The sequence below is a fragment of the Populus trichocarpa genome, chromosome 12 (genome assembly GCF_000002775.5).
Source record: "Populus trichocarpa isolate Nisqually-1 chromosome 12, P.trichocarpa_v4.1, whole genome shotgun sequence".
Taxonomy (NCBI): Eukaryota; Viridiplantae; Streptophyta; class Magnoliopsida; order Malpighiales; family Salicaceae; genus Populus; species Populus trichocarpa.
Window position 1 is genome coordinate 6,052,728 of NC_037296.2, and position 72,089 is coordinate 6,124,816.

The window sequence follows — 72,089 nt, forward strand, 5'->3', positions numbered from 1 at the left end:
AGAAGACAATCAATTTAGATAGAATAACACAATGTAAGATCAATAAACTTTAACGATCAATATCACGTACTTAAATAAAAAATCAAACCACAAATTATTGAATTAATTGTATGATGTTAATGTCATTATAATCATTACAACTTCATGATAAAGGAAATAATATTAAATCACAATATTTCTATAATTTATTTAGTACAATCCTTCAAGATTATCATAATAAACATAAGCATAGAAGTCCTACAACTAGATGAAAATATTCATAAATTTCTACAACTAAACTTTATGTCAAGTCATCTAGTTTCATGGAGCATGTGATGAGCATGTCAGAAATAAAACATGCTAAGCAATAAGAATGATAGTTATTTTTCATAAAACAATACTAATTATTCAACATACAAAAAATGACATTTTCTTATGTATACACATGCTACTTTTAAACCTTTTAGCTTCTCAACATAATATTACCCTTAATTATCATACACCTTACCTCTACCAACTATTGATAATATTTATAATACCTTAACATATTCATTATTGTGTTTAAATGATAGGTTATCCACTTAACTCTAGGATTTAACATAAATCACATAACCCTCAATCTTTTGGCCTACCTTTTATATAAGGCCGAGGTCTATAATGACGTTTCTTACACTAACACCAATGAGTAGCCTTGAGCGTAAATGTCTCCACTCCAAGACCCTTTTTAATCATCCTTTAAAGGTTCGATAACATACTCAACAAGTAGTCCTTGTCCACCCATATCTATACCGAAGATGTATACCTATCATTTTCTTAATCTCCGCTCATGCGGCTGACTATTATTCAATAACTACCCCAACACATGTGGTCGGTAAAAGAAAATTGAAACCAAGCCCCAATACCTCAATTCTAGCCCCACTCATGTAGTTGGCTTCCATGTTTATAACATATACCTACTTTATCTTTAATACTTGTTTACAACTAAATCCCTCCTTAGAGTTAGCTTCTATACAACCTCTCATTCAACATAACATTATCATATATCAATCATAGCATTACTAATGTGGTTGCCTACTATACCACAACACAAATTTCATGATATATATCACAATAAGTCTCATCAGTCTTTTACCAATGTCTTGCCACACAATATAAAATTCATTATCAATATGCTACTTAAATAATTAAGACTTATATTTAATACTGAAAATTAAAAGGATGAGATGACGAGCACCTGCATGTTCTCTTTACTGGTCCTGTCCCGTTTATCTAGGGTCCCGTAGCCGATGCCTCAAGCATCACCCAATGTCTTACATCAACTTCACTCTTTATATATCAAGAATATATGTCTCAATATTCCTTTAAAACTTTGAGTACTTTTTACTAATGAATCATATATTCTTACATTATAACATATTAAACTTAAGGTTTACAGCTCTTAACATTCTAATATAAGCAATATTATCATGTAAGCTTATTTCATGCATATATATATGTGTGTGTGCGGGCGCGCGCGCGTGCGGGCGCGTGTATTATGTTTTTGTTTTTCACATAATAATCATTTATATTTCTTAAACAACCTAAAAGATTCAAAGAAAAACCAAGAAAATCAAAACACAAAATTAGGTTATCACGAAACAGTAGCCAAAACGGTCTGATCATTTCTTAAATTAGTCTAGTTGTTTCTCAAAACAGCTAGCCCGTTTCTACAATTAGAAAATTTCTCTCCTCTTTTTCTTAGGCCAAAATCTTCACCCTTGCAATAAATTTGAGTATTATCATCAAGATCAATCCTTGCATCATACAAGTGACATACGTAACACATCAAAAAATGATTTTTTTTTAAATAACACTCAATTACCACAAATTCTAGTGTTCAAGAATTCAAGAAACTCATCTTTCCTTCTAATTTTCCAGGCATAACTAACTTTACCACATTCTTGATGTTTATATCACCATAACCATGCATAATTTCAAACAAAGATTACACCTAGAAAAATTCTCTAATTGGCCGAACATATCCCTCTTTTCCTAGAGATTTGTCTTTAATTTAAACAACTTTTTACTCAACACCACTCCCTTTCTATGCCTATTGAGCAATTTTCTTATTACTGTTTAGTTTCCCTAAATTCTCAATATGAAACCTAAAATCAAAATTATGATTTTTCCTCTATGTTTCCAGGCAATGGAAATTCTTTGATCCTACATCTTTCTAGGTTGTATTAGCATCGTTAATTCATCAAGATTTCCAACAAAACACTTCCTCTCTAAATTTTTCTTTTTGGTCGAACCTCTTTAAGGTTCCTACCTAAAAATTCTCTTCAAAATGCTTGCCTATTTCTACCAATTAAGACTTATCTTGAGGTCATACCATGTAATCTTTGCAAAGAACATGTTTTCTCTAATTTCTTATAAGCCTTAATTTTCTTAGGGATTAAGGATTTTGCTTTTTACCCAACAATCTCACCTCAAAATACATTATTGGAGTTTAATAGATACTTTACCTTATTTCTTGAACTCAATTGAACCTATCTTGAAAAAGTTATTGATCAAATATTCTTTTCCCTTCTATTCTTGATCTTTCTTTAAGTTTTTGTTTTTCTCTATTGTGTTCTTGATTAGATGTGTTTTTTTATATAAAAAAAAACTCTCTTTCACACAGTATCCTATGTACTCTTTTCTCAATCCTTCCTGGCCATAATTTTCTTTGGATGTGAGAATATAAGTTATAGGTTTAAACTTCTCCCTCTCCTCCCTTAAAAAAAAACTGTCGGCCTCCTCTTTTTCTTTTTAAAAGAGAGCTTATTTCATTTTTAGTTCTTAAGTTTTCTATTTTCCAATTATGATCCTCCCTTACTAGGTCAAACTTAGTGTTTGGCCTTAATCCCTTTTTCTTTATACAAATTTGGTCCTTTTTTATTAGGGATTTTACATTTATTTTCCATTCAAAATTTTCAATTTTACTAAAAACTTATACCTGTTTGGTATTGTGGTGTATAGTACTTTTCAAAAATGTTTTTCACTTGAAAGTATATCAAAATGATTTTTTTTCAATTTGTTTTTATTTTTAACATCAGCATATCAAAATTATCGAAAAGCACTAAAAAGCATCAATTTGATGTTTTTCCAAAGCAAATGCACTTTTAAAAAGCACTTAAAAATGGAAGCTACTGCACTTCCAAACAGGACAAAAAACACTAAATATCCTTCCTTTTTCTCCTTATTTTTGCTTCCCTTTCTTCTTTGCTTCTCCCTCCTCTTTTCTTGCCCTTTTCACTACCTTTCTTTTCTTATTTTGCTATTTCCTCCACCAATACAACAATCATCTCTTCCTTCTACCTCCATTTTTTTTCTTTGTCATACTCTCTTATATAATCCCTTTTTTCTATCTCTCCTTTTATTTCCTTCTGCCTCCCCCCTCCCTTTATCTTAAAAGATATTTTAAGCATTACATGTATATTCCACAGATTTGTTAGGTGTTTAATGATTAAGGACTGATTTATAGGGTAGTGTTTGGTTATTGTACTAAGATAAAAGAGACGAAAATAATGAATGTAGAAATGTGTTTAGTTGAAAAGACAAAAATAAAGATATAAAAATAAATTAGTTTCTAGGATAATTTTGGAGTAAATTAATGTACTTCTAAGACATGAGATGCATAAAGGACATGTCTCCAAATACAATATTTATTAGTTTCTTATTCCTAAAATATCCTTATAAAAAACTATTAATTTCAAAATTATTCAACTAAGACATGTAAAGATACAAATGATTATTATCATACCCAACTTGAGGGTTGATTCGGGGAAAGATAAGAGTTACGGGGCGGGAGGGTAAACATTGGTTGACCCGAGTCAATATAAGAATAAAAATGGTTATTATCATAGTTTTAAAATTTAACTCGGAAGTTGATTTAGGCCAAGGCCCCAGTCATTATTTAGGAGGGTCAACCCTGGTTTTTCTGGGTCAACATAATGAAAATAAATTATTATTATTATTATCATAGTCTTAAAACCATACTTTGGGGTCAATCCAGGGTAAGGCTCGCGTCACAGGTCATAAGGGTCAACTCAGACCAGTGCATGAATAAAAATTGTTATTATCATAGTTTTAAAACCTAACTCTTGAGTCAACTCGGGGCAAGGCCTTGGTTACGGGTTGGGAGGGTCAACTCAAGTTGACGTTATTATCATAGTTTTAAAACCTAACTCAGGAATCGACCCGGGACAAGGCCTTGGTTACGGGTTGGGAGGGTCAACTCAAGTTAATCACACAAGAATAAAAATAGTTATTATCATAATTTTAAAATTGACTTGGGAGTCGACCTAGGGCATGACCTATGTCACAGGTCAAGAGGGTAAAACAAGGGTTGACCTAAGTCAATGTATAAATAAAAATAATTATTATCATAGTTTAAATCCAATTCAAAAGTTGACTCGAGGCAAAGCTTATGTCATAAGTTAGAAGGGTCAACCCGGGTTGACTCATTTTTTTAAAAAAAAGATTTGAGTTAACCAGGGTTGACCCATTTTTTTTTTAAAAAAAAGATTTGAGTCAACCCGGGTTGATTCGTTAATCCCGCGACCGTGAGTATAGGATTGAGATAACTCCATAGAAAGAAAAATGATAAAAAAAAAGAACATGAATACCAATTTCCAATAAATTAAATGTTTAATGATAAAACTCTATAAAAAAACCTAAAAAATCCAAAGTCAATATTCAACAAGTAAGGCGATTGATAGTTGTTGAGAAAAAAAAAACTTTATACTATTTCAATCCACAAATACTTATGATATCTCGTTTAGTTTTTTTTTTGTTAATAGTAATGTAAGGACGAGTTTTTTATACATTGTTTACATTCCATTTGTATATAGTCAATTACTGGCTAGTGGGCTGACAATTCACCATGGGTAAATACTTTTTTTAACTCGGCTGGAATTATTGATTTTAGCTGTATGTTGATGATGTCACTACATAAACCCTTGTTGAGTCTCTCTTTTATCGGTTCTACAACGCACTCTGTTTTGTTTAGACAGGTTTGCAATATTTCCAATTCATAGAATCTTTCAAGTGAGTAGCCACGCTATATGCTTAGATAAAATACAATATTCTTGTATTTTCAATTTTGTATTGGAAGAGTTAATTTGACAGATGTTAAATAAAGAAGCTACAACAAGGCTAGAGCAAAGCGAGTAAGGCAGGCATTAGGTTTCATACCTTTCTAGCCATGACGTTCTCCCTTGCTGTAAGATCCATATTTTCCATTAGGAGTTCTGAAACTGGCAAATTTCTTAGTAGATATACGGGTGTTTTTAGGGCAATGATTTTCGTTAGCCAAGGGATAATCCTTGGCAATGTCATTTTTGGGGCAATGACATTTTAGGATTTTTATTGGATCTCTACCTTCTCCTAGAAAAGTCATCAGCAAGTTTAAATGGCCTAAACCAAGAACATGGAATGAGGTCCCTGGCTGGCATACACAGAATGTAAAGTTTTTGACATTGCAGCAACAAAACCTGTTGTTTCTTCGAGCATTTATGATAATTTTTTTTTATTAACGTGAGTGTTTGAGCCAGCTTGCGCGTATCTCGATTAATCCCATAAGCCCTGAAGTTAACGACTATGTAAGCCTCTAGTGGTCATCATATTAGCAACCACAGGGCTCGAACTTGAGACCACGGGGGGAGCAAACCCCTTGATCCCAAGCTCTTACCACTGGACCACCTACTAGATGGTTATTTATGATAATTTTTCTTTCTACCAGATAAGACATAAAATAACTGATAAACTTTCATGAGAACAAACTAAGTAGAATGTTGAATTATTCCATAAATGACAACAAGTGGGATGTATAAAACTCAGATTTTACTTAGATATAAACGCAAGGTCCTCCGAGTTGAATTGATATTGGCAAACAACTTCACAAATCTATAGCAACTTTATCAAATTCTCAAATTTTAATTGAAAAAAAGGGCAGACATTGCAAAATATTTAACTTTCTTATTAAACATTCATCAACTTGTTTTTACCTTCTTTGAATTGGCTTGCCACACATCCATTCTGCATTTGTCTGGCATGAATTTGCTTCTATAGTAGCAATCTAGAACACATTCTTCATGCATGGATAAAATTGTTCCTAGGTCAGTAACTTTCAATTTCTTCTCCTTTCAACCAAACTAGACATTTTTCCATATGAAGCATATATATTCAGTCCAACAAGTTCATTCCCGAATGGTGGATCCTATGGAATTCAAATTATTTACTCATATGTGGCTAAATACTCAGACATGCATCAATAATGTTAGCCTCCAACTTAAATTTTCTATCATAACAGAAAAATATGTTCACTAAAATGCTTACTTTGTACCATGTGAAAGGTTGCTTTTTTCTTGGTTCTGCCTAATTTACATTATTCAAACCATCAAGTATATACCAGGCTGGTTCTATTTATGCAAGGTTTCAATATTTCCAAGGACACCAATTCAGCAGCTTGCTTGGGAGTATGTTTCATGTTTTGCAAGGATATACAAAAGTCAACAGCCTTATTTCCTTGTTTTTCGAGGACTACAAAGTCAGCAATCTTTTTTTTTTTGGACATATACGAGAACAACATTAATTCTTTCATTCCTTATTTCTTCATAGTCAGCCACAACATTAATTCAAGAAGGTTGTTTTCAGCAACTCTTTTTAGGACAATATGCAATAGCCTTGATAATTTATTTAGTTTTGGATTTTTGTTATTTATTTTACAAATTTTAGGTTGTTTTTAATTGGATTTACTGTATCTCATTAATCGGTCAATGTTATTTTATTTTGTTAATTATAAATACTTTTTAAAAAATTAAAAGGAGAACGCGTTTATGTTAAGTTATATTATTTTAGAACAATATTTTGTGTAGGAGGTTGCTCAAACTCTTAGTTTTTATTCAACTTTTCTTAGACGTATCAAATATCAATTATAATTATGGGGTTGATGTATTTTTTATCTAATAATCTCGATGTCTAGATTCAGGTAATTATTGTGTCAGATTTTTTATTGTAATCTGATTTTAGCTTTCTTGGGTTATTCTTTCTTGTATATGTGTTTACCTAATTTTAGCTTTTTTAGATTGTTTTTTCTTGCATATTGGTTTAAGGTTTCGAGGTTCGTATCACAATTGTTATGTAGTATTAATCTCTCGCATCAAATGGCCATCTTTTATTATTAAAGATTTAAGGGATTGAGACCTTTAGATTCATGCAGGTGTAGGATTTTATAAGTGATTTGTAAGAAAAGGCGCCATGCAAATCAGCAAAGAAAAAAATATAACACAAGACATAATCTTTCAGGGACAAAGATAGAAGATAAGTAAGTTGGACAGCATGATTACGTCGAAAAATGAATAAAAAGAGGCAGCGTTGGTTCTTTGACAAACCAGAGTAGTTAACTAATTGGAAGCATTAGGTAGAGGGGAGACATGCCAAAACCCAGTAAAAGGTTGAAAGATCAAGATGTAAAAACAACTCAAAGCAATGGTTATCAGCAAACTTAGCTGAACTGAATGACAGCTTGAAAAACAAGGGCAAATAAATGTAAATTAGTAGATGATAAAGATAAACACCAACAATAAAATAATGAAAACTTGGCACACAGAAAGATGAAAAAAGACCTAGATCTGAATATACATGATGCATGCTTCAAAAGGGATGTACATAAAGGAAGATAAACTGGATGCTACTAGTTAAGGGGAGGATAAAACAACAACCAAGAAGAGAGCTAGCCAGATTAATATTTCCAGTTTAAAGAATAAGAGAAGACACCTTCAAAAACTTTGAGGAGCTAACTCACCAGAAAGTAAATGAATTACCTCAAGCGCAACTCTTAGCAGAAGAAACATCAAAAGAAAGTTGCACATATATCCATATAATAGTATAACAAGCATAGAATCAATCATTTCCTCAATTAGCTAACCAATCTATAGCTACGTTGGCCTCTCGGTATGCATGGTGGATTTGCACTTCCTAGTCTCTAGTTAATAGTACTCTAGCCGTGGCAATGAGTGCATAATTCGAATCAATTTGCGCTTGAGTCTTTGTGACAAATTCAACAGCCAGAGTAGAATCAAACTCAAGAAGTAATTTCCTAATGCCCAGCTCCGAAGCCAATTCTAGGCCACAAACCATTGTCTAGAGTTCAGCTTTGACAAATGAACAGATCCCTGTTGAATCAAACTAAAGAAGTAATTTCCTAATGCCCAGCTCCGAAGCCAATTCTAGGCCACAAACCATTGTCTACAGTTCAGCTTTGACAAATGAACAGATCCCTGTGCTGATAGCAAAACCTCTTATCCGGTTACAATTACTATCCCGAATGAGACCTCTAGCTCCTGCTTGTCCTGAATTTACCTTTATTGCATCCAACATATGTTAGAAATGGAAGCGATGCTTAACAACCATCCAACACAAATAAAATAATTTCTCAAGAAACCATTGCTTACATTTTTAACAATAAATCATGTGAATTGTCAAAAAAACCCTCGCTTGCATTGCTAACATGTGCTGTGGATGGTTGTTAAGCAATGGTGGTTGTTGTAATAAGAAGAGATTCTAATGTATGATGGAGCAAGATGGTGTTTGAACAAGACATGGGATTATGTGGGCTGACAATGCCAAAAAATTAGAGATAAACATAATCCCAAATCATTAATTCAAATAACAAACTACCTAATATCACAATACCCCATAAAAAATCAATCATAACCCTAAATCAAAACCAAACTTTTAAATAAAAAAATTATATAATTTAACACAATCAAGGAAGAAACTATTGTAAATATTAGATACAATAAATAGAAACAAACTATAATTTCAGGTGTGTATACATATTGTTTTTAAATATATTTCTTTAACCCAAGACTATCTTTCAAGATCCAACAAGTTCTAACACATTCATGAAACCCGTATTACCTTGAATTTGACATAATAATCAAATCTAAGTATTTTGGATCCGATATATTCACTAGATTTATATTTTTTTAGATTTAATAAAATTGCTAAATCTAAAGTCTTGTATCATTCAATTCATATTAAGATTCATTATATAAATATTAAATAAATTTTTTTTTAAGATAGTTTTTATTATTTATAACAAAAATATACAGAAAAAAGTGTAAAGATAGAAAGGTGAGAGATAGAGTTGTGTGATAGAAACATACTAAGATAAGTGTCGTGGGAGAGAGGTGAGGGATAAAGCTATGTGATAGAGACTTACTAGGAATAATATTTTTTTAATTTATTTTTCTTGAAAAAAATAGAGTAATACTATGAAGTCTTGGCTGTGAAATTAGGCTTGACTTAAACTAATCATTAATTTAATTAAATTCATTTTATTTTTTATATTTTTGATTGAAATTTATTTTCCAGATTATAATAAGTTTTTATTAAATAATAATGCTTAAGATAAAAAATTGTTTTTGTTAAAAGAAACGAATATATAAATATAAAAACATATTTTGATTGAAGAAATATTATTTCTCCTTAGTCTAAATGATTAAAATATTTATAAATATTTATTTTAATTGCTTTAGTTTTTTTTTTAAAAACATGCTAATAATAAAAAATATATTTATTAAAAGATACATGAATATAACAAATAAAAACTTATTTAATAAAGTGTTTTTTTTTAAAACAGAATTTAAATTATTATCTTTGTTTTTATAAATATCTATTTTAATTTAATTGTGAAAATATATTTGTTTTTTTAAAAAGAGAGGAGACCACACGTTCCTTAGCCGTGAAAGCAAAGTGGGAGAGTAAATGCGCTTTGTTTTTTATTCATCAAAGAAAGAAAGAATCAAATAATAGAAGGGACTTTTACTTGTAACTGAAACCTTCGTTGTTTAACTTTTACTTGTTCTCCCAACAAAGAGGATTCAATTCTGCAGAACACAAAAAAAAGATGATGGGCTGGCGAAGAGTATTGAAATCTTTACAGGCACTGGCCGCCCACAGTCTTCTCTTTTCTTTCACTCTCTTCCTCGTCCTCAAGCTTGATCACGTCGCCTCCTACTCCTGGTGGTCAGTTTTTTTTTTTGGATGAATTCACCTATGGATTTTGAATTTTACTGAAATTGGTAGTAGTCTAGATTCAAGGAATCTCTCAAATTTGTGGGTTTTTTTCCGGGTAATTTTTTGTTTGCGAAACTTGAATTGCATACATGGTAGTTTAGTGGAAAATGATTTTACCCTTTCAAAATCTCAACCTCTCTTCTGCGAAGAAAGTCTTTTTTTTTGTTTTTTATTTTTTCTTAAAAAAGAAAGAACCTTCAGTTGTATTTTACGATTAGTGTTACAAACCAGGGCAAATTTCTGTTTTTTCAAAGTTTTACTGTCGTTTCGTTGCGTGTTTCAGGGGATAACAGAGAGACAAAGAATGAAAAGTAGAAACTCTATATTATACCCCCGACCATGTTATTGCTGATGTCGGTGCTTATTTCTAACTCAGATAGAAATGCTCCACCTGATGAGGCAATGGAATCTTTTTGGGTGTTATTTTAAGTTACAGTCTCGTGTTTATGAATATAGAACGTTCTTGTCTATTTCTTTTGGTAATTGATCAATTCTAATGGAATAGGGATGGTCGTGAAAACTTTAGATTGGGCTTTCAGGCTGTGATCTTAGGTTGGTCCGTGAGCTTTTTTGCAAAATAAGTTCTCTTGTGGGCACAAGAGATACTCTAATGCTTAAGTTAGTAAAATATAGGAGAAGTAAACAATGTACTTGAAAATAAGTGAAACTATAGGGAGTGTGTATCTATATGCCGTGTATTTCTGTCTTAAGTTTGTAAAATATGGGGTGGTTGATGGAGGTTCTAGGAATGAAAGGTTGCTTGTTGTTATAGGAGATTGTATGGCCAATCCTTTAATGGTTGTGTTTGGAGTCCAAGACTGACGACTTTTTTTCTATTCTTACCTTTGACTAGGTATTTATACATCTAGTCCTTGAACTTACTTCATGGAGAAGAAAATTATTTTCATGGAAAATTAGGTCATTGTGTGCTTGCCATTGATGGAGATGTTGGTGGCATGTTGTTGGTTGTTGTGCCATACATTATTGGTGGAGATGTTGGTGATGAGTTGTGTCATTGTCGTAGAAGAGTGCCTGCTCTACATAGAAAAATTGTGTATAGAAAAAAATTGTATGCATGGAAAGTTCGTGTGTGTGACTCCTGGGGAACTTGAAAAAATACATAGAGGCATGTGTTGGGACAATATTTGGACAACTCGGGACTTGAAATACCTAGATTCTAGTCGTTCAGGGTCAAACAACTATGATTTCTAGCTGTTTGGGTTGAGAGGCCAGCTGTTTGGGCCATGCCCAAGCAACTGGAATGTTGGCGCATGGCATGCACGCACAACCTATTTTTTTCTTATAAAATTTTTGCGCTCCATCAGGGATGAAAGTCAAAGTTGGTATTAGTCAAAGTAAAGAAGTTTGAATATTTGAGTGTTTGGATTTTGTGCTTTTAGCTGGTTAATTTTTAGAGAATTTTGTCAGAGAAGATGTGCACCATTAGGTAAAGTAACATAACAGAATGAGGTGGGTTGGGGAATGCAAGATTTTCTTTTCCTAGCTTAATGAAGTGATTTTATTTTAAATATATATGGTTCTTCAGTATCTAAATTTGTTCCTACTATCTTCTGATTTAGATGCTAATTATTTAATGTTTTGCATGTTAAAGTTTACAATATGGATAATTTTATTTTCAGGTTAATATTCTTCCCACTCTGGACATTCCATGGAGTTGTTGCTCGAGGAAGATTTGCATTACCTGCCCCATCAGTTCCACATAATCGTCATGTAATATTTCCTTGTTTTATTTTGGGTTCATGAATTTTTAAATCTATCATTATTTGTGAATATGAAGTGTTGAGCTTTTGTTTCATGAACAGTGGGCGCCGTGCCATGCGGTTGTGGCAACACCATTGCTTATTGCATTTGAACTGCTTCTTTGTATATATCTCGAAAGCGTTTATGGTATATATACCAAACGCCCTCTGGTATTTTTATGCTGTTGAGAATTGACACGTGATAATAACCTTTTCAAGTCTCTTAGTTTTTCTATTTGTCATTATATAATCATGTATGTCCTTATGCCTTCAAACTTTCTTAATGCTTTATCCTCTTTTGCAGTTTATCATATTCCAGCTGTAAACTTGAAGATTGTCTTTATTCCATTGTTGGCATTTGAAATAATTATTTTAATTGACAATTTCAGGTATTTTCTTTGGATTATTAATTCATCTCAGTAATTTAAATTACAAATAAGCAGCTAATATCCTACACTGCTTTTGCATGGTGCAATTGGCACTGAGAACTTTTTGTAACTGGCCATGCTTTTTCTTTTTTAACAAGTTAGCTCTAAGTCATTTCCAAGCTTAAAAAGTATGCATTACTGTAGTGGTCAAATTTTAACTTTTCCTTCATTTTTGATGGACAAATAGAATGTCAAATTATTGCTACAAGGGCTTAAATTAGCACAATATGCTCTATGCTTGCCTTGATTGTTCTTTTACCCTTAAATACTTCTTCCTCCATAGAATTCAACCTTTTCAGACCAAGAAAAGATAATTATACCAATTGTACTAATAAAAGATCATGTCCAGAATTTCCAACTAATTGTAAGTTGTGTTCACAATTATGCTTGTCATCATATTGTCTCTGTTGGTAACTAGTGTAGCATCATTGCCATGTTTGTAGATGTACTGTTTTTCCAGTTTACATTCAACACATCAATTAGCCTCCCTTCCTCCACCCATATCCAAGTCTTCTTTCTAATTGGTAATTACTATTGTGCGCCCCATTTCATTTATTGTGTAATACTGTTAATGGAGTTTTATTTCTTCTACAGAATGTGTAAGGCTCTAATGCCAGGGGAAGAAGAAAGCATCAGTGATGAAGCGATATGGGAAACATTGCCTGTAAGTTTGTCATAGTACTAACTTGGAGAGCTGTTCAAAGCATGCCATAGTTTATTATTTTGTCTGTAGCTTGGAACTTATTTAGCAACATTTACTGAATATATTTATCCCTTTCTTTCCCAAAAACAAACATAATTACTTTCTTGACTGAGAGTAGGTATTGGAAATATTAACAAACACATTGATTTGGAACTGTTTAAACTTCAAGGACTTAACTTATTTGTTGAAAGTAAATAAGTTTTTGCTAAGTTATGGTTTTTTGGAAAAAAGAGAGATGTCTTTGTGTTCTGTGGTTTGCATAATTCCAAAATGTTTATCTTACCATAGACACTATTTTCATGCAGAAATGCTGCATGCAATGTTTGCAAGTTTATAGCATTTTTTATATACCTATGATCAGGTGCCACTGTCACAAATTTGACATTTTCATTTTGGTTTGCAACTCCCATGATGGTTTAGGTTGTATATGAATCTGTTGAAGGATTAATGAACTTCCATGCTATTTTTGTAGCACTTCTGGGTTGCAATTTCCATGGTTTTCTTTGTGGCTGCTACAGTCTTTACCCTCCTAAAGCTGTGCGGTAATCTTTCTTAACTTTGTATTATTTTTAAATATAATTACATTGGTGCATTCAAATTAGTTAGGGTTGTTGTTTTTTCCTATTACCTTGTTTTGATTCCAGAATTGGTACTATAACATTTATTTCATCTTTTCAGATAGTCATGTTTACCACCCAAATTTCTATTAATTTGATTTTTTATCTTACATGTATACATCGTAGTAGTCAGCATCATGTTGTTATTATTATTAGTATCATCATCGTTGTTGTCGTTATTGCTACTATTTTACTTTTGTGGAATGGAAATGGAGTAATTGGACATCAAAAAGCCTCTTTTTGGTTCCACAAGTAATGGTGATTAATTATTTAAAAGCTGTTTCTTGAGAAAACACAATCTAACTTCCTCTGGAATGGGCTAAAGACAACTTCGTGAGTTGGAGTTGGCATATTGGAGCTATGTGTGTCACTAGGGTCATTTCAGGCTTTGTAGAGGAATTGAATGTTTGGCAAGTGCAGGTTTTTGATAAAGAAATATGGAGCTGTGGAATTGTACTAGCTAAATTTTCAGTTTCTAGAGGTATATTCTTAAAATGCTATTGATAACCACATAAATGATCCATTAGAAAGGATCCTATTTACATGGTCTGAAAGTCATGTGTATCTGCAGTGAAGGTTTTTTTCTCAGCAAATGATCATTTATCTGGTGAAAATGTCATTGGATCATATTTCATGATAAATTAGCATCCCAAATTGAGTGGTGTGACAGGGTTGAAGGTTCTTTTCAATGAAAAACTTCTAGGTCCTTGCAGAATGCTGAGTGTATAGTGAAACAGTAGTTCTTTGAAACATATCTTAAAAACCAACATTTTTCACAGTTCATGTAGTTCATGCTTTTACATGTCATTAAAATTGTGTCTGAGTGCACTCCTCGCTTCATTGGATACCAACTCTTCCTCAGTGACATTCCTTATTTGGTTCCTATACTTGTTACATTGGGGGATCACTTTCCATATAAATTAGCACCCCAAATTAAGTGGCTTGATAGGGTTGAATGTTCATCTCAATGATTTGAATTTTGTGTTTGTAATGCTAAATGTATAGACAAGCTGTTGTTCTTCAAAACATAGCTTAAAAATACAAATTTTGTGCAGCTCATGGGATGCATATTTTTACATGTCATTAACATTTTTGTGCGCGCGCTGCTGTGCATAAGATATGGCATTCCTCCCTTCATTGGATGTTAGCTCTTCCTCACTGACATCCCTTACTTGGTTCCTGTTTTTGTTATATTGGAGATCATAATTCAGATATCCCTTCCCATCATATGATGGTGGTCAACTGCTTGGCGGCAGAATACTTTCATGTACTATATATCAGACTACACTTTAGAGAAAAAATTACTTTGTTTTTTCAATTTTCTAATTGATACTTTGAAGGCTGTGTAGGTTTATTCTTGGAGTAATGCTGTGATGTCTTTGCTTTGTCTAATATAAAGTCACTTTGGGGGCCTGGTTCCTAACCTGAATAGTGGAAATTGATTTATGTACTTTCTTTGCCATTGATCACACTGTAACAGCTAAACTTGTCCTTTTCTGTAATGAGGGCAATCCTATCTATACCGAATCCTTGCATGTGATGGTTCCTACCAATATAATGACTGCTTTCTGTTTCTTTCTTAAAACATTTCAGGTGATGTGGGTGCACTTGGCTGGTGGGACTTGTTCATAAACTTTAGGTTAGGTTGTATTGATCCTTTCTTTCCAATTGCTGTTTCTCTGTACTGCTTCAGAGTTCAGACATAATAAAGCAGGAGACATGCTTTTAGTGCCACAGCAAAGTGATAAATAACAACATTTTTTTCTGCAGCATTGCAGAGTTCTTTGCCTTTCTCGTTTGTACGAAATGGTCTAATCCAGCGATCCACAGAAATTCTCGGACAAGAGAAGTTAGTTCATCTTCAACGACCATTAGATATCTTGATTGGAATGGTGGCTTAATGGTTTCTCCCGAGGAGAATCAACACCAGGACAGAATGTGCGGTCTGCAAGAAATTGGTGGCCATATTATGAAAATTCCTTTAATTGGTTTCCAAGTTCTACTTTTTATGCATTTAGAGGTACTTGTGTAATTGACTTGTGATCATGGCTGCTGGATGGGATTCTTTTATTAGCAGATAATGGCTTTTTTTATTTCAGGGAAGACCTACTGGTGCTAGAAATTTACCATTTTTGGTTCTTTTCTCTCCACTTTTCCTACTTCAAGGAGCTGGTGTATTGTTTGCTGCTTCTAAGTTGGCAGAAAAGCTTATTCTTTTATTGCGGAGCGAAGCTGGCACAGGAAGATATTTTAGATTTTCCTCAAGAGCTCATGACTGCTTGGGGTTCTTGCATCATGGTTCCAGGTAATCACTACCTTTCCATCAGAAAATTAACCTGTTCAGGCAAGGTTATCACTCCACTGAACCATTGTGAGTATTTGATGTGGTATGGTTACTAACAGAAGAAACTGTTCTGCACATTCCAATTTGTTAATACAGGCTGCTGGGCTGGTGGTCAATTGATGAGGGAAGTCGAGAGGAACAGGCTCGATTGTACCATGGGGGAGATGCTGGGTTAGTATATCATTTTTTTCCATACATTTAATAATGGCCCATAAATTGCAAAAGTATTTTTTTCTTTTTTGAGCATGTGTCATGTTGGATGACATCCTTTGGTGAGGTCAAGCGAAGAAGGACAAGGACAAGGATATAACAATAGAATTGAGATATTTGAAACTGGATTTTGCACATTTAAACCTAGGAATCTGTAAGCTTAAATTTGAATGGACTGCAATATGAAATTGAGGAGCTGATAGATTATATATATATACACCCTTGGAAGTTGCCAAGTGTGGAAAAGTAGGGATGGGAATTTCATCGGGGGTGTTGTGATTAGTTTATATTATTATGTCAAGGTTAGTTCCCAACCTACACCACAATATGTGTGTGGTATTGTGGTGTAGGTTGGGAACTAACCTAATCTTCAGCCTCTTTTCCTCATTTGCCTCTCCCCTTTGTCACATCTTTCTTCTCCTTCTCATATCTTTTTCTAATTCTTAAATAAATCTTTACAAAACGACATTGTATCAGAGCATAACAGTCTAGATTTAGTGAGTTCAATCTCAAAACTCTTCTAACAGCCTCAACAGTTCCCTCGCTGACTTCAGCTATATCAGCATGACATCATCACACTTCTCAGGTTGTCGCCTTAGAAATGCCTCGGCTTCATGATCAAAAGCCCCAATGTTCAACTGTCAATCATTGTTCCCTTAGCTGCCAATTTGTCAAGTTAGGTGACAAACTTGGAAAAGTGATGATTCTTGAATCTTGAGAATTATAGGGCTGTTTGTTGTAGTAATTAAGCATGATTGCATGTGATTGAGTTAGTAAGGTGCTATGTAGTTATTGGCTGGTTGGGCTCTTGTGGTGTTTAGTTATTTGGGGGTCAAAATGGTTTGGATGCCTCTCGATGGAGGATCTCTTCTCTTTAAATAGTGAAGTATCAACATAATTACATTCTACAATCACTCCTGGACCATAATTACAATTGTCTATCAATCAATTTCCCTAAATTAAGTAATTATATATCAATCAATCTCCCTAGATTAAGCTCTCTAAATCAAGTAATTGCATATAAATCAATCAAGATATTATAACTAACATCCACCTCAAATTGATGTTGGTGGATTACGAAGCATCAATTTGTAAATCATGAATTAATGTCAATGACGAGATAGAGCCTTGGTAAACACATCAGTTGTCTGGAACTCAGTGGAAAAATAAAGGAGAGTAATCACATGTCGGTCAAGTGCTTCATGAATAGAATGATAATCTACTTCAATGTGCTTGGTGCGCTTATGAAAGATTGCATTAGCAGCAATTTGGATGGCACTGGTGTTATCAGCATGAAGAGAAGGAATAAGTTAAGGAATACCTAGTTCACTTAACAGACTCCGAAGCCAAACAATCTCAGAGCATGCAAATGACATAGCATGATATTCAGACTCGATTAAGGATTTAGAAATTCCATGCATAGCTTGTTTCCAACATGCTTAAGTAGAAGTCCAAGAGTAAAACTTAAGTACAATATTAGTATTAAAAGTATCTTGAAGAGTTGTATGAGAGAACCAATACCTATCTGGAGGATGTGAAATCCGAATGACCGAAGAGGTTTAGTCGAGACAAGATCAAGTGTCGGAGCTAGGTCATGCAATGGAACTGATGGACGACGTCTCTAATACACAATTCTTGACTTAAAACATTCAATATAACTCGACATATCATCAAAATTAGGACGCAAAACTGAAGGGGAATCATGAGAAGTAAAAGACAAAGAAATATTGATTTTCAAAGAGACCACATTTTGAGAAATACAAAGTTTGTTAGCATCCAAATCATAACACACAAACCCCTTATAGACATTACTATATCCTAGAAAAGCACACTGAACAAATTGAGTAGCAAGCTTGTGTCGTTCAGTTGGTGGCAAGTGAATAAAACAAACGTGACCAAATATATCAAGAGAGTTATACTCTGGAGCAACACCAAATAAACGGGAATTCAAAGAATCAAATTTGAGAACTTGAAAGGGTAGCGATTAATCAAATAAACAATTGTAGATAATGCTTCTACCAAAAATCTAGATGGTACATAAGACTCAATTAACAAGGTACGAACAACATCTAAAAGGTGACAATTCTTATGCCCTGCAACCTATTTTGTTGAGGAGTATATGGATAAGAATGTTGGGAGAGAATACCCTTCATTCGTAGATAAGATTAAAAGTCATTGGACATATTTTTCCTCCATAATTAGATCTTAGAGTCTTAATACAAGTAGAAAATTGATTTTCAACAAAGGCAACAAAATTTTGAAAAACTAAAAACACAGTAGCTTTAGAATAGAGAAAAATATAAGAATGGAGGAAATATACCTAAACAAAAAGACTATAATCATCAATAAACATCACAAAATATTTATACTGAGCATGTGAAATAACGAGACTAATGCGTATACATTGGTATGAATGATTGCAAAACTAGTAGAAGCCTCATTGCTATAGAAGCAAATTATCACATTAAAGGGGGTGAAGGCAAGGTGGTGGAGAAAGTGAGATATTAAAGGTTGGTTAGTTGATTGATTTATCCTTCACGCTTGTCCTGATATAGTTTATTTAGTTATTGTAGTTGTCAGTTTATGCTTGATCCCTATACATCTCACCTAGATGTTGTTTATCACATCTTATGTACCTAAAATCAGGTCCTGGGAATGGATTGTTATTCTCCAGTGATACGTTTAAAGGCAGATGCCTTTTTTGATGCTAATTAAGTTGGATTACCAAATGATAGAAGATCTACATCAGGATATTATACTTTCATTTGTGGTAATCTAGTCTCATGAAGTGTGAAATTTTATGGTTTAAAAACCTGATCTATGAGTTGGGAATAACAAATGATGATCTTATATCACTGTGATGATCTCACAATTTTGTTCAACATGACCGGATGAAGAACATCGAGATTGATAGGTGCTTTATTAAAGAGAAGTTAAATGATATGACTATTTGTATTCCCTTTGTAATGTCTAAAAATCAATTAGCCAATATGTTTACCTATGGACTTCTTGTTTCACTCTTTTACTTTACTTGGTAGATGGGCATGAAATATAATTATGCTCCACTAAATTGTTATATTATAATGTCAAGGATAGTTATGTAATCTCGTGCTCTTTCTTTTATATATATATATATATTTTTTTTTTTGCCGTGTAGGTTGGGCATTAACCTAAATTGCCTCCTTTCCTTTTCATCTCTCATTTCCCTTTCCTTGTTTTGCTTTCTCACATCCTTCTTCTCCTTCTCCTTCTTGTATCTTTCTCTAACTTTTAAACAAATACAAAACAGCAGGGGTGCCCAACTTAGTACTTTTATTATATTTTAGATTTTTTGTTCATACATAAATAATTTTTTATTTGTGAATTTGCATTTTGAACTTAACTTTTTTTTCTTAAGGATTTTATGTTATAGTGAAGATTTATTAATTTTCATGCTTTAAATTTTTAGGATGTGATTTCCAAAATTATTTCTTTTTATTTATTTTCTTAAGAACTTGGGTTGGATCGGATACCCAACAGGTGGACAAAGCTCTCCACCTGACCTAACCTGATCACATCAAATGTGGAACGAATAATGGTTTTAGGTATTCTGGGTAAGGTTCAGCCCGTGCAGGTACACTAAAAACCCGCTCCGCTCCAATCCAACCCTTCTCCATCTCTTAATAGAAGCAAAGAACTCTGAACCTGGATTCAGTAGTATATAAGCAATACAATTTTTCTGGAAGCATTCCTACAATTTCAATTATCCATGTTGACACCAGATATTCTTTAATGTCATTTGATCAAGCATCCTCAATTTTGCATTTTGAGTTTTCTCCATTAAGTATACAAATTTGTGCTCTTTACTAATATTTGTAAATTTGTTTCATTGATCTGCAGTTATAATACTTTCTGTGGTTATCCTCCTGAGATAGTGAAGAAAATGCCTAAAAAGGATCTCGCTGAGGAGGTGATTTAGTTTTCATTTTTGTTCGTTGAATGTTATTTGTTGCAATGGCAAAATTTCACATATACATATAAGCATACTCTCTCTCTTCCTCAAGGCATTTGTTTAATCTTTGATTCAACCATGGATTTTTATTGGCCAATGCAAACATTGATGATGACCCTCTATTGTCCACTTTTGCATTAGTATACGATTCTCTTATATTTCAGGTGTGGAGGCTGCAGGCAGCTCTTGGTGAGCAGACAGAAATCACAAAATACAGCCAGCAGGAGTTTGAAAGACTTACAAATGTAATATTCTCATCTTTTGCTGATGGTCTCATAATCAAGGGACATGGTTTGAATGTGTGAATATTATAATGTCTGTTATTTGGAAACCATCTATTTTTTTTAAAAATAAGGATAGCACCCTTGTTCCATGAATTTGAACATTCTTAATTGAATTACTCATTTCTGACTTGTGGATAAGTTTGATTCACTTTTTACCCAAGGGTTGAAAATTAAATTTTTTAACTTTTCGTGCCAGTGTTCTAGGTTTATTGATGAAGTAAAATAATTTTCAGAATGGTTAACTTTCAATCTAAAGTAATTCTGAACTTTTCATAATATCCATGTGAAAATCTGTTAGTCCCCAATTGGAAGATGGAAAGGAGCCTGGAAGAAACATTCGGCCCTGTTTGCTTGTGGAAAAGTTACTCTACAAAACAGAAAACTAAAGAAAACATGTTTACAAATTGAAAATTAAATGTTTTTTTTCTTGAAAACGTGCATTTTCTATTTTTCTAGTTCTGTGGAAAACTGAAAAACTCAAAAGGTTGTTTTCCCAATTATTCACTATAAAATTAAGAGCTTCCTTCGGTTTATCTAATTTCTTATGTTCATTTCTTCTATTGTTTTGAATGTAAGCCAAATAATGCTCTTGTTTTCTATTTTAGAAAATTTGTATTTAATAAACATGTTTAACTGAACTTTGATTATCTCAAAGAAAGATATTTTAATCAAGAACCTGAAACTCAGTCTCCAATTTGTCAATTGCAACTTAAAATATGCATGTTGAATTACAATAACTGTAATAATACTGTCACAACATTACACATACTTGAAAAAAGTGCTAAAGGTCCAATTAGTTAATAAACTGAAATACATCATAATACACTAATATCTTGGAATTTAGATCTACAATGCAATTTTCTTAAGCATAGATTTTCAAAGGAGATCAGTGTATCACAGTATCACACTATAATTATTTGAAATAAGTCATAGAAAAGCTTAATGTATAGCAAAAGATCCTGCTGTGTCTGTTCTGTTGTCTATAAATGATGGGAGTTTGCTTGAGATATTCTGTTGCTTGAGTTTGCATTATTCTGTTGTCAGCATGAGATATCTAAATACTATTTTGATGTACTGGTCAGGAAAAAGTTTTATGTAGGGTGTGCTTTGAGGGAGAGATCAGTGTGGTTCTGCTCCCCTGTAGACATCGTATCCTTTGCAGGTATGGTCGTAACTTGGTATCTGCTAAAATGTACAGCTCATTGTTCTTGTCCCTTCCCTTTTGGTCATGCTCATTGATTCTTAAATTTATTGCAGCACCTGCTGTGAGAAGTGTAAAAAATGTCCAATTTGTCGTGTCTCTGTCGAGGAGTGCTTATCTGTGTACGACGTTTAGCTTCTAACTCAGCGGTTTTGTAATATGAATGATCAATTCGAGTCCCACAGATAAGGTATAACAGTTTTAACAGTGAAGTTCTTTTTGCAGCTGATCATAACTTTTACTTCTGCATGCGCTGCTTGTTCAAATTAACATGATCATGCATTAGGGACATACAAGGGACACGGTTGCTTTACTTGTATTTGTACCTTTATTTTTCTTCAAAGAAAACAAATGTAAGTAGTTTTTAGTTTTTTATTGGTAGAAGATGCTGATATGTTTTTTCCATGCCACATATACCCTCTAGACATTTAAGAGCTGTATGTCTGTGTATAGAAGTGAGTGTTGAGTTGGCTGGGACCTATTTTCTCTTGGCATTGGAGGCTTGAAATACACCTTTACGTTCTAATGTAGATACATATACCCTCTTGGGAAACGTTTGTATATTACCTTGCAAGTGATAGTTTGAGGATCCCCATCGTAGTTTCAACATAACTCTTTATAGTGATACTAATTTTGACTTGTGAGATATAAGTTAAAGAACGACTTCAGGGATGTCAGAAAATGAGATCATAACACCTATACGAGTTTATTCTACAAAACAGCCAAAGATGTGCCATCAGGCATTCCTGTAATATCAGAGGTTTAGTCTTTGTTTTACTCTTAACGTAGATTTTGGAAGTTGATTTTGAAGCATTTAGCACGAGTTTATTGTGTTTGATTAATCTGTACTATCAGCTGCTGCTTGGAACCTATACTATTTGCATTTACCAATTTGTTACCCAAGTGCCATTACTATTTAGCAGCAAGTCCAGAGGTTGCCTATCACATTATTTGCAGACGACAGGGACATGTCTTTCTTGGTAAACAATCTGAAGCATGCCAATTTGAAGGATTCACAACTTTTAGAAATCCAGGTAATTCAAGAAATATGCAGTATTATTGCTAATGCGGCATCCTCGTTACGCAATTAAAATTCTGCAATAAGTAGTTATTGTTGCTAGAGTTGACAGCATCTTCCTATCCTAGCAGCTAGGAAGAATTTTCAATAGATTTGCCGTTACAAACATGAAATCACGAGAGTGAATGGAAAATCTTCTCCCACATATCATGCTGTGACAAATAAAGCTTCTGTTTAGGATTTGGCATTATGATGCCATTCTTGGTAGCTGGCTTGTTAACCAGTTTCGGATTGCCCGTTAGCTGAATTGCAAAATCATTGAAGCAGTCATCAACGGTTCAAAATGGTGTGTCTGGATAGAGTATGCACACTTTAACACCGGTTGGCTGATCTATACCGTAGTTTATTTGGCAGCTCTTTATGAAAATGTCTTGAGTAATTGCAGCAACTATGCTCTGTGGGATCCTCATCTCTGCTTTCATGAAAACTTGGTGTAAGAATGCTTGCCCAATATACTTCCTGTGCTCGCTCTAATCAGGGGCAACAAAAATAGATGGACATTTGACTCTGGTTTTACTCTTAAAAAACGAAAGCCCCAAGTTCACTCGCTTTGTTAGTTCAATTCAACACTGATTGGAGAATTACAAAAAAAAAAAAAAAAAAAAAAAAAACTAATAATTAAAACCAATCTTTGGCAGCAGCAAGTAGATCGTCTTCTGTGATGGTGACTCTAGGAAGCTTGTATCCAAGTTTCTCCTCCCATAAGGAGGCAGGTTCATTAATGCTCAGCAGATTGCTCGGAGGGCTTCTTAAATAATCGTGACTTGTTCGGAGCTGTCAATACAAGCCCAAACCATTTCGGCCATGGTAACTTCTGCGCTATGCTTTTTAACAGACTACTTCCCCTTGAGAGTTTAGACACTACCTTAACAGTACCAGCTGCCTTAATAACATTAACAAGCGTGACTTGTTCTGCTATGCCTTTTATCACCAGCAGCTGATATCGCACTCAATCTTGTCTTCTCTAGTCACCTCTCCTGATAGAACCTAAAGCTCACAATCAAGAATTATAGAACTCTAGAATTATAGTCATTGAAAACTTTTTTTTGTTGTGAATCTTGAGGGCAAAACCCTAAAACCAACAATCAAGAATTATAATATTTATTCAAAAAAAATAAAATCAGATTATAAAGGCCCGTTGATTACTTAAATCAAGAACAAAAAATATATGGTTAAAATGCTACAAAGATGATCTTTTTGATAAATCTTGAAAGTTCAATGAAAAACTAAAAGTAAAATTGCCCATAATTTTTATTTAAAAACTAATTTGTCTTCGCATATTTATATGTTTGACTTGAATAAAAATAAATTGTAATTAACTATGAGCTAAAAATTAATCTCAAACAACCAACTAACTTAAAAGTATAGGTAAAACAAAATACAAAGCCTAAGACTTGTATAAATAAAATCCCAACCCGTATTCTAGGCCTTATTAGAAGGTCTTCCCAATCTTTGATTTATATGAAATTATAACTCTATAGAAAACAAGGTTTTTGAAATTTTCTATGAAAACAAGGTTTTTGAAATTTTCTATAAAAATTTAAGCTTGATACAACAATCAAATTGTAAGTTATGACCATTAACATTAATCTGTGTGGTCAAGCTCTAGCACATGTTAAGCAATCTCATCTCTTGCTTGGATCAAATTGATTAAGACTTGATCATCATTTGAACTCATATTCATGCTTTACGCTAATTTAGAATGAATTCCCGAAGCTTACTCAACCTAAATGTCATGAATCAGCCCATTGAATGCCTCTTTGATCTTATTGGTTCTTGCCCTTGTAATTAGTCCAATCAACATATGCAATGGATCTTGTAGTGTTACTTGTTGATTCTCACAATCTTTGATAGTGTCATTGAACTTAGTCTAACGGGTTAACCCTGAAACCTGTTGACCCGACTTCTTTTCTAGCACAGACTTCAAATTAAACTGTTTGGAGTTGCCTCGGCATGACTTAGTATAGGTCCAAAAGCAACACGAACAACCATTAAAAATGTGACTTGGCTTTACAAAAAAAATAAATCCAAGATGACATTCATTTTAAATATTAAGACAATGACACATCGGATCACTCTTGTTTCGCAGCTTAACCCACTAAACTTACAACCTGAGTCATGGACTCTATTGATTTTAATAATTGTTTACTTAATTATATGGCCACAAAAATATACACTTATAAAATTGAGCTCAAACCAAATATTGAGATATTTATTTGAGACCATTATAGATAGCAAGCCAAAATAAATTATGAAGCCCGATTCAACTAAATTGATCCTGATCTATTTTTTCAGGCATGTTGAGAGAAAAAACACCACCATTGAAATTCTCTCATCGAATGGAACTCGTTGACAACAAAAAATATCATTAACCTTATTAACTAAATTTGCAAAATGACTTTAAGGTATCAACAAAAAATACCACCATCATCCCGATCTATTTTTAGTTTTTTTTATTCCAAAATATTGAATGGAAAAATAGAACAATTTAAGAGGGATTTCTTATTCATTCTCAAATTTTTAAGTGCTATTAACGTTGCAAAAGATAAATAAGAATCACTTAGACACCCTTTCTAGCTTCAGTTACAGAGAATGATAAAATGATAAAAAAAATGATGTTGGTGATGATATGTAATGAATGCTCTAACTTTTTAACAGATGTGGCATTCCAAATGAGGTTTAGTTATGCCTAACCACCAACTAAATTCATGAATTCATATGTTGTGAGTACGAAGCCTGCTTGAATCTTTATTTTTACAAGTTAACATAACAACACCTACTTGAAAGCTAACTTACAAGATAACAGGATAGGTGTATGGTCATTATATAATAATTACATGGTGACTTATAAGATAATTGTGTGGTGGTTCACATTAAAGTAGAAGTTCACCATTATTTCTCCTACAAATTGGTTTACAAACCTACTTTGCATGACAAGTAATCCATATGATCATTCACAATAAAATATGAGTTCACTAGTATTATTCCTATAAGTAGGTTTGCAATTCTAACGCCCTAGGTAATGCATGTGAGCTAAAATGTATAAATTCCAAGATTTAATAGGTATAAAAGACAATTGAAAAACAAAACCACATATAAAAACTACTTTATTATTATTCTCCCACATTTTCATTCATTTCCTCTCTTCCTATACAGTATGTTCTTCCCTTATTTTACTAACTTAAACATCAAAGAGTCTATAGTTTAATAGAGGGAACTTGATTCACTAGAGAAGTACAAACTACAACTCAAGCTCAAGTAGAAAAAATATTCAAAGACCACCAAAATGGATATGGGAAGGCCTGATTCATTTGAGGTTTAGACTTATAACTTTATTAATGGAACCATCTATAAAGGACTAAACAAAAACTAGTTCATTTCTCTTCTTACATATTCTTAAAGTTTTTTCATAACCTAGAAATGCTACGACACGAGAGAGTAATCAATCTCCCTATTGTTGGTACATCAGCCCCTCAAGACCTTCACCATATGGCACCTTAAATGAGAGTACTTTATGAGGTTGTTCTAGCCAATAAAGAATAGCTAAGAGCCATTCCTCTTCCATAGTGGATTGTGCAACTAGTAACCCCACAACCTATGTCATTGATTGGATATATACAACTTCAATTTCCTGAAGGAACAAGGCAAATCAACATGTAGAAAAGTAAGCAAGAGTATTATTGTACTCCAAACCTATTTAGAAGTTACTATAATAGCCAAGACAAACTTTCTTAAACTAGGTTTTGTAAACATAATCTCTAAAAGTAAAAAAAAGTAAAGTATCAAGAAGTCACAACCATAGTAATGGCCATTGCCATCATTCCCTTTTAAAATCCTACTCAAATAGTCCTAAACGAAAAAAAAAACCATAATATGAGGAGATTGTGCATAGGGGTGTTCACGGTTCGGTTTAGACTCAAAAAACCAACCAAACCGAATTTCTGTATGTTTGATAAATAGTAACCGGACCGGACCGGAAACCGGTTCAAACCGAACCGGTCCGGTTCGGTTAAATCCGGTTTTTTTTGGAAAAAACCGGGAAACCTAATCCCTTATTATATGGATTTTTTTTTGGTTTTTTTTTAAATTTGCTTAGCTTTACATTAAAAGTCACCTGATGTTCAATTAATTCACAGCAACCTGATATACCTGATATTTGGTTAATTCACACTTTCACAGCATTCATTCAATTAAGAGCAACCTGATGTTCGGTTAAAATCTGGACATGAATTAAATCAAATGCAAATTGGCTGACTTTTAGTTTTAATATGCTTCCCAAAATGATAAATCAATGCAAGATGCATGATCAAATTAAACATCTCAAATTAAAATTTTGTTCGCACTAGAAAAGTAAAAATTAACAAGCGAATACATTAGCAACCAGCAATAAAATATCATAAACATCCGGAAAAAATCCAGCAACACCAGCATCCAAAAATTCCAACAATGGCAGCATCCAAAAATTCCAGCAATGATAATGCTATAAAAAAACACTAGCAAATTAGCAAATTAATTAGAGTTCAACTATTGAAAGAATTAAGTATGCAAAATGTTAAGGGGAATTAACAAGGTAAAGTAAATTAATTACCCAAAACAATTATATTCCAAGATTGCAGTAGTTACAAACAATCAGTTGAGATTTTTAAACTCTCACCAAATTCTACAAAAACATAAATTAAAATGTTAGATTAAACATGTAAATAAACAACATCATAAAATAACTATATTTAAATTTGGAAGAGAAATTACCTGACTCAATCATCTCAGAATTTTCAATATAATCCATGAAGGTTCTAATGTTGATTGGAATTGGTGCTAAACTCAACCAATTCTGACAACAAACAAGTGCTTGCACTGTCGATGGAGATAAAGAGCTTCGAAATGGATCTAATATACGACCGCCAGTACTAAATGCTGCTTCGGAAACAAATGTAGATACCGGGATAGCTAACACGTGTTGTGCCACCTTAGAAAGAATCTTGTATTTTGTAGCATTACACCTCCACCAACCCAAAATATCTAATTTAAAATCATTAGGATCCTCACAATCATCACCCAAATACCTCTCAACCTTATTTTTTTTGGACACAACCTTCTTCCTCTAAATGTTTTTTGAATTCAGAAGCTAAGTCATCCACCATATCATCATTTACCACCATTAAATCAACATTAACATTTTCATTTATACTAGTTCCAACACTAGGAACAACATCAACATTCTCATCAACATTCATATAATGCTCAAACAACGTCAACAAAGTATTTTTCACCTTAATTGTAAAATTTTCAGCCTCTTCAACATCATACAATCTTCCAAAACAAAATCTCACATACTTCAATTTGAAACGTGGATCTAACACAACAGCCACATACAACAAAAAGTTTTGTGTATCTTGATCCCCCCAATATTTTTTATACTTTGCCATCATATTCTTGGCCATGTTACTTACATAAACATCTTCACTTCTACAAAGTTGAGATATGCTTGTGTGCATGGAAATCAATTCATGGAAGAAAGAATTAGATGTCACATACAACGAGCCAGAAAATTTCAATGTAACCGTGTAAAATAATTTCAAGAACTTGACAAAAGATCTAGCCTTTTCCCAATCTTCTAATGCAGGAGGACCTAAGTTTTTTTGTTTCCCTTGTGAATCAACCTCAAAGTAACTCAAATACCTATGATCGGTTTCTTCTAACCTCATAAAAACCACATCAAATTTAACAGCCGCATCTAGCATCATATATGTAGAGTTCCATCTAGTTGCAACATCCAAGCAAACAAATTTTTTACTCCCAATTTTCAACCTTTCCGCACATTGATTAAAAACAAGTTGTCTAGAAGGAGAAGATCTAACAAACCTTACTGCATTCCTAATTTTAACCACTGACTCATCAATATCTTTCAACCCCGCACATACAATAAGATTAACAATATGTGCACAACATCTAACATGCATGAAGTCATTTGACAATATATTAGTTGCCCACCCAATTGTTACTCTTTTCAGATATTTTATTGTCAAATTATTTGAACTTGCATTGTCTACAGTAACTGTTAAAATCTTATCAATTCCCCATTCCAATAAACAACTCTCAATCGCTTGGCCAATGGTTTCACCTTTATGATTAGAAACTTGACAAAAGTTTAGAATTCTTTTATTCAAGTTCCAACCTTCATCAATCCAATGAGCAGTCAAACACATATAATTAATATTTTGGATTGATGTCCAAGTATCAGTTGTTAAACATAAACATTGATCCTTAAGAGCTTTCTTTAATTTCTCCTTCTCAACTAAATAAATTTTCAAACAATCTCTCCAAATCGTCAAACGAGAAGGAACATCAAATCTAGGCTGCATTACTTTACAAAATGATTTAAATCCTTGGTTTTCTATAAAGTTAAAAGGTAGCTCATCAAGTATAACCATTTTTCCAAGGGCTTTCCTACACTCTTCATAATTATAACCTACTGCCTTAACAGTCACCAAATTTTCCTCTCCATTATCACCCCCCTCTATTTTAGGCTTAGGTTCTAAAACTAGAGTTTTTTGTTTTCGATCAATGACAAAAGGAAATTTTTTGCATACACCTAGATGACTCCACATGTTACTAGTCCCATTAAGTATAGTATGACATGCATAGTCTTTTCCACAATACTTACATGCAGCCCTAGGAGTTTTAGCATTACCATCTAGTTTTTTAAAGTGATCCCAAATTTGGGATGTTTTTCTTTTATTACATCTAGAAGCTGGATTACCTCCTTCAGTGTTGCTGTTTGTGCTGGAGGTAGTAACTGGAACTGGAATAGGCAAAGAATTTGGTTCTGAACTTGAAGTATTTGACTCATTCGATCTAGGATTTTCCCCACTATCCATTTGAAATTAAGAAAACAACAACATGAATCAACATTTGACTACAATTGAGAATCAAGCAGAAGTTGAGCAATGAGCATCATGTTAGGTTCATATAATTGCAAAAAGGCATCTATCACCTCTTTATTCTAAAAAACCTGCATACTGTAAATTACACATGCAATGGACCTGAAAGTCTGTAATGGACCAATTTCAATTGCAAAAAGTCTGTAATGGACCAATTTCTATTCTAAAAATGAAGGAAAGAGCAAGCAAAACCCTAAAAGTCCGTGGCATTTACACATGCTAATCCAACACATTTTACTCAATCAAGGCCTCAGTTTCATTAACTTATTTAGATTTTCATTGAATTATTTCACTCCCCTATATGGATTCTCACGCAATCTCTCTCTTATATAATTATTAGCACTTAGTAGGACTAAACATTTAACAGATCATACATGAACATTGAACAGAATGAATTTATTGCCAGAATAAAACAGAATGAAGTCATCAATATATAGAAAATAGAATGAATTTACATACTGCCGGCAGCCCAGAATTAATACAACAAAAAATAGATTGATAGCCAAACAAAGCAATACAGATAAATCAACAAAATTAACAGATTAATAGTTATTAGTTAATAATACAGATAAAAAAACTGATAATACAGATCAAAGCAATCAAGATAAACCGATACATATTAAAGTTAACAATGCTAAACAAAGCAATCAATAACTCGATATCAACACAAATCAACAGAAATATTAGAGAGAGAGCCGGGGAAAGGGGGGCGAACCTGAATGAACACAAATCAACAGAAAAATGTAAAAACCCTAGCTGCTAGAGGATAGAAAAAGAAGCAGAGGTCAGAGATCTCTAATGGAACAAATGTTACAACTTACAAGCACACGAGAATGAACACATGGATAAACAGTAAACTTTACCTCTTTGACTCTTTCTGCTGCAGGTGAAGAGAGACGCCAAGGGGTTTTGTTCGGGTTTTTTTTTTCCACCGCAAGTCTACTAGATGGATGCGGAGATATGGGTTGTTTACTATTGATCAGCTAGAGAAGAGAGTCAAGAGATAGATGCAGGGGACAAGAGGCAGAGAAGATGAAAATTGAAGGGGAAAGGAAGAATCGAAGAAGGATGGTCTGGTGTGGGCGGCGGCTGAAGAAGTAAATTGCAATGTTTTTAGGTTTAGGTTTACACTTTACACTTTACTATAACATTTAGTATTTATAGTAGGTCGTTCTGCTGCCTTTCAGCATTTGTTTTTAATTTTTTATCGGCAGCCGGTTCGGTTCACCGGTTTTGGTGGTCAAACCGGAACCGAACCGAACCGGAAAGAATTTTTGGTTTTAGTAATCGGTTTAATCGATTTTTCATCTCGGTTCGGTTTTCTCGGTTAATTTTCCATCGGTTTTCTCGGTTTTTTCGGTTATTCGGTTTTTTTGAACACCCCTAATTGTGCATACCCTAGAGAATAATACCATCCTTATAAAATAGGAGATTGCCCGTTATGTAATACATGTCTTCTAAAAGAATTTGTCTCTACATAAATAAACCTGGACAATTACGACGAGCTCACTAATATTAGATAAATGTATAAAATGTACAAAACAACCTTGAGCTAGTTATATAGGATAACAATGCCATGTGTAAAATCTTCTCCGCCATGTTCTATGAATTTGTACGAGCATGGTACCATAGTTTAGAGCTTGATCCCATCTTTGACTTCACTGATATGTGTGCCAAGTTTGTTGCTCATTTCAGTATAAGTATATTAGTTAAAAAAAGCTCAACTAAGCTCTTTGTCATTATCCAATGGGAAAATGAAAGCACTAGAGCCTATTTGAAAATGTTTAATGATAAAATAATTAAGGTAGAGGGTTTAGTTGAACCCGTTACCATATAAGATTTAATTAATAGGGTACATAACTATACCTTATAGGAAAGATTATATTTTCTCCTCAAGGTAAAGTAGGCAATGGAGAACCATATTCATGTAGAGGAGGTGAGTGTAGCTAGGCATGGACACCCTTAATCTTATAGACAAAGAGAAAAATCTCCTATGCACGATCGATTTCCTAGCAGTCTTAAAGATTTAGGAATAACCTAAAAGGGTTAATTACAATAGGCTAGTATACCCTAAACTAATTACCACTCATCTAATGCCACCTAAATTGATATGTTTATTGCTATTAAAGGAAGATAATTTGTCAATATTCACCTCTAATAAAGGGAGATGCTAAAACATGCAATCCTAATAAGTTTTACCTTTTTAATAAAGATACGAATCATGAAACTAAAGATTGCTATGCTCGTAGGAAAGAAATAGAAAGGTTAATTGCTAAGGGCTACCTTTGATAGTTTATAAAAAAATAAGACAAAACCTGAATAACAAGGAAAATAGACTAGCATACATTAGAAACCTTTACCTAAAATTAATGAGATGTTAGGCAAAAATTCAACAGGAGGCAACTCTAATAGAAGCAAAAAAGATGATAGAAAACAAGTTTTACTCACCCCACGCCTTTCAAACCTTTGACATAGAGCCTATTGTGTTCACCCTAAAAGATGGAGAAGGGGTGACCTTTCCTCATAAAGATGCATTGGTAATCACCATTGTCCTTTCTAATTAGAAGGTGGATAGGGTATTGGTGGATGATAGAATACTATGAATATCCAATGCCAAATAAGATATGGTGTAAATAGACATTGACCGCTCTAAATTAACACTAGTGAAGACTCCCTTGATTGAGATTGAGACCAAGGGTGTACCAGAAAAAGTTGTGCTAAATATATTGATCACCAATGGTACTAATCTAAGATGTCATACTCTCCAACAAATATTTATGGTGATCGTGATGAATTCTTCTTATAACACCATACTTAGGAGATCACTCCTTCACGAGACAAACACGATGATTAGTAACACGTATCTAGCTATGAAACTATCCATTAATAGTGTAGCAATAGTGAGGGGGAATTAGATAGTTTCCAAGAAATGCTTCTCCACTTATCTAAAGAGCAACAATGTTTATTGACAGATCAATGAGGATCTCTCAATGAAACACCTGAAATACAGAAAAATGCCATAAATGTTTTAAAAGAAGTTAATTTCTATCAATAAGAAAACACTGTCACTACAATAATTGGGTCTACTTTGGATCTCTAGCAAGAGAAAGCCTTGATAGAGCTCCTTAATATTCAAAAGAGAATTTTTCCTTCAAGCCTCCATACATATATGACATTATCCTAGACATGGCCTCTTCCCAATTAAATGTTCGTCTTTATTTTCTCATGGTTAGCCTGAAAAAGAGAAATTGTAGAGGAGAATGATAAAATGCCATCTTTGAAGAAATAAACAAGTTATTAAAGCCTAATTCCATTCATGAGGTGATATACCTAGAATGACTTGTGAATGTGGTCGTGGTAAACAATCCCAATAGAAAGTGGCACATATGCTATAAACCCCCACGTAAATATAGAGATGAAAGTAACAAGACCCCCGTTGAGTAAAGGATATTGATGAAGTTGAAAAGAGAATTATGAATTTTAGGTTTAAAATTTGTATTGTCGACGAAACCGCTAACTAGTTTCGACGGATAAAAGAATAAGGACAATGAGAAAATGATTCCATAAAATTAGTATGGTAAAAAAAAATAAAAGATAAGAAATGATGGTACAAACAAGTGATGGTGTAAACACTCGTTAAAAATCGGTAATGTTACTGTGAAACAATAATAAGTCTAATATATATATATATATATATGGCTTTGAGTATTTAATGGAATAACTAATACAATTCATGCAAGGATTGAACAAGAAAACTTGGATTTTGGTGTAAAATCACCTACTATCTAGTTTTATGCTATCGCGCATAACTTTTAATTCAGACCGTTGGATTTGGTTGAAAGCTTATGAGGAGTCTCCTAACATACTGTTATATATTAGGTCAAATTTTAAGTCAATCGGAGTTTGGGAAGGCCTTATGATTTAGATCACCATCCGAGTATGTTATAGGAAAAATACATGAAAGCATTATGAGGGGTGAAATGGTAAAATAAGAAAAATTCCTCTTTATAAACAAGTGAAAGTTGGCGTAAAGTTCCAGTAGATAGGGAGAACAAAAAACATGATCAAATTTTGAGTGACTTCTTGCTTAATTGAGAGATTTTTGTGAGGATTAATCATTCTCTTGAAAAATAAACATGATCTAAGTAAGTTTTGGAGTGACAAATCAAGAAAAGAAGATGAATGTGTAGAGAGAGAAAGTGAGAAATCTTAAAGATAAGAAAAAAGAGTTTGGGTTTTCTTGTATCAAACTCTATGGATATGGTATTTAAAATGGTAAGCAAGCCTTCTCCTTCATTTATATGCAATCTTTAATTGGCTTTAGTTATGGGTATAAAATGGGTATATGTTTAAGCTTGAGTTTTGATTGAATGATGAATCATTGTTGTTAAACTTGTGGTAAAATGTGTTCATAGAAGTATTTTAGGAATGGATAATGTGAAATTATAGGAAAAGTTAAAGGAAAATTCATGGATTTGTTCTATGGTGGCATTCGGCCAAAAAAGGGTACTTGAAGGGTTTGGGTTTTGTTGATTGATTTGGCGTGTTTTAGTTGTTTTGGGATGGAATACATGATAAAAGTTGAAGTGACAATCATGGTTATACCATAGAGGATATTCGGCCAAAATAGGAAATGGTGAAGGAGGGATTTTAAATGTATAGTTATGTTGATATATAGTTTAAGCTCGAAACTTCTCCTTGATTTGGTGTGGGTAAGTAACAATAAACATTCTTTTCAAGTTCTATTAAGTTTTTACATGATATCCATGAATTGGTTGGTTATGGGTTTGCGTTAAACCTAGGGTTTGCGTTAAACCTAGGGTTTGGAAAAGAATTAATTTTAATGATGAGTTTAGTGCATGTAAAGTTGTTGTTTTATATTGCAAACATGCTAAACTAGGTTGGATAATGTTGGAATTAGAAAAGCAACCCTTGGTTTGTTAAGGGGGAGGTTTAGCCAAGCTAGCAATTTAGGGAGGAAATTGATTTGTGTATTAATGTTTACTTGAAAAGGATTATTCATCATATAATTAAAAATGTTAGATGAGTTTTGGACAAGGAATTGGAAAAAAAAACACTGTATGTTCTTTGGGTGAAGGTTTCAGCCATAATACATAGAAAAAGGGTTTAAGATTTTGTCAATTGAATATATAAACTTAAAGTGTGTTTTAGATGATTTAAGTCAAAAACTTAAAATAATAAATGGAAGAGAAAACTATAGAGCAAATGATTTGAAGGTTTTGGCCATTTTAAGAAAATGGTAGGAAAAAGGGTGTTGGAGTGGATCATTGCCTTGGATTATTGTTGAAACTTGGACCCGAACATGTTAAAAATGATTTTAGAATGAAGAAAATGGAAATCAGTACCTTGAAAATTTAAATGTTAATCTTCGACCAAAAATACATGATAAAAAGAAAAGAAAGGATACAAGTCATTGCATTAAATGAAATGGAGCTGAATATCAATTTTATATATTGATATAACATCTATAAAAAAGGTTATGTCAAATTGGTTAAAGTATTATATAAAAAGGACATATTAAGGCGGGGGAATTGGCTAAAATTAGGTATATGAATGTTAATTGATATGTTTAAATACATGGTTGTGCGTTGTTGTGTGAATAAATGAATATTCTTTAAGTAAATGGTACATTTGGGTTTCGATAGATGATAGGAACATTGGAAAGTATGGGTGTGTATTGCATCTAGTGAACTTATCATATTGTTAATTTGTAAACATGTGTTAAATAGAGACCAAGTTAAAGTTTCTAAGTTGATTTGATATGTTTATAATGGTTTCAAAAACCTGTTGGTATAGGGGAGATTACTAAAGCTGGATAATGAGTTGGAGTAGCAGAACATTCTCATGCTACAGGTAGGTGCTTAATACATTGGCTCTTCAAATCTTTAAATATTATTTGTATAGTTGTTATTTTTTGTGGTATTATCTTTGCATGATAAATTAATCATGTCATAAAAAACAAGATAATGCATAATATGATATGCAATGGTTGTATTAGATGTGATGTGAAACATTGAAATACAATGTTCATGTAGTGTGAAATATAAGAAGTTAGAAAATAGAGTTAAAATTGTGATCCCAATGGGATGAATAATAAAGTAAGTAAATGAAAGTGAAAAAAAAAAGTCAATTTATAAAAATAAAATGTTTCCATACATGAAAAAATAAGATGATGAATCCACAAAATAGATATAAGACTTTAAAAGCATTCTATTTGGTAGTCGAAATAGGTAATTCAGAACTGAATGTTATGTTGGTAATTAAGGTAGGTATCCAAAAGTGAATGATTACGGCTGGTATTTGAAAGGAGTGTTGACTATACAATGCTGTAATTTATGATTTGGATTCAAGATTGAGGAAGTTGTGTAAGTATAAACATATAAAGGTAATGGATAAAGAATGATGTGATAACAATGGGTTTCAAATTAGGGTAACCAAATGAAATGTGTAAGACTAGTGGGTAGAAATTTAATTAAACAGGATGTTGTGATGGGTATGTTATGAAGAATGTGTGATGAACTTGGTATGGAAGGTCAAAGAAGGAGATTTGACTAGCTATCCTAAGTGGAGTTGGTGGCATAAGTAAAACTAATGGCTAGGGTGTTTAATTGACTAGTTGTCCTAAGTGAAGCTAGTGACATCCGAGTGACTGAATGTCAAGATATGAGATTGACTAGCTATCTTGAGTAGGGTTAATGGTGTTAGTGTGATTGATTATCAAGATACTTAAATTGACTAGTTGTCTTAAGTGAAGCTAGTAGTATTCAGGTGACCGAATACCGGGATATGAGATTGACTAGCTGTCCTAAATAGGGCTAGTGGTGTCATTGTGATTAATTATTGGGATACTTAAATTGACTAGCTGTATTGAGTGAAGCTAGTGGCATCTAGGTGACTAAATGTCAGGGTATGAGATTGACTAGTTGTCTTAGGTGAAGTTAGTGACGTTAATGTGATTGACTGTTAGGATACTTAAATTGACTAGCTATCCTAGGTGGTGCTAGTGGCATCCAGCTGACTAAATGAAAGGATATGAGATTGACTTGTTATCTTGAGTGGGGCTAGTGGTGTCAGTGTGATTGACTGTCAGGATACTTAATTTAACTAGTTATTTGGAGTGGAACTAAAGGTGTTGGTGTTATTGCTTACCAGTGTTATTTGACTAGTTCACCATGAGGTAGGGTTAGAGGCGTTAGCGTTCCTAACTTTCTAGTGTTACTTAACTAGTTCACCACGAGGTGGAGACTAGAGGCATTAGTATTACTAACTTGTCAATGTTATTTGACTAGTTCACCAAGAGGTGCAGACTAGAGGCACTAATTTTACTAACTTGCCAAAATTATTTGACTAGTATGCTACGAGGTGGAGGCTAGAGCCATTAATGTTTACTAACGACTGAAATTATAAGGCTGACCATATGTAAAGATGGTAAATTAAGGAGTACTTATCAAGGAAATACCTATGGTGGGATTTTGAGTATTCCAATGAAATGATATGCTCTATTCTTAGGAAGGATAAATGAGGGATGTAAAATTATGATGAGAAAAGAAGCCATCTTGATAACACGATAAAAGGATTGAGATTAAGGGCTTTTCGACAACGTAATGTGTCAAGATTAAAGGTTGTTTCGGTAGCATATTAAAGTGTGTTTAAGGGCTGTTTTGAATAGTAACTTGAGGGGCTTGGAGGGCTTTTTTGACAGTGTACTGAAGTGTGTTTGATGGTTGTGTTGACAGCAAGTCCGGTGGTGATTGGTGGATTTTTTTTACAGTATTTGTATAATGCATTTCAAAACTATTTTGACAACATGTATAATGTGCACTTCGAAGCTATTTTAATAGCATGTAGGTGGCATGTTTTGGAGCTATTCGACAAGATGAATGTAGGGTGTTATGAACTTTATTTTTGATAACGTGTATATAATATAACTAGGGATTGTTTGACAACAGGTGTTGATATATGATTGGTGATTGTTTTAGCAATGTACTAGTGTGTGATTAGTGGCGTTTGTGATAGTGCATTAACATGTGATTAGAAATCATTTTGTCAACATGGATGTTTGAGAATAGTGGTATTTAAGACGGTATAAAGGTACACACTATAGTACTTTCACTCTAGAATGATGCATGACAAAAGTTCTCATTATGAACTCAACTTTACCTTTGTAGATCCTTAAGAGATAGCGCTATGAAACTAAGTAAGAAAAAGATAAACTGGTGAGGTGGGGGTTTAGAGAGATGAGCTTTTAGGGTGGCTTCCCATATATAATAATGCCTTTAGACAAGTTATGTGTCTACCCTATGATATAGGATGATGGATATACAGTATATAAGACCCTTAGTAAGAGTTATAAAGAATGAAATGCTTGCTAAGGCTTAAGATGGAAAAAAGAATTATATTGGTAAGTGTATGGGTTACCATATGTGATGTATGGTTTATGATATTGGTAATTAACCCGTTTTACTTGGGAGGTTTATAACATGAATTTTATTGATTCATAATATGAAAGAGTTAATATAAATATTATGTTTTGCAAGGGTCTATATGCACTCCCATAGTTTGATAGATAGGCCAACTACATAGCTAATGCTCAGATGGGATATTGCACTAAAATGATTGTAATAGACAAATTTTATGATTAAATTGTATTACAATAAAAGGAATCAAAAGCATTAGTTGATTATGAACTTGTAAATTCTTTATATGTATAATTTACCTTTAATGTAAATCACATGTTATAATTTGGTAGATTTTATGAATATTACTATATATGTGTTGCTAAAGTGATTGGTTGCTTGAGAGGCCTGAGGCCTATTATTGAGAATAAGATTGATGCGTTGTTGGATTCATATATCTATTGGTTAATAAACAGGTGTTCTATATAAAGAGAAGAATTGTTTTAGGCACTTAAACATAAAAGACTGCTAAAATTATAGTAGAAATTAAGAGATATAAATCATAATTTAATGGTTGGGATAACGATTAGAAATAAGTTAAATAATGTGTGAAGAATATAATCATGTGGATAAAATATCAATAACATTTATTGATGCTAAATGTTTGAAAAACAAATTGACCTTGTGTTTCTTTGATGTTCAAAGCTCAAAGTATCCTTCAATATTATGGAAATTTAGGGCGTTACATGTGCATTGATTTCATTGATCTCAATAAGGTCTTCTCTAAAGATAATTTCTCATTATCTAAGATAGATAGACTATTGGACTCAATGGCTAGTTTTGAGTTTTTAAGCTTACCGAATGCTAATTTAGGATATCACGAGATACTAGTGCATCCCGACGATGAGGAAAAATGATACATCATAAATCAATAAATGTTTTGTTACTAAGCCATGTCTTTTAGAATGAAGAATGCTAGAGCTCCCTATAAAAAGATTATAAACAAGGTCTTAATAGACCAACTAGGATGAAACATTAAAGCATATGTCTATGATATGTTGGTTAAAAGAAAGGTTCTTGAACAACACCTCCAAGAACTCTAAAAGGTCTTCTTTATTTTACATTAGTATTATATGAAGTTAAGCCCCTGTAAAGTATACATTTGCCATAAAAAATGAAAGTTTCTAAGGTTTTTAGTCAATATCAAGGGATAAAGCCCAACCTTGAAAAAAAATCAAAGTTATCCTATACATGACCCACCCTTGATCAATGACAGATGTCCAAAGGCTATTAGGAAAGGTTGTTGCCCTTAACAAATTCATTTCCTGCCTTAGGAAACATTGCTTACCCTTTTTCAAAAATATAAAAAAATCTCAAGTTTAAATAGCTCTTAAGTGCTAGAGATCCTTTGAAACATGTCTTTTCCAGAGGTTTTACCCTAGCCTAAAAGAGATGATCTTTTTCTTTACCTAGGAATAATAGACTAGCTATTATTGTGAAATTGGTTTATGACAAAGAGGGAGTTTGTAAGTCAGTATACTACACCAACAAGGTTCTCTAGGATGAGAAAACTTGGTATTTAAAAATTGAGAAGTTGTCCCTTGCCCAAGTAAATGCTTCAAGAAAGCTAAAGTCATCTTCTAGGCGTACTAGGTGATTGTTTTGACTAACCATCTCCCCAACACATATTCTTTATAAGCTAGACATGTTAGGGTGACTAGTTTAATGAGCCATCGAGTTAAGAGAATTCAACTTCTGTTACCAACCAAGACCAATTATAAAGGCACAAGCCTTAATAGATTTCATCATATAATGTTCATTTACATAATCATCTATGCCTAAAAAATATACAATGTATTAGTTTGTAATGGGTTTAACAATGTAGAAGCTTTACATGGATGGATCCTCTATTATCAATGGATATGGAGTTGGGATTGTATTGACGAGTCTCAAAGGAAAAATGATCAAGTATGGGCTCTGTTTTGAGCTCTCTTCTTTAACAATACAGTGAAATATAAAGCATTTTTGGCTAATCTTGACTTAGCCAAGGGTCTTAATGCATACCTTCTTCAATTATACAATGACTCTCAACTTATAATCAAATTGTATCAAGGATAAATACTAATAGAGAGTATAATCGTATTTGATCTCGAAAAAAAAGAAGGGAAAGCTAATCTCCATCATTAAAATTACTTAAGAGAAAATTGATAAAGTCAATCTCATTTCAAATCTTGATAGCTATAATCTAGTAAAGTTGACCCATCATATTTGGATTGAAGTGCTTGAAAGACATAAAATTTAATAAGAATAGGAAGCTATAGTCACCATTTATATTATGTTAGAAGTAAAAGACCAGAAGAATTCGTTTAATCAATTCTTACTAGTAAGAGAGCTACCTCGGGATAGAATCAAAATTGCTCGATTAACAAGATGAGGATCTAAGCACTAACTCGTAGATGCTGTATTGTATAGTAATTAGTAATGATTCTCTTATTAAACTTCTTATCTCTTAAAAAAAGGGATATGTTATAAGCCAGACCCATAAGGCGGTTTATGGCATTCGCATAGGAGCAAGGGCCATGGCATTTCAGACCACACAACTAGGATTTATTGGCTTAACATCCTTTAAAACACTTTAAACTTGGTGAGAAAATGTGAAAAAGACAAAAACTTTTCCCTAGTGCCTTGCTAACTCTATTGAGATGATAGTCATCTTCTCTCCTCGGCCTTTATGATAGTGGATGATGAATATCACAGGTTTATTTTTTAAAGCATCGAGTAAAAGACAATTCATCTTAATTGTGATAGAAAACTTTACCAAATAGGTGGAGGTCGAGGCCCTGATTGAGATAACAACTAGCAAAGTTATCTTGTTTTCTATATCATTTGTAAATTTAGGCTTTACAAGGTTTTGATTATTAACAATAGTATCTAGTTTGATAATAGAAAAACGAGGAAACAATGTTAGATGCTTCATATTAAGCACAAATCCTCATTTGTTTCTCATCCTCAAACTAATGCATAAATAAAGCTTATAAACAAGGTTCTTTTAAGTGGGTTAAAAAAGAAGATAAAAGGAGTTAAAAAGGAGTGGCTTGAATTACTTATAAAATCTAATGAGCTTATATGATGATCCAAAAAATCCATATAAGAGACACCTTTTTTTCTTACTTATGGTACAAAAGTAGTAATACTTGTAGATAAGATCCCCAACTATCGGGTGTTATATTTCTGTCTTGAGGGAATTTTAGATCTAGTAGAGGAAATCCGATTAATAACATTTGGGAAGAATAAAGTGTTTAGACACAAACAACTCGTTACCATACTATTAAATTTAGAAACAAGTAGTTCAACATGGAAAATTTAGTATTAAAAAGATTAAGGCAACATGCAGCTTAAAAGAAAAAGGCAAGCTAGCCTTAAAATGGGATGATCTATATAAAGTCATAAGAATAATTAAATACAACACCTATCATCTCTAAAATATGAAGAAAAAAAATCTCCCACATGTGTGGCATTTACCTAACTTGAAAAATGTATTATCAATAGACATCTTTTGTACTTCTCCATAAATGGAAAGAAAACATCAAACATTAATCTCCATCATGTTATCTTCTTTAAGGAATGCCTATGTTCCCTGTATATTTATAAAAAATATCTCCATATAAAATCTCTATATCTCCATATGGTACCCACACCTTAAAAACTAGAGATAATATTGCTAAGCAAGGTTTTTTTAAAAAAAAAACATAAAAAGTTTAAAATCTCAATCAAGGAAATATCTAGTAAAGGCAAACCAAACCCCATAACATTGAGGTAAACAAGTTATACAAGAATTAAAGGAATACTAGTATTTAATCTCTTTTTTTCCTTATCATTAAAATCCTCTGTTAAACATTGATCTCAAGCAGTAGCTTGAGCATGCCTTGGAGAAACTCCATCAAAGTAAAAAAAAAACATTAAGCTAGGTAAATTCCACACTAACATCTTTTGACCTATTATAAAAGTAGAAATTACTCATCATATCCATAATTTGATCCTCCACCATATTTTTTAAAATAGGATTTCCTTTTTATATACAACCTAGAATGCTTAAGTTTTTTCCTAAAGGCTCACATATAAGCCAATTCATCATAAGCATGATCTAACTCATTTCAAAATCCAATAAGGGTAAATTATAACTCTTTAATATTTTATTGACTTCCATAAGATTTTATCTAAGTTAAGTTATCTCCTCCTAAAAAACCACTCGATCCACTGCATATAAATGCCTATTTTAAAGAACATTTATGTTGCCTTTAAAGCTTGAAGTTGCTTATAATGTTCATGTGTCACACCCAAAATCAAGCTATTTACTCTTGCTTAGCCTTCCATCACCTCGTAGCTAATGCTTGGAATTGAAAAGCATTTGAAAAACCATATAAGAAAATACCAAACATGAATATCAAGCATGAAAAGATAAATAAAATGCATGACATGATAAAACACTAATAATACTTACATGGAAAAACATCTTCAAAGTAAGCTCTAAATGATTAAAAAGGTTATTCCTACATCCTAGCCACTCCAAGTCTTTTTAAAACTATTACAATAATGCAAATACATCCTTAGTGTTTGTACTACTTACCCTAATTGGAAATTTTTTTTTTTTATCTTTACCCTAATTACAAAAGGGTTATTTTTAAATAAGATCCCTATAACATCTGTTTTCTTCAATCATAGAATTGTTATAGTCACGCAAAAGTTTAGTGAGGTTCATATACTTTAATAGTTAATCTTAAGGTTGAGTACTAGAACTAGTTACAAAGCACAAGGGATGAGATGCTTATATTGGTGGAGGAATTACAATCCTACACCTTTAAGGAGTGTTGATCATAATGATCTTAGTTAAAAATGAGGCTATCATTGAAGAATGTAGGACTTCAGGCACATGTTTTTTTTTTTATGTACAACCAACTTAGCACCAACAAAACCTATTTGTGTCTTTATTTCATTAGAAGACCTTTTATTTTCCTCAATATCCTCCTTTGTCATCTCTTCTTCAATCTCCTTTTCTATGTTAGTGTTTCTTAAATGGTGAGGAATTTTCCTCACTTTTTTTAATAGAGCCAAGACCATATGATTGCAAATAAAAAAGTATCAAACACAAGTACAACAATGGAAAGCATAGATAAATACAAAGGAAAATCACATACGTACCTCACTCATTATCCTCCAAGGAATATCCCTTAGCCAAAAGAATGATATCATACTAATTAGGGCTTTGTCATAGCTAATTACATAATAGCCTTTTAACACTAGTTAGGCATAAACAATGTTCTACTTCCCTCAAGGGACTCTCTAGGACGTGGACTTCACCGTGTCTCTTGTGGACTAGAAAGGGAAATGGATCCTGTGTATTTAATAACAATATATTCTCCCTTTTAATTTTTCACAAAATCTAATTTTTCCTAGAAAATATCATTTAAAGAATTATTGGTATGTTAGTAGAAAACATAAACCACACCTTCCCTCAAGATCTCTCAGTATACCCTGATAACTTATATCAATTTTACATTAATAAATGGATCCTCTCCAAGGTGTTTCATAAAATTTTCAAATATTGAAAAGATTAGCCAACCATTCAAGTATAGTTGACCTACATAAAATATAAATGAAAAATAATCTTAAGTAAAATCATCAAGGGGTATTCCATATCCATATTTAAATAGACAAAGGGGAACAATTATATTCATACTCCTCATGTATGACATCCTTATTTTTCTTGCTAATCCTTTAATGAGAGAGAGAGAGAGAGAGAGAGAGAGAGAGAAAGGATGGAGAGGGAGTTTTTCCAAGTATTTCTCTATCAACGTAGCATATACATTAACAACATCAAGCCTAGTTACAATATTAGGAAGTGAGTCATTTAATTGGTTAAAAGGTTTATTGTTTTCTTCGAGAACCCCTACTCCTATTATGATAAGCTTGTATTCTATTGTTTATGACATCATCTAGCCAGAAGCCTTTGTCACTCGACAATAAACCACTCTATCTAAAAATATTTTAAGCCACATAATGGCCATAAAATTAAAAAAGCATGATAAAATATATACTGAGTAGAAGTCAAAAGATTTCTAACCTAAAAAATTCTAGGCATAAATGAAGAAAGATTTGGCAATTTATAACAATCTCTTCTTACCTAACCTTGACAAGTCACTTAACCTCCCTCTCTTTGCTATTGAAGTATAAGATATTGAAATTTTAAAGATTAAAAGAGTGTTTTAGAGTGTGGTAGTGGTTGCTTTTCAAAGTGCTTTTCGTCTAGAAATGCATCAAAATGCATCAAAATGATCTATAAATAAATAAATTTAAGCAAAAAAAATTTAAATTTAATGGAACACGGTTTGCACCGCGTTCCCAAACAGTCCCTAAGATGGATGATTAGTACTAAAAAATGCATTTTCATTAAAATTTTATATCATCATATTGCACTTAAAGTATCATTAAATTCCATAACTTGAGCATGTTTTATAATAACAAGTCTGATAACATAAGATATCTTTAATTTATGGTAAATTTTCATCTTAAATGCAGGCCTATCACATAAATCAAATAATTGATTGATGAGTTTAACTACTTAAATTGAGAAGATAAAGAGAGGGCTAAGCTTAGAAAAGAGATGTTGGTTTAGTCCAAACTGGAACACCATTCGGTTATTGGATCATAACTGGAGCTATCGAACTTGGATTTAGGTCTGGTTTATATATATGGAAAGCTAAGACATAGGCCTAAAACTTTCATAAGAGTCCAAGATTTAAAAGTGTCATTTTCGAGTTCAAATAGTAGCAACAACGGAGAATTCAGAATTTGTCCTCTAGCCTAGACATTGTTCAGTGTTCAGCCCATATCTCGAGTTCTAGAAGTCCAAATGCATCGATTCTTATTTTTTTGGAAAGCTGAGACAATTTCCCAGAATTTTCATGAAGACTATCTATTCAAATTCTGATGTTAGCAATGACGTTTTGTTCAGATAAGAAGATAAGGATTGTCACCAAGTAAAGATGTGGCCACCCACTCAACAATTAGTCATCAAATCAATAGTTCCAAATTTTGTCCTATAAAAGGAGGCATTTGTCATGCATTTAGGCATCTTGGTTTTCAGATCAAAATCTTGCTCTTACTCTCTTTCTTTGTATTTTGTAATGTTCAAGTTTTATTCCATGTTATATTTTTCTTAATCTCTTATTTATGCTTTTTATTTCCTTTACTATACTTATATAATTATGTTCTTATCTTGTTTATCTATGTTTCTCTTATTCATAATGTTCAACTAAGTTTATTATGTCAAGGTGAAAAGGTTACACTAATGGTATAAGAATAAGTATAGTATAAACTCAACATGGACTTTAATGTTTGATACTAACATGTTTTGTATTTATTATCTTACTCACTCTTAATACCTTGCTTGTTAAATGGTTTATCTAGATTTGTGTTGAATAACCCTTAGTACAACAAATACTTGGCACTTTCATAGCCCAACTGTATGGTATAACCGATACCTGTGCTATGAAAGGAACTTGATTTGTTGTTAACATAAGTTATCACCATGAATACCTGATAATATTTACAAGTATTGGCATTACTCAAATAAGATAATTAATATAATCATGTTAACAATTTATAATCCGATTGGAACCTCCTTTGTGTATAGTTTCCAGTCAAGTAATAAAAAGAGTTTATACTATACTTGTTTGAAATACCATTAGTGGATCTTATAACCTTGACAATTATTTTATCCTTGTTTAATCCTTACATCAATATCACATCTCAAAAGTTCTCTTCAACTCCTTTTCATTTATTGTTTATAATTTTATATAGTTCACCTCCTTGTGGTTCGACTCCGGTCTTACCGGGTTATTTATTACTTTGACACTCCTGCACTTGGGAGAAGACATCAACTCTTTGATCGTGTCAATGGATATAGATGAAAAAGGGTGGGGAAAAAGCATGATGAAGATGGGTTTATATAATGGTGATTTGCACTCCTCTATGTGTCCAAGTATCGGAACACTCATCAAATGCATGGTGTCATTGTCATGAAAACTCAAGTTTTTATTTATACTATTGTCATAACCCAATTCTGGGTTATTCCCCAAAAATTCACTTTTTTTTCAAAATAAAAATCAAAAAATAAAATAAAGGCTGGCAACGTGGAGAAAGCAGGCTGGGAAATCAAGCTGTAATTTTTTGAGGAAATTAAAGACCTAATTGTACCCCATTATGCCCCAAAATAGAGAGAAAATGCAAATTCAAGGTCAAATTAAACGATTATTGGATGAATTTGCATAACAATTAAGTCCAATGATATAATTAAATTTTTAATAGGCCAATTTGATTTAATCATGAGCCAAATTAAATTTTTAATTATGATTAAGAATTAATTTGGGGTCAATTGAAGGATTTAATTAAGTGCAAGGACTTAATTATACTTTAAATGTGTCAAATTAATTTTATTTGGGGCTTAATTGGTGAAAATTTAAGTTTGAGAGCCTAATTTGGGCTTAATTGAGAAGATTGGAATTTTAAGAGACAAAATTTAATTTTTACCAAGTTAATTGATTGAAATTAGGGGCCAAATTGCAAGAAAATTGAAATTTTGGGGTCAATTAGGGGCTAAATTGAAGAAATTCGCAGTTAAGGACCAATCTGCAAAAGGTGCCAACATTAAGGGGCTTAATTAACAAAAACCGGGGGTGAAATTGAAGAAATTGAAAGTTTAATGGTCAATTAGGGGTTAAATTGACAAAATCCGATACCAAGGACCATATTGTAAAAGGCGCGTAACTTCGGGGTTCCAATTGAAGTTCATCAGGGGCTTAATTGCATTAAATCCAAAGTTTAGGGTCAATTAGGAGTTCAATTGAAAGCAATTGAAAGCTGGAGAACTAAATTGAAAATCAGTTTAAATCCCTAATTCAAACCCAAAACGGCGCCGTGTTGAGAGAGAAAAAAAGGGGACCAAACGACGCGTCGTCTGGTCACTATTCATTGTCTTCTTTTTTTATCCAGGTAAAGCTGGTCTGGTTACTTACTTTACAGGTGCATTTAATGCACCAAAAGTCCACCAAATTTAACCACACTTGCACGAAAATGATCCTCTACTGTTCATCTACAGCTCCATGTGAATAGTTTAGTTTGAATGACAACCCATCGGCGACGGCGCCGGCCTAAACATGCCAACTCAGGCAGCTTTTTCTGCAGATTGGACAGTACACCATGCCTACTTTGAGCCAATGGTTGGGATCCTTCCCAATAGAATCAAGGGCTGAAATTTTACCCTGGTGCAGACGAGATTACCCTCTTCCACCGCCTATAAATAAAGGCAGAGTTGATGGCCTGAAGGGGAGAGCAAATCGAGTCCAAAGTTGACAAAAAACCAGCCACACCCCTCTGTTTTTCTCCTTTTCTTTTTTGCAACGAGTACTCTTTCTCCTTTCTCATTTCTCCTTCTCACCCATGCCTTCAACCACCACCACTGCCACCACCGACTTGATAACCATCCTCTCCACCACATTTCTCCCTCTCCACTGATTTCTTCTTCCTTTTCCTTCATAGCGGCAGCAGCTTATCAGCACCACCATTTTCGTTTTCTTCCTTCTCCAGCACCGGCAGCAGCAACATCAGCACCGACCTCCACCTCCACAACCAGCTTTACCACCATCATTTCCATCAACCCAGCTCCTCACCAGTGGCAGAGCAGCCACCGTGACCTTCTCTCTCTTCTCCTTCCAGCCTTTCTCTCTCCTCTGCAACTTTTTCTTATTCCTCCCACAGCCGACTCCAGCCACCATCACCTCAGCCGACGCCCCCTAAGCCACCGGCCAAACCACCTCATCATGACCGAGACCCCCACGTCAGGCAACTTCCTCCTCCCTGCTTTGCCTCTTTCTTCCTCATCATGGCTGCTGCATGCAGAATTCATTTCTACATGTAGCAAGCTAATTAATTAGCCCTTGGTTTGGGCCGGACCAGTTATGGCCCAGCCCAAGTGGCTGGCTCTAGCCCGGCCCCCATTTTAAAAAAACAAAAAAATCCAAAAATTTTCAAAAATCATTTGAAAAAAATTTGTGATTTTTCTCGTATATTTTTCTACCACTTTTGTATAATATCAGGTTTTGACATTGATATTTACATTGTAAAATGCAAATCTGGTATTAAAATACCCGGTTTTCTCCGAGATATTTCAAAAAAAATTCAAAACATTTTCAAAAAAAATATATTTTGTTGCATACGGCCAAATCCTAAAATTTTTCCAAGCATATTTTTCATAAAAAAACAAAAATTGCATATTTTTCATGTTTAAAAATCCAAAAATGGATATTGTAACCAGTTTATGATTATCCTTTAGGATTTGGCCAACATGTCAAAAATCTTTTTCAAATCTATTTTTTTTTTAGGATCCAGATGTAGACTTTAATATTTGTGGGGTGTAAAATTACACAATAAAGTACACCTTCAGGTATTAAAGGTACAAGGTGTAAAAATACGATGCTAAAATTCAGACTTTAGAATGGTTAGGATTTAACCCTATAAGGTAGAGACTTTCTCATGAAGAAAGATCTGCCTTGAACCTTAGAAAAGACCAATGAATAGAAACCCGACTTAGAAAAAAAACAATCAAACAACAATGCAGCTTACCTTAGGTAGGGTGAACTAGGGGTGATGCGTCTTCTCCTTGCACAACCAGTCCCTTACTCAGACTCTCACGAACCATAGGTTCCTAATGACCATAATACTAGGTGGCGACTCCTAAACATTAATCATAATTTTATGATTAAATCCAAAAAATCTTCCCAACACACAACACCTCACACCAGGAGGCACGACAAGAGCCTCTGCGGTCGCCAGACGACGTCGCGCCGGCTCGCACCCCCGCAACAACTATAATGAGAATTTCATATTCCCATGAAAATCGAAACATAATAACCCTACCACCCCACACTCCTTACTTATTTAAAAAAAATCTATGATTTGTCAATGATTACTTTTTTGTTTTTCAAAAAGGGATTTTTTTAGGTATGTACACTTAATGGGTCATTTAATTTGGGCCAAGCTTCTAATGAGTTTTATAAACTTATTATAAAACTCCAAGTATACATGCAAAATATTTTTTTATTATTTTTTGTGAAAATACTAGAACAAATATAAAAAACATATTTTTTGGCTTTTTTTTGTGAAGGACCAATCAAATATTTTTTTATGCCAAGATATGCAAAAATAGAATGCTTATAAAAATGCAATAAGAGCAAAGGAATGTATATGGAAGAAACCATAAATAAACACATCGTTTGCTTTAATGTCCACATATTCGAGATTAGCATGAAAGAAATCCAATGTACTATATTTATCTAGGTGCAATATTACCACTTACATATTTTCAAACATGTCAATAGTAATTCATGTTAACGAACAAGATATGCCTTTTTTTGGTCTCAGGATTAAAAAATACAGCCAATAAAGATCCACACATCACATGCCATGACCTCAAGAACTATATAAACATCAAGCATCCTTTTTTTCTAATAAATAAAAAATCAAACAAGCTTAATGTTGTAGTCATAATAAAAGGGAGGATGATTTTATGCTTCAAAAAGGAAAGGTACCCTATTGCACAACAAACAATTACCATGCCTTTATCCAAGAAGAAAAAGGGAAACTTAACATACGAACAAGGACTCCTGACCTTACAATCCTTAGTAACATTAATTTTATGACATGTAGGAAAACTTTCCCCTTCCCAAAACATAAATATGAGACATAACAAGTTTATATTTATAAACTTTTAAGGGAGCAAATAAACAAAAATGTAAACTTAGTAGTATGAACTAAAATAATGATCTCACACAAATGGGTGAAGATTGAACACATATTTGGAGGAAACTTTTGACCTTTTAGATGTAAAAAGAGATAGGATAAAGGTTTTGTACCTATGCTAAAGATGTTATTCTCATTATGCTTCTTTAATGCTTAAGTGTAACATCCTTTCCTAATGGTTAGATCCACTGGTTCCAAGAATTGAGAGTTTGGATAACTTCAGAATGGTTATCCTTTAACAATAATGATAGTTGTACCTTTTATGTTTAGTCTTCAAAGAAGACTGGATTTCCTTTCTTGCCAAAGTTGACAACTTGGAGAGTAATGAAAGCAAGCTCAGGACTTTTAAACTAACTGAGGCTAAAGTTGATGGATGAGGTTGCAAGGGGTTTTGGATGGTTGAGTTGATGATGTTTGAGTGGTGGAGGCTAGGATGTTGACAAGGGTTGATGCTTGTTAAAGGTTGTGGTTGTTGCTTGGAGCGTGGCTAAAGGTCTTTGTTTTTCTTGCTAATTATTGGTTGTTCTTCTAGGATTCCTAGCTGCCTATGTTAGGGTTTGAGAGCCATTTCATAGGCCAAATGAGAAGGATCTAAAGCCTATGAGCTAGGAAATCTTAAACCCTTGATGTTTATGTATAGAGGCTTTCCATTAATTAAAGATAAAGATTAAGATTTGTCTGGCTCTGCAGTTGGCAATGCAAGGACACACATAACTTTCCAGGCTTTGGACAATTAGAGGGGACACTTTTGTTATGGATCTATAATAGAGTTATGGCTATAAAGGACCTGATTTGTGGTTGGAATGAGATTGCTAATGACAAGGTATAAAAGGGTTTGAATTTTATCTTGTTTGGTGGAGAGAGAGAATAATTAAAGGCATAAAGGTGGCTACTTAGGTAGTTTTTTTTCCCTTTAATTGGAAAAAGATAATGAACAGTAAAATTACAATCTCTTTTAATTTGGTGGTTGGACCTTTGAAACTTTGTAATTGAACCTCCAATTGACCTTATTTTAAAAATCATTTGCAATTTCACCCTTGAATTTCTTTAATTAGACCCTTAGATTTCAGTGTTTTTTACAAAGTGGTCCTTAGTTTCAGATCTCTTCAATCTAGTCCTCAATGAACAATTTAAACTTCAAAACTTTGTAAATTTGCTCCAATCTTCAATAATTTTTTGTAATTAGGCCCTGATCTTCCTTGTTTTTCTTTAATTAACCTCTTCTTTGGTACAATTTGATTCCAAAACTTCACCTTCTTATCCATTTTTTCTTTCAACTTCTAATTTATGCAATCAATAATTTCTTCAACGAGACCCCAAATTGTCTATCAACTTAGCATTCTGACCTGTTGTAAATCAAAGGCTTGCATTTTGTGATTCGAAATATTTTTTTTTTTTTGAAATTTGAAGTTTTTTATTTTTAAACAATTTTTAAAAAAATATTTAAAATAAAATGGGACATTTTGGGGAATCCAAATTTGGGTTATGACAACCTTTATAAGTGCAAATGTACTAAAAAAAACTTCATAAGGAACTAGTACCATCATTTTACGGTTTTACCCTTATAAAAATTGTTTTGTTTGAGATTATGATGAAATGCCTAGTTTAAATAGAAATTTCAGTCGAATATCCTTTACCAATCAAGCTTGGGTTTAGGCCACACAAAAAAAACCTTAATGAAAAATGGATCCAAACATGATTTATCATGTAAAGGAGAAAATCAAACATCATCTATAAGTTGGATTTATTAGGCCAATAAGATATGACGAGTAGATATCTAACATAGTGCTAATATTGAAAAAGATATCTCCTGCCACTAAAAGTTTTTTTTTTTTTTTTGTATTTGCAAGTAGAGGAGAAGTTGTCTTCTTATGCCAACTAAAATCTTTAGACTGAGAGAATGAAAGGCCAAAAGAAGATGGGCCTAGATGGACTTGTCAAAAAGGCCTGAGAAAATAAGCATGATAAAAAGCAAACAAAATTTAAAATGGGCTTTAAATATTTTTGGCCTCTAAATTTTTTTTTTTTTTTTTTGCATATACGCACACATATGTATACAGGCAGAAGTGCCTAGGGTTTTTATATAGGAGGGAGAGGGCCAAAACAGTCATCTTCATTTTCATCTTTTAAACCGATTATGGATTCTAAAGATGAAGAGGAAATTGAGTCATTTGATTTGGAGTCACTTTATAAGAGCTGCTTCATGATTACAAAATATTATTTTTTGGATTTTGCTATAGCGAGAAGGGCTGAAACATGAGATTTTTTGGCTAAAAACTTAGATTGAGGGTTTAAGTCTTTAATCTCGGCTTTTTGATTTTCTTTTAACCATTGTAAAACTGTAGGTTTGGAACTCTTATATTTTGCTGTAAAAGAGTCTCACCATTTGACTTTGAATCTTCTGATGAGAATGAGGGATCCATGTTGAGTATTGTAATCAAAGTACCATCAGCAAACCCAAAAAAAAAAACAATTTTGAACAGAAAAGGAGAAATGATGGAAATCTTATTTTGCTTTTCGTGGCTTTGTAATTTTTTTTTAAGAAGGTCTAACCATTTTTTACCATAGGATGAGGTTAAAGAAGGTCATATAATTGGCCAAAATAGTCTCCCCATTAGCGAAACCAGTTCGATAATTTTGAAGTGTTTATAGAGTTGTTGAAGTAAAATAGTCAGGAATGATTATCCTTAGAGTTTTGGAGAAGGAAAGTATTAAACCATAACTATTGGTAATCCCAATAAGTGTATGAGTGGCAAAGGTTATGTAGCATGGCTTGAAAACTAATTAGAAAAAGGAATTTCTTTGTGAAGAGCTTGTTTCCTATCAGAAGGGTGATTGATTTTTTATATAATACATGTAGAATAGGGGGGTTCAAGATGCTTTTATTGAAGTTTGAAGTGTTTAAATCTTGCTAATTCTATTATTTTAAGGATTGTCATATAATAAGGTTGAGGTTTTGTAAAATTACGTGGTTTATAATCCCAACCTTAAAGAAAAAACAATAAAGCTGATATTGAAGGACCATGATGAAAAAATTCATCTTCAATAAACAAAACATTTTGGAAATTTTGTTTTTCAATATATTCAATTTTTTCTTTTGAAATCTTTTTATTTTAAGATAAATTAATTTGAGAGTTTTGTAAAGATTGAAGCAGATTTTTTTAAAGGAAGATCTTGCTTTAGTTTTGGAAATTGGTTGAGAAGATTAACCTTCCTGAGAGGATTTTTGGCTTTTAATTTGTAGAGCTAGAAGTAGTTTTGAAGAAATTGAAATGGGAATCTCCCCCAGTTTATACCTGAGAAGAATGATTCATTTATACTTTTTTGGTAATCATATCAATCCATATTTTGATTGGTTTTGAAGAAGAAATAGCTGAAGCAAGGAGTTTTGAAGGGTTTGGGGGGTTTTGGAGATTCTGGTTTTTGTTGTGGGACTTTGCCCTTGTCTCTGGATTTTGGTGGGCATCAGGACCTGTTTTGGAGAAATTCTCTGTTTAGAAAATCATGTATAAAATTGGTATCAACTTTTATAAATTATATATTTAAATAAATAAAAAAATGCTAAGTATAGTATGCCATTGGGAAAAAATTTGTTTTGATGTAATGTTTTGAACATCTTTTTTGTAAAACCTCTTTAGCTGATTTGCAATCAATATGAAAAAAGAAAATTTTTGTTTAGAAAATCACTCTAAAATTTTATAATGCACATGAAAATCAAAAGAATTTCATTTTTGATGGTTGAATAATTCTTTTGATAATTATTTCAATGTACAGATCTAAATTGAAGAATTTCTTCTTTGGAATTTTGAACTTGCTAAAGGATACCACCATAACCGAACTCTGAAGCATCTGTTTCAACTATTTTGGAAGGTAGGGGATTGTCTATGTGTAAGCAAGGGATTTCTTGCACCTGTTTTTTTTTTTTAAACAATTCTAGAATGTTCATCAAACCATGGTACATGAGTTTTCTTAACCTATCATGTAACAGTTTTTCTAGATAGCTAATGTTTGGATAGAAGTCTAAAACATAGTTAAGACTCCCTACAAATCTTTGTGACTAGTTTTTGTTAAGGATTTTGTCAAGAAATTTACTAGCAAATATAAGTGATCTCTTTATAGGTTTAATTGTGCCTTGGAGAATATAGTGACCAAGAAAACGAATATGAGTTTGGAAAAGAGAAATCTTAGTTTTTGAAACAACTAATCCATTTTTCTTTGCAAGATAGAAGAACATTTGTAAATGTTTAAAATGTTGTTCTAATGAGTTTGAAAAAATAAGAAATCATTAATGTAAACTATGCAAAATCTTGAATATGGAATAAAAATATCATTCATGATTCTTTGAAATTCTGAGGCAACATTTTTCAATCCAAGTTGCATTACATTCCATTCATATTGGTCAAAAGGAACTATAAAAGCAGTTTTATAATGATCTTTTATATGACTTTGTATTTGCCAAAACCCTGATTCCATATCAAATTTCAAAAATATAAATGCAAAATGTAATTTTTGCAATAAATCTTTCCTGTTTAGAGTTGGATTCCTAATTCATTTCAAAGCTTTATTCAAATAATTTTAATTTATGACGAGTCGTAGTGTGCTTCTTTCTATTTTAGAATTTTTGTTGATATAAAAAGTTGCAGATGACCAAGGTGATCTAGATTTTTGTATAAGACCTTTAGACTGTAAATCTTGGATTTGAAGTCTACAATGTTGTTCCAGCTCAACATTCATTTGGATAGGTCTGGATTTTGTAGGTATTTGTTTTTCATTAAAATTGTCATAGATCAACCGCATGTTTCTTTTTCAAAAAACATTTGGTAAATCAGAATAAATTTTTTTTATTCTATTTTGGTTTGGAAATCTGAAATTCTTTTTTGTAATTGTTATTCTATTTTTTTGTAAAAATACATCTTGTTTCAAATGCATAAGCTGAGTTTGCTTCCTAGAAATCAAAGCATTTATTTGATGAATATAAATAGAACATGCTTTGATTAAATTAAGATTTTTAGTTTTTGGTTTTTCCTGGAATGGAAAAAAAGTTTTGAACCATTAATTTTTTAAATAATGCTTTCATGACCAGTTTGTAAGTAGTGATCATATAAATGAAAGTAGTGCCAAGAATAACAATATGATTAATATCATTTGTAACAACAAAAAAGTTCTTAAGACAAAAACCATTGTTTGAAATGGATGCTTGAGTTTTATTTTTAATTTCTAATCTAGTATTGTTTGTTGCAAAAAGTTTTTTAGAAGTACTTTGAAAAATCATTTTGGAACTATTCATTCTTTGATACAATTTAAAGTTTCACCTGTGTGAAATAAAGCGATAGTATCTATTTGAAAATCATATGGAAAAACCAAGGTAACTTTTATAAAATACTTTTTTGAAGTAATTTGAGTTAAAACATGGAGAAAATATTCAGGAACGTGCTCAATGTTTGTCACAGCATGATCTTCTAAGTCTTGTTCTATATCATGTTTAGAACTTGATATTCTATCAAAATCTGAATCATTTCCTAATATTGTAAGAAGGAGTTGTAATATGAAAGAATCTTTTTATGGGCTCGTTTAAGGTTGTTAAGCTTAGTCTTGATGATTTTGATTTCATATTGTAATTCTAGGATTGTGGCTAGAGGTTTGGATTATTTTTTTATCGAGGATTATTGTAAGATCATAAGTATTTGTACTAGTTGATGGTAGAAGGGAATGACTTTGAATAGGTTGAGGTGACTCTGGTTTATCAAAAGTATTTAAGAGTTTGTCTTGGTAATTTTTTTTGTAATTAGGGATCATCAAGGCATTTGATGGCTTCAATGATGAATTCTTGGTCTCTGATAACAACATTGATTTTTCTTTAAATGTGATCAGAAGAGTCTTCTGAGTCAAAACTAGATATTGTTATCTCATCAATTTGTAGAGGTTCTAATGTAGATAGGATTAAACTTTGTGCCGATATAAATAGGGTCATACACTCAATGTGAATGAATAGGATTAAACTCAATGCTGATATAAAATAAGTTTTTTTGCATCTAATATAGATAGGATTAAACTCTGTACCGATATAAATAAGATCATACATTTAATGTGAATGATAGTCACCAATATATATTCAATTTCTACAATTCAATTTTCTTTATCTTTTCCCCGTAGGTTTTTTCTTTTTTTTCTTTTTTTCTTTTTTTATAGTTTGCATGTATTTTTTTCTAACACATTTAAATTTGTGCAATTAGTTTTCTTAAACTCATGTTCTTTTCTACACAATGATATTTTTTGTAACAAACACCCCTTTCTTAGAATTTGAGATCTAGAATCCCAATTCTCATTTGATAGAGGTAGTTCTCACCTCATCATAAGTTAAGTCCTAAGTACAATTAATTGATAACACCTTTTTGAATAATTTTTTTCTATTTTTATGTAGTTTTAACAACCTCATATACTCAATTGAATTTCTAATTTTTTATATATTTTTTTTCTTATATGAAATCCAGCTTTATACATCATGTGTGTATCAATTCTTTAAAAAGTTTTTCTTTTATTTCTTTGTACAACTTTTTGTAATTTTTAACAAAACTATTCATTCTAACTTTATTAAATACTTGTACTTAATAACCAACTCACATTCTTGTTATTATGGAGAATCAATAACAAAAACTTAAGTTATAATATAAAAATAGGCTAACTATTAGACTTAACGTAATAACAATACAAATTTGGAGCAATCTCACACCAATGATCTCCAAGTCGATCCCTTAGTTTTTTTAAGAGTTCATCTATTATTCTGCTTCTTATATAAGAGTGGTAGTTCTTTAAATATTTACTATTGATTGATTGAAAATACAATTCTCTATCTTGGTTTGCTAAATGATATGCACCTCCTCTTAGGACTTTGAAAATAACATATGGACATTCCTAACTTAGGGACACCAAATTTTGTATCCTCACATCCAATTGATAATATAGCCTTCCACACTACTATAACATCTTTAACTTTTGAATGCAATTTCTACATAATTTCCTTTATAATAATGTAAAAAACGAGGTAATTGTTTTTTATTTGTGACTGTACACTGTCAGTTTATCGGTCAACTAGATTAATTTGGTCTAACAATTCAGTCGACCGATTTCTCCAATAATTCTTAATTTCTCTTACAGGTTGATCAATTGGTCAACCAATTTCATCAATTGATTAAAACAGTAGCAATCTTCACTGCTCATTCCATCAAGTGGTCGACTATATTAATTGGTAAACTAAGTCAGTCAATCGGTTTAAGCATAATAGTACATCTAAGTAAATCTAGTCTAGCAGTTATCATTACTTATTTCCGTGAATTGACAACATTTCTATCGAATCTTTAATAGATTTTCCTTTACTTTTGGATCATACCAATTCATTAATAGTTTTTTCATGTTATAATTGACATCACAATTATAGTCCAATCATCCTGGACTTTATCCTTTTATACAACCAAAATCAACCACACATCCTTTTTATTCACATCTTTATAATCAAGAATAAAATTTGATGGAAATGAATATTTTGAATTATATTAAACTATCATGCATCATCATATAATTAAAAGAAACATCATAAATAATAGAAATACATTTAATAAATAAGGCTTACTAATATTCCTAAAACTTCCAACTTAATCAAACAAAGGTAAGATTAAACTACATTTTAATAATTTCCATTTATACAAGTATCATCCTAATAAAATCAAATACAACAATAATTTATATTACAAAAAGTCCCTAAATACATTAACCTTGACTAAACAAAAAGGGTTAGGCATATCTATTGCTCCACTCTAATATGTGAAAGACCTGACAAATTAAATCATTCATTACATTAGAAAATTTAAACATTATTTAGACCAAATTCAAATACAAATCCATTATTATCTTCTCACCAAACCAGCTTTGAGAATCTTATAAATCACTTACTTATTCTCAAAAGTACATGAAGATTCAATAACCTGGTCATCAGGTACTCTGATGCCACTAGCCCTATTTAGTCGGCTAGTCTAAACAACTATCTCGACCATCTATTTTGTAGAGGTTGTGCTTCTATGATGATCTTTGTTTTATTTTTGTCTACCTTTATACCATGTTGATGCATAAAAAATCCTAAGAAATTCCCTACTTGTTCACCAAAAGCATATTTTAGTGGATTCATCTTGAGATTATGTATTATCATGTGTTCAAAGGTAGAACATAACTCATCCAAGTGATTGACTTTAGATTTTGATTTAATCATTGATATCATTAATATGGACCTTCATATTATGATTGATCATATCATGGAAGATTAAATTCATGGCTTATTGGTAAGTAGTAGCAACATTTTTAGCTAGTATATTTAAAATCAATCTTTGATAGATTTTCTTCTACAATAAAAATCTTATTATAATGTAAATGGTCATCCATAAAGTTAAGGACTTCATTGTTAGTTGTTGAATTGATTAAAATATCAACTCTTAGCATTGGACACTCATCCTTAGAAGTTGCAAGATTCATATTTCTAAAATATATGCAATTTCTCAACTTACCATTCTTTTTTAATACTAGTACAATATTGGATACTCATTCAACATGTGTATTAGTCTTATAATTCCAATTTTTAGAAGTCATTTGATTTCCTCTTTCACTCAATAAATCATATTTAAAGCTATTATTCTTGGAAGTTGTTGTATGGCTTGGAATATAGCTGAAATAATAAAAATAAAACTCATAAGTTAATTCCCTATGCTGTCGTGAGAAGAGAAGAAGAAGAAGAAGAAGAAAACAGTACAAGTCTGATATAAGGCTTATTTATAGCCTACAATGTTACCCAATGATCCTAGAAACCAATTTGTCATTAAATACCACCAGCCTTTCTTTCCCTGTGTAGCTATAATGAATAAATAATCCTTGTAAAAAAATAATTTTGAAACATTAATGAATCCTTGCCACACTTGAAACTTATGTTTCAGCCCATTAAAGATCCTTGTAGAAATAGAAAATTTCCAAAAAAAGCTGCCACATCCTTGTAGGAAAATAATCATTCCTAAATAGGAAATCCACAAGTTAAAAAGAAGTAAATAACAAAATTCATACAGCTTCTTCTGACCTATATTGTAAGGTCTTCTCGAACTGCAATTCATCTAAAATTTTACCCCAACATAGAACAATACCTCTAGAATCTTCCGATAAAGTTTCAGCTCGATTCAACGGTTTGATTTGGAGTTATGCTCAATAGAAAATTTTATATCAAAATCCAAATCTGATCTTACTTCGATCATATCAAAAACCCATTGAAGAAAAATGTTAACCCGTGTTAGCTTTTCAAATTCGTCACATGAGTCATTGGACCTAAATAACCCTATTTAGAAAAACCATGAAACTCAATTCCTAATCAATCAAATATTAAAGGATATAATTAAAAAAGGAATTTCAATTATACAAAAGAATTTTAAAACATAGAAATTAAAGAATGAGGATCAAAATTGAAATACAAAATAAATTTTATATTTGATTGAAGGGTGAAATTGAAAATAAAATTCAATTTAGCAAAAAAACAATCAAAATAATAAGGATCAAATTTGACATAAAAAATTAAAAATAGATTTTTAATTGAAGGGTGAAATTAAAAAGAAAAATAACTTTAACAAAAGAAAAAAAATCAAAAGAATGAGGACCAAATTGGTAAAAATAATATACCATAAATTTGGATTAAAGAATAAAATTGAAAAAAAAAATAAAACTTTCACAAAGAGGTTAAGAAAAAAATTAGAAATCAAAAGAATAAGGATCTACTTAGAAAAAATAATATATGACATATTGGCATTGAAGGATGAAATTGAGAACAAACAAGACTTTTACCAAAAGGCTAGGAAGCAAAATTAGAAATTAAAAAAAAAAATAAGAATTGAAGTTGAAATACCAAAAACAAAAGGAACCAAGGTGTCATTTTCATAGGAGGAGAGAGAAAAGAATAAAAAAACAAAGCCCCTACTAGCAACAAACCACCCAACCACTACCAACACACGCTACCTTAAAAAGAAAAGGACATAACTACACTTCTAATGACATGATGGAAGGAGGATTTTAGCTACCGGGAGGTGCTGTACACGTCATCCAAAAAGTGCAGACACCACCCACACATTGGCGCGTGCCACGTATGGGCCAGTTACTTTTTATTTTTTTCTATATTTATTTAAAGACCAATTTCCCATCAACCTTCCTGATAATAATGGAAAACCAATTGTGAAAATACAAAAAAGCCCCCTAAGGCCAATTTTAATTTTTTGGTTTCTAAGGGCATTTTGGTCATTTAACTATGCATTTTGTTTTTTATATATATAATTGCTCCGCAACTGAATTGATAATTATGAAAAATATTTTGAAAATACAAAAAAGCCTATTGAGGTCAGTTTAATTTTTTTTCTTTCAATGATATTTTGGTCTTTTAATTGTGTTTTCCACATGCGAAAATGACTTATATTTCCCTAATCAATTTGGTAATGATTAATGGATCTTGTGAAAAAACCTAGATGCCCTTTATAGCTAGTTTTAATTTTTTGACATGATGGATAAAATAGTAAAAATATTATTCCAGTGAACAGTGTTTTCACTTACATGCTATAGTAAGAATCCCTCATGTTTTAGCTTTTGTTAATAATGAACATAAAGTTAAATTTGTAAAATTATTTACATGGGATTAATGTAGAGATATGATACAAATTCAATTCTCAAAGTAGGGTTCTTTCATATGTTATAATTATTGATTTTTGATGTTTTTGTTTTAAATTCAACTAGATAGATGACTCGTGTTACGGTATAAACTGACCCTGTTTTTTTTACTAGGAAAAAAAAAGATGCTAAAGAGATGCAAGTGTTTCTAAAAAAGAAAAACAATTCTAAGACTTGGGTTATTGATTTAATTGAGTTTAATAAACTCAGCTAATTTAATAACACGAATAAAAAAAAAATACAATGATAGTAAATAAAGTGATACGAACCTAGAAGAGCCTTTGAACCCACAAACAAGATAGAAACAACCAAAAAAATGTAAAATTAGATTACAGTACAGAACCTAACATAATGATAACTTGAATTAAGACACCAGAGTTATTAGATGAAAAGGACCCTAGCCCTATGACTATAATGAATCACAAATTGGGAGTATAAAGGAATAAAGCTACAAAGACAATTGATATTTGATAAGTCCAAGAAAAGTTCAATGAATAACCAAAAGAATGAGCAACCCCTCCATACATAAAATATTATTATGAGATAATCCAATCTCTAAAAAAATACAAGCTAAATAATCTTATTCATAATAGGTAAAAAGGTCATAAACAAGTATGAAAAAATAATAAAAGAGTAATAATTCAAATAGGAAAAAGAATTTTAAACCAACTAGGAAAATAATGTAAATCTCACACAGTAGCTTCTAAACCTTATCGCAAAGCCTTTCTAATCTTTGATCACTATGAAATTTTAACCCTATAGAAAAAAAAAACATTTAGAAACGTTTAGTAAAAGTTTTTACTCGATCCAATGTTAAGATTAAAAGGTAAGTTTATTAGCATAAAACTGTGTATTTGTAAAAATAAGCTCAAAACCGACTTAAACTTGTGAAGGAATCCGCAAACCATGAGGAAACCAAGCCCAAATTGCCTCTCCTTGTCCTTGTCTCTTCCCTAGCTCCTTCTCTTATGTGAATTTACATTAATTAGAGCTTAATCATCCATTGTTGTAGTCTTAAAGCTTAACTTGGTCCAAATATCATAAATAAACCCATTGAGTGTCTTTTTAATTTTCTTTTTCCTTGACCTTGTAATCGACACCTCTAATTGATCTTTTGATAATGCTTGTTAACTCTCATCATAAAGTGAAAAAAAAATTGATAATGAAAAAAAAGTAAAAAAAATAAACTTGACCCAAGTTTATCCGAGTTAGCATGACGAATATGTGACTCGATCATGACACCAGGATACCCTATTGAAAGTATATTGAATAAAATCACGAAGCTCAATTATCGAATAAATCAATGTCGAATGATGAAACTGGAAAAAAAATAAAAAGCAATGAAAAAAACCCAATTCAAACTAGGTTAACCCACTAACCCTACAATCATGGGCATAAAACTAGGATAACCTCATAAAAAAAAAACAAAGAAAACCATAAATATCAATTCTCAATCAATCAAATACCGAAGGGCGTGAGGTTGCTCATGTGCATAAGCATGCAACACATATATCAGCTATATTTTTTATAATATTTATATTTTTAAATTATCAAATAGATCTTAAGTGAACTTGATTATAACAAAAAATATATATATAATAAAAAAGGCAAAAATACCCTTGGATGCCAATTGTTTCTTAAAAAATTATTGTATGAGTAATTAAATCATTTTATTGCGTTAAAAAAATAAAAAGACAAAAATAACCTCTCAATGCTAATTCATTTTTTTTATTTTTAATGGTAATTAAGTTATTTTACTTTACTAAAAATACAATAAAACTAATTTATTCAAGTATATTTAAAAATGAATAATGACTCACGTTTAAAAAATTATTTTACTTTGATAGCAAGATGGTTGGCTTTTTCTTTAAGATAAAATAATTATTTTATTGTGTAATTAATCGTGAAAGGCTGGTGAATTTTGTTTTTGTTTTTTCTTTAAATTTTAATTGTAATTTTACTATGGATGATTTGTGACTAATAGGACAGAAAAAAAAATTATTTTTTTTAAATTAATATTTTTTTGATTTTTTTTATTATTTTGATGTGCTGATATCAAAAATAATTTTTTTAAAATAAAAAAATATTATTTTAATATGTTTTGGAATAAAAATACTTTGAAAATTAACCGCTACTATTTTTTCAAACATACATTTATAGGGTGAAAAAAAAATACTAATATTACTATTATATGGTTTTTCTAAACATATATTTAACCAAATACAACCGTTTATAATAATAATAATAATAATAATTAATTTTGAGGGATATAGTTTAAGTTTTAGGTTTGTTTTTATTGGTCATGTGCCATAAATTTTATAAAAACTTATCTTATTATTAATTTTAAAATTTATAAAATTAACAGGTAAATATAAATTAATTTGTACACGTACGTTAATAAAAATAATAATAATAATAATCTTGTGACACCCAGACAGAGGGAGGGAATTTAACAGGAGAGGACAAAGGACTCAAAATAATTAATTACCAGATATAGATGATTTCCCAATTCAAGCAAGAACGTACACTACAGGAGGAGCTTGAAATTGAAAGCGGCCTTATTAACAAATAATTTCCTTGCCATATATTTCATACATTTATTTCTCCCACAAATCTATAGCCTTACCAACCACGTTAGAATTTTTAGAATTATAGTACTGTAGTTGCTTCCAAAGCTGCATACAAACTCTCTGCTATCCATACAGTTACAGAGGCAACTCCAAGAAGATCTCAACTTTTCTGGTTTCTAAAGAGACCCATTTGTTTTTGGCCAATTGGGTGCTGGTATTTTGGTTTATCTTCTTGCAAGAACTGAATCTGGTTGGGTTTTTCGGTTTAGGTAAGCCAAATGTTTCTTTTTTACCCATTTTCTTGGATCTTCTTTTAAATTCAGATTTGCGAAATTGTGTTTTCTTTTTATTGCTTTTTAATGGCCAGTCTTTGGTTTTTTGGATTCAGTTTATTGATTTCTGTTTAATTTTAAGATTTTTCAATTTTAATTACTTATCTTTTAATGGATTCTCCTGGTTGCCAAACAAATTATTGTCGTTGCTCTTAAAAAGTTTGTTTTAAACTGACTTCTTTTGATCTGTTATTCATTGTTTGCTTCTTGTTTTTCTTTCGTAGGCTTTGATTTTGTTACCGCAATTGTTTAATAGCCAGAAATCCCAGAAGATTTTGACTGGAAGGGTAGCTCAAGTGTGCCTCTTAGATGAGGTGAATTGGCCTTTTTGATGGATGTAAAAGGATGCTGATTATCTCGGAAATGAGTCGATCACCTTCATTTTCTGTTAAACAGGAGCTTAGTTTAAAGACTGATCTGGAATCTCTGCAGCAATGGGCTGTTGCCTTCTGCATTATTAGATTTGATCTTGAACAAGGTCAGCTCATTGAAGAGTGTTATCCACCTGGTTCTCTCTCAAATGAAGAGGAACTTGATGTTGCTTTTAGTTCATTTCCAGATTCTGTTTCCCAGAACCAGAACCGTTCAAGCATTCATGACTGCATATTCTTTTTTCGCATCCAAAGGCGGAAGAACTCTGAACAAGGAAATGTGACTTCTTCTGAGGTAGTAGGAATTGATGATGAAGAAGAATCTTCAAAGTCCATGAAAGGGAAGGTGATTAATAGAAGAAAAATTAGAAATGGTACCAAAGGTTTGAAATACTTGTATGGTTTTGTATTTAATAGGCAGCGGCATGATGAGAAGCTAAAGCGAGGTGGAGAACAGAAATCTGTGGTGATATTGTCTCATAATCCTTACTCTAGTGTGTTTAGGCCTTTGTTACAAATTATGGGTCCTTTATATTTTGATGTAGGAACGAAAGCTCTTGAGCATATTGCTGCTTATGTTTCAATGTGGCCTACTCCTGTACCCGGTAAACAAATGGAGCTTCATATTGGGAATGCCATGCTTAAAGTTAGCCTGCCACCCGCTCACAGTCTGCCCTTTGAAATTGGGATTTTTGAAGAATCTGCTTCTGCCATGGCACCTTTTCTTCCATCTAATCAGTTAATTCCACAGGGTCTTTTTCATGATTCAGATATTTTTGGTACATTCCGGGGGATCTTATTGCAGCTCTGGTTGTTATGGGAGTTGTTGCTTATCGGTGAACCTATTCTTATCATAGGACCTACACCTCCCCAGTGCTGTGAGGCAGTTGCAAGTCTAGTCAGTTTGGTTGCACCACTGCCATGTAGTGTTGATTTTAGGCCATATTTCACCATCCATGACCCTGACTTTAAGCATTTGAATTCACTTAAAGAAGGAGACGCATTCCCTCCAATGGTTTTGGGTGTGACAAATCTATTTTTCCTTAAAGCACTTCGTAATATTCCCCACATTGTTTCAGTTGGCAGCCCTGCTTCTAATTCAAACCGGGTTGCCTTTGCAAGTAGGTCTTCTGCTAGCAGAATTCCTGGAACACCAGAAGGATTTGGTCTTCAGCAGCTTTCCTTGAAAAAGTTCTCTCCTTCAAGTTTGTTGAGTGCTGTTAAGTTGAGGAGAGATGGTCCGCTATGCCTCATGACAGAACACAAGGAAGCCGTTTGGAGTACCTATGTAGCTTCAACTAAGCCTGACACTTCTATCTTGAATAGGCTCATTGATGCTGGGAAGTCACCGAGGGTTGAGGAGTCAATGTCAGTTGTTAACAATGAAATATTGCGCCGTCATTTCTTGGAGCTCACCACAAACTTCTTGGCTCCTTTTGGCCCATATTTTAGGGCGAGCACTCCTTCTGAAGGATCTCTTCCATTCATTGACCCTCCCCCTCTTCCTCCATTCGACGTCGAAGAATTTCTGGCAAACTTATCAGCAAGAGGTGTGGGGAAATTTTTGTCAAAGCGGATGAAATCTAATTGGCTGGATTTATACAAGTAATAATTGTTAAACTGCTATTAATATTGCATATGACTTCTTTTTTTCAGTTTGTTTGATTGCTTCTCAGTCCTTCATTCAATTTTGGTCAAGTTCTCAATGCTTGTTGTTAAGATAAAGATGGTTTACATTGCTGTTCAGGAGGTTCCTGAAAGGGCCCAACTTCATGCCATGGTTTCAAAGGCGGCGCACTGTTGTTGAACAAGAACAACATAGGCTCTGGAGGCAGGCAAGAATGAAAGCTGACATACAGCTTCTCATGTCAAGAATGTCAGAATTGGAAATTGTTGATTCTTTCAATTCTATTGAAAGACATCTCCATGGAGAAATTCTGGTAAATTGTTCTGTTTCTTCTAAAATCTTTATTTCCAATGACCGTACTTCGAAAACCAGTATGCCCTTAGCTTTTTTCAATCTGTTGCAATTGTGTAATAACTGCTATGCCTGCAAACATCTAAGTGAAGGAGGTGTTTTTTGGATTTAGGCACAGGACACCTCCCCCTCCCCCCAGTACTTACTATAACTTTCAGGCACATGTTAAGGCAGCAGCGATCTATTTGTACAAGAGGTTAATGAACCGGCTCATGTATTTATTGTTTCTAAGTGAATTGATTTAAGCCTGAAAGTATTTGCAGATCTAAGCGTTTTGTAGTTCATGGTTTGTGAAAAATTCATTGTCAAAAAGTGGTCCATGCTAGTTTCTTAAATGTCCAAGTAGAGGTATATTGCAATTTCTTCTAGATGGTTAGTAGACTGTCTTGTTTTAGAGCCTCTATGAGATGAAAATACACTTTGCTCTTGAATCTGTCCTGAAGATTATAACATGTAATGTGTTGTGTTGAATAGTGGTCAGATGGGATGTTTTCGCGTGTATATGCGTGTATTTTTGGCTGCTTCTTGAACAATAAGTTTCTGCATTTGTGTTCACCGTCATGATATTAGCGTCTGGAAGTAATTATCACTCTGAAAATATTTATAACTTAATGGAGGTTTGAAAACCTAATTTTCATTTTACTGTAGTTAAAATCGAGACTGTGATGCATGCCTAAATAGTGAGAGTTCTAGATTGGCTGAGAAAGAGGAAGTGTGTCATGGTTTGGAGGCTGCAATGCAGTGTAATTAGTGCTGCTGGCATCAGAGGATTGTTTTTCTGGCAAAACTTCTTGCCAGCAAATTTTGCACAACTTTGGTTCATTTTGTGCGGGTTCAATAGCTGTGATAACAAGGCTAGAGGAAACAAACAACCAGACAAAGTACACGATGTGCAATGAAGTCAAGATGAATGCTGAGAACCAGCACTAAAAGTAGACCAAATTGCTTATTGTCCTTTATTGTGGATATGAACTAGGCCACAAGTGTTTGTTACTTATTAAGGGACCCTATTCTTCCACACAATTCCCTCTTGTTCTTTTGGACCTCTTTGAGCAGGATTATCCCTTGAGTGGAATTCTATTTTTCAGAAGAGCAAATATTTATTTGCAGTGCTGCTCCTTTATTAAACTCTGGTCACATATTTATTAAGGTTATACACATTCCGATGATTGAATGGCAGATTGCAATATTTTCCATGTTTTTATCAATCAAAATAAAAGAAAAACATTGATCTGTTGAGAAATAATTTGATTTTTCATAATGCAATCAGATGGAGAAGTCAGGAAAGGCTGGTGTAGACTTTGCAGAAACTTGCCAGAAATTGAAGAAAGATCTGCAGGCAGTGTTCGATGTCCTTCCTAAAGACATGCAGCAGCTTCTGCTTATGAACCCTGAAAGAGCAGCTCTTTTACAAGTAAGTTGGGAGCCAACAAAACTTACTGGCCACCCATCGTTTCAAATTGGGGCTGTATCTTCCAGATCACCAAGATAAATGCAAACCATGGATTGGAACTTGGTGGCTCCTGTTATATGGAATCTTCTCACACTGCTGAAGGCCGGCATCGCATGTAACTATGTTGTAGTGTCCTTCAGTAACTGGATTGGGGATATTTTCTCCCACTTGGGACGTGCTTCTTCTTCTTGGTGAGATCACTTCATCCTCACGATATTTCTGTCTTATTACAGTCTTCCAATTTGCTTATCATTTCCCTTGTTCTGAATCTTGTTCCAGGTGTGAGAATCAAAGACGGTCTTTCACTCCTCATTTTAGATCACTTCTTCTGCAATCCTACACATTTTATTGCTGTAACTTTTGGGGGAGATTGGTCTTTGAATATCCAAAAAAACGATGAGCATTGATGTTTTTGTTCACCAACAGTCTGTTAGGCATCAGCTATCACCTTGGCGGTTTAACCTAGGCCAGATTACCACTGTAGCTATCATCTTTCAAAAATTTGTCGGTTTTTGTGGCACGGCATTTTTTTTACACATTTTCTAAAATGTGTTCAAGATAACAAAGCCACAAAAAAAAAGGTCTCTAGTTTCGAAAATGAACATTGTGACAGAATTCTTTATCATAAGCAGAAGAGTTAACTGCACCCTCTCCTTTTTTTCCACTAGTTCTTTTCTTACAGTAAAATGTAGCTGCAGGAGGAGGGTTTTCCTGCTTGATGCAAGCTTGTCTAGTGAGCGAAGTCTGTTATCAGACCTTTCTAGATTACTAGAAAATTCAGCTGGACAATAAAAAATTTGTGTTGAGCGTAGGTAGTTAAAGAGAGGTACTTTTAATCTTCAAAGTAATGCAGTAGTGCTATAAATTTTGATCTAAGTTGTGTTCTCAAGTTAATATGGCAACTTAGCAAGGATGTGACGGAAAAACGAGCTCTTTCCTTTCTTTTCTTTTTTTTCTGGTATAATCTTGGAATCTCGCATGTAGATCCCCCCATCTCTAAAAGCTCTCCTATGAGATTACACCTCTTTTCATAAGATTAGAGATGACAAATTGCCAAAACTGGTCCCAAGCTTCCTCGACGCATGGTTTAGCTCTTGCTGGAAGTTCTTCGGTTTTAGTTGCAGAAACCACGAGTTGATGAAAGGGTGTTAGATAAGATTAGAGAAAAATATGTAGATGCAGTTCACAACTGTAATATAATTAAATATCACGCTTTAAAATTACAATATTCAAAACTAAATTATTTCATTAATTTTTTTTTTGTGTTAATTAACTATTTTATTTTATTTTATATGCTAATTGCTTAATTTATCTCTAAATAAAATAAAATAAAGAATTTTAAATCATTCAGCACTTTTATACAATTCTCAAATAGTAACTTCTAGACCTTATCATAAGACCTTCTTAATATTTAATTAACTTGAAATTTTAATCCAATATAAAACAAAGCCTCTAGAATTTTCTGGTAAAATTTCAGCCCGATCCAACAGTCGGATAAAAAATTATGCTTGTTTAAGTGAAATTTTGTATTAGAAAAAATAAACATTTAACTGTCAAAATTAATTGCCACATTAAATAGATGGATCACACCCTCTTATATTAAAGATGTAGCCTTCTTGAAATTTACATTGATCCAAATATTCTAAATAAGTCAATTGAATGTATTTTTGAGATTTTTTGCCCTTAATCTTGTAATTGGCTCATCTAAAATTTTTAATGAATCCTTCGTAGTTTGGATCAGATCATATTTGCTAATACAACTCTAGATCTTGTTGCTAAAATAATTATAGGTCTTGTTTTACCTCAAGATTGCAATGCAAACCTTCTACTAGTTGGTAATGGATCAAGTTCGAGTCAGATTTTGCTTCATCTATTTCCAACTTAGAATATCTCAATCTTTCACTTGTCTTCTCCTCCAATATAGTTGGATTAGGAGTAGGATTAGGAGTTTCTCCACCTAGGTGGTATTCATTGTGCACTTGACCCGACTAAAATTTTATTGTTCTTTTTTTAATGATTCATGGATATTGATATAATTTATTTTTAAAATTTATGTTTTAAAAATGTATTCATCAAGTACTCAGATTTGATTTATTGATGTAAATGTAGTTTGTTTTTTAAGTTGAAATTTTAATTTTTCAAAATGAATTTAAAAAAAATAAAAATTGAACAAATTATATCTATATTCATAAATCATAAACTATAAAATAAAGTCTAAACATTAAATCCATGTATAAAACAATAAGAATCCTCAATGAACTATAAGATAAAAATCTATGTGCTATATTGAAAAATAAAATTATAAGTTCACAAAGTAAAAATAAAAAAGGTTAAAAAACTAGGAGAAGATCGAGTCGGCTGAACTCTTTACTCACTTTGGCATTTAACCTTGGTTAAATAAGATCAAAATTTACATGTTTCTGGTTTGAGAGATAAAAAGTTGGTTTAATATTTTTATAAGCTTTCATCCTTTGTTTATATATATATATATATATATATATATATATATATATATATATTGACAAATCACATGGAGCAATAACATGTTTATTTAGACATATTTTTTAGGGAGGTAATCGCCTAGTTTATTCAATCATTTTTATGCCACCTCATCATCACTTGGAGTGACCACAGAGATTTAGAAAGTAAAACAAAAACTTAATCTTCTAATTAAAAATCAAATTTGTTTAATTGAAAAACGCATATTTTATATTTCTAAAAAAAAAACCCATAAAAAAACATTGTTTCTTAAATTTTATATTATAAAATAAGTCCGGTTCATCTAATATTGTTTTGTCCATTTATTCTATTATGTTAAATGGAAGCCAAACAAATCATTTTTTTAATTTAAAAAAAACTTGTATTTAATAACAAATAGAAAAAACTTGTATTTAAGAAAATAGAAAATCAGAGAAAGCAAATGATCCGTTGATTTCTTTTTCATTTCTTCAGAAGAGAGAAAGAGAGTCTCGAGTGGTCGGGAGGAAGAGAATGAGTGTGTGAGGTGATTAAGTTTTCTTGCATTATATATGAGGTCATTTTAGTTATTTTATTCTTTTTTTTAATTTAACCCAAGATAAAAAGTATAATTTATAAAAATAAGTTATAGGATTATTTTTTGTAATTATATATCCCTAAAAATTTGTATAGTAATATGTTTATAAATATAGTAAGACCTCATCGTCCCAGTAAGATAGAGAAAGATTGGCGAAAACAAAGTTTTATAAATATATGAATTAATTTGAGAATCATATTTTTGTAGACGTAGAGATATATTTGAAATTCAGAATTCAAGTTATACTTCGATTGTGTTTTATATGACTTTTGTAAATTATTTTTTAATTTTTGACTCATAAAAAAATTAGAAATATATTTGATTAGAAATAAATTTTAACTTAAATATTTAAATGTTTGTCATCAAATTAAGTAAAATCTTGATATGGTAAAAAATTAAAGTTTTTAACTTTGAACTTACACTTATACCACATCTCTTCTTAAAAAATAAAATTTCATTTGAATCATTTTTACCATATATGTTTAATAACTTTAAATAATTTGAATTTTTTTTTTCATTAATTTTTTTATGAGAAATAACTTTTAAATTATGACATAAAATTTAAAGTTACTTGTCATGAATTATCAACTTTTTTAAATTATGATTTAAAGTTAAAAATCATTTGTCATAAATTATCACTTTCACCTGAAAAGGGGAAGAAAACTTAATTATGATGTTTTTGCCGCTCCCGTGTAATAAAAGATGGAGGAGAATATTCGAGGGGAATAAAATGCAGTGGGATGTTGATGTACTGGATAAGATAAATATGTTTCATCAATGGTCTCGGTTAGTTATGGCGAAAAAAAAAGTCCAAGCTTTGGAAACAATGATATTATATCTGGTTTTGAACATTTAGGTAATGATTTTTTTTTTTTTTTTAGTTTAATGTGGGTGTCCGGGCCAGCTTGCGCGTACCTCGACTAATCTCACGGGCCCTGAAGTTAACGATCATGTAAGCCTCCAGTGGCCATTATATGAGCAACCACAAAACTCAAACCTGAGACCACAGAGGGAGCAAACATCTTGGTCTCAAGCTCTTACCACTGGACCACCACCTAGATGGTTAGGTGGTGATTTGATATTACTGGATCGGAATTATTCCACACAGGCTATGTGAATATTCTAGTATATGTTTTTATGGACTGGTGGGATAGGTTTATGTTCAAGAAAAAGTTTGTAACGGCCAAGACTAGTTAGCTCTTTAAAACTACAATAACAGGAGATTCGAATATTGGATTGAACTCAAATTTTTATAGGTGATTCTACGGGTAATTTTCCCTAGGGCAGCCACTATTTCGTTAAACGAACCATTGGACCTTTCTTTAATTGTGTTTTGAGCATCGATGCTCCTGTTATGACAATTTTTATTATTTTTTCTATGTTTTTTTAGGCTCTGTGTTTTAATTTAGATTTTTTGTTTATTTCCTTTATGTTTTCGGATTCCTAGTTGTTTTCTAATAAAGATAGGTCTTTCTGGCCTATTTAAAGGTCTTATAAACCTCTTAAGAAGGCACCCACCATATGCTTTTTTTTTCAGAGAATAAAATCATAAATTCAAGGTTTACATTTGCATTCCTCTTCGCTCATTAATCCTTTTGTGTCCTTTTCTTGTGATTTTTATGTTGTTGTTGTCCTATGTATTTTCCGCCTGCATTAGCTGGTATTAGAGCCTAACGATCC

The 72,089-nt window shown here is 32.3% G+C and overlaps 2 protein-coding genes across 8 annotated transcripts; both read left to right on the forward strand.

Annotated features, from left to right (window-relative positions):
* Positions 1–9,757: 9,757 nt before the first annotated feature.
* LOC7487091 (uncharacterized) lies at positions 9,758–23,249 on the forward strand. 2 transcript variants are annotated; one of them, XR_002977166.2, is made up of 16 exons: positions 9,758–10,035; positions 11,727–11,817; positions 11,910–11,994; positions 12,151–12,235; positions 12,869–12,938; positions 13,450–13,519; positions 15,188–15,233; positions 15,365–15,614; positions 15,694–15,899; positions 16,035–16,109; positions 20,028–20,097; positions 20,304–20,384; positions 21,506–21,585; positions 21,681–21,814; positions 22,548–22,658; positions 22,774–23,249. XR_002977166.2 is itself a non-coding variant. In XM_002317896.4 (14 exons), exons 1-14 carry the CDS (start codon positions 9,917–9,919, stop codon positions 21,757–21,759), a joined length of 1,407 nt encoding a protein of 468 aa, XP_002317932.4. In that variant the 5' UTR covers positions 9,759–9,916; the 3' UTR covers positions 21,760–22,219. The 2 variants fall into 2 exon arrangements, 1 of the variants encoding a protein (XP_002317932.4); XM_002317896.4 differs by lacking the exons at positions 22,548–22,658; positions 22,774–23,249 and having other exon boundaries at positions 9,759–10,035; positions 21,681–22,219.
* Positions 23,250–63,122: 39,873 nt separating this feature from the next.
* Positions 63,123–68,000, forward strand: LOC7487092 (uncharacterized). Of its 6 annotated transcripts, none has more exons than XR_008056975.1 (5): positions 63,124–63,489; positions 63,777–65,528; positions 65,674–65,863; positions 67,172–67,545; positions 67,634–68,000. XR_008056975.1 is itself a non-coding variant. In XM_024582600.2 (4 exons), the coding sequence occupies exons 2-4, from the start codon at positions 63,898–63,900 to the stop codon at positions 67,391–67,393; spliced, it is 2,043 nt and encodes a 680-aa protein (XP_024438368.1). In that variant the 5' UTR covers positions 63,123–63,489; positions 63,777–63,897; the 3' UTR covers positions 67,394–68,000. The 6 variants fall into 6 exon arrangements, 3 of the variants coding, with proteins under 3 accessions (XP_024438368.1, XP_024438367.1, XP_024438369.1); XR_002977115.2 differs by having other exon boundaries at positions 63,125–63,489; positions 65,671–65,863; XR_002977116.2 differs by having other exon boundaries at positions 63,125–63,489; positions 65,671–65,863; positions 67,172–67,469.
* Positions 68,001–72,089: the final 4,089 nt, after the last annotated feature.

What these genes read in the sequence shown, in the direction of transcription:
- LOC7487091 (XM_002317896.4), top strand. Translation starts at nt 9,917, where the DNA reads ATGATGGGCTGGCGAAGAGTATTGAAATCTTTACAGGCACTGGCCGCC. An exon ending in GACTTGTTCATAAACTTTAG is followed by an intron (nt 15,234 to 15,364) that starts GTTAGGTTGTAT and finishes TTTTTTCTGCAG; the next exon opens with CATTGCAGAGTTCTTTGCCT. An exon ending in AGACATCGTATCCTTTGCAG is followed by an intron (nt 21,586 to 21,680) that starts GTATGGTCGTAA and finishes AATTTATTGCAG; the next exon opens with CACCTGCTGTGAGAAGTGTA.
- LOC7487092 (XM_024582599.2), top strand. Translation starts at nt 63,898, where the DNA reads ATGCTGATTATCTCGGAAATGAGTCGATCACCTTCATTTTCTGTTAAA. An exon ending in AATTGGCTGGATTTATACAA is followed by an intron (nt 65,529 to 65,670) that starts GTAATAATTGTT and finishes ATTGCTGTTCAG; the next exon opens with GAGGTTCCTGAAAGGGCCCA. An exon ending in ATCTCCATGGAGAAATTCTG is followed by an intron (nt 65,864 to 67,171) that starts GTAAATTGTTCT and finishes TAATGCAATCAG; the next exon opens with ATGGAGAAGTCAGGAAAGGC.